The following is a 72,089-nucleotide window of genomic DNA, read 5'->3' on the forward strand; positions in this document are numbered from 1 at the left end:
TCCTCGGCAAGTCAGGTGCTCCTTGCTGAGCAGCTCCAAGCCCCACACTAGCGGCAGCCGGCATCGGTTTCTGGCATGGCCTCTTGAGCCATTGTAAGTATAGCACTAGTCTCAGCCTTTTGTGAATTACTTGCTGAATCTTACCAGGTGTCCCCAGAGGGGCACAGGCTGGGGCTAAACTTGGTCTGCAGCTTGACCCCTCTCCATACTGTGCCACTGGACACCTACTACTCAAAGCCATGCTAATAAGACTGGCAGACTTAGGAGCTTTGCTTAGTACATAGAAACAGACACAGAAAGGCAGCCAAAATGGGGAGGCAAAGAAGCATGTCCTATATGAAAGAACAGAACAGAGCTCCAGGAAAAATGGAGTCAGGCAATCTACCAGGTACAGAGTTCAAAACACTGGTTTATAAGGATGCTCAGTGAATTTAGGGGAAGAGTAGATGAACTCAGTGAGAACTTAAAGAGATAAAAAAAAACATATAAACGGAGATGGGAATTATAATAAGGGAACCAGTCAGAAATGAAAACAATATCTGAGATGAAGAGTACTTTAGAGGGAATCAACAGAGTGGATGAAGTGGAGGTTTGAATCACTGATATAGAGGATGGGGCAGTAGAGGACACCCAATCAGAACAGCAACAAGAAAGAAAGAATCCAAATAGATGACGATAATTTAAAGAGCCTTAAATTGGGACAACATCAAACATAACATTCACATCATAGGGATATCAGAAGGAGAAGAGAGAGAGCAAGAAGTTGAAAACCTATTTGAAGAAATAATGATGGAAAGCTTCCCTAATCTGGTGAAGGAAATAGGTATGCAACTCTAGGAAGCACAGAGAGTCCCAAAAATGATGAACTCAAAGAGGCCCGCACCAAGACACGTTATAATTAAAATGCCAAAGGTTAAATACAGAGAGAATCTTAAAAGCAGCAAGAGAAGAACAGTTAAGTTACCTGTAAGGGAGCTCCCGTAAGACTGTCAGCTGATTTCTCAACAGAAACTTTCAGGACAGAAGGGCTTGACACAAAATATTCAAAGTGATGAAAATCCAGGATCTACAACCAAGATTACTTTATCCAGCAAAGCTATCAGAGTCAAAGATCAGATAAAGAGCTTCCTAGGCAAGAAGAAGCTAAAGAAGTTCATCACCACCAAGCCAGTATTGCAGGAAATGTTGGAGGGATTTCTTTAAGAAGAAAAAAATATGTATCAAAAATATGAATAAAGAATGGCTGTAACTACATATCTATCAACAAGTACTTCAAATGAAAAAGAATTAAGTGCCCCAATTGATAGATAAGGTGGCTGAATGTATAAGAAAACAAGTCCCTTACATATACTGCCTAGAAGAGACTCACTTCAGATTAAAAGACACACACAGACTAAAAGTAAGGGGATGGAAAAAGATATTTTATGGTGGACTTAGAGGGTATTGTGCTGAATGGAGTAAGTCAGAGAAAGATAAATGCCATATGATTTCATGCACACGTGGAATCCAAAGAACAAAATAAACAACAGCAGAAACGGAAATGAACTTACAGAGACTATTTTGAGGGCTGCTAGAGGGAGAGGTTTTGAGGGGGTTGGTGAGAAAGGGCAAAGGATTTAGAAATACAAATGAGTAGTACAAAAATTGGAGCTATAAAGTATAGCATAAGAAATATAGTCAATAATGTATGTAAAATGCGGAGGAGGACTAGATTTATTGGAGTGATCACTTTGTGAATTATATAGATCTCTAATCACTGTGCTGTACAACTGAAACTAATATATTGTATACCAACTGTAATTGAAAAAAACTCAAACTGTGCACTGTAAATGTGAGCAATTGTCTTATGTTTAAAGCAAAACTACCATGTGCCCCTCCCCCCTGCCCTTTTGCCACTCTCCTACCATTCTTTATTTCATATGTTAAGTCCTTGGAAAAAACGACACCACAGTATCTTCCACAAACAGGATTGGATCCCTGTGGTATAAGATATATAATTTTAGTCAAGATTTTTTCCTACAGAAAGTTCTAAAACACTAAAAATTTTGTGGAGAGAAGTCCATTTTTCTTAGTAAAAGCTTTAAACTTTCTAGTAAAACAACTTCTAGTATTCAGAGTCAAGTTTTATAAAATGATGAAATAATCAAAAGGCTCTTATTGTTGCTTGTTTGCGACATCTTTTCTAATGGATTGTTTTTGCTTATAGTAAAAGCTAAAGGAATTGTTTGTGATTTAGGAATTAACTCTTACTGTAATATAAAGTAGGTGAATTATCACCAGCTTGTAATTGTCCCTGTATGAATTAAGGACTGTTTTTTCCACAAAAATCATTAAAATCCTAGACTAATTGTTTCTGAGCCATTGGCCAACCTATATTCAGAAATGGGAGCACATTTCATTAATTAGTTCAAGGAGAACATAATAAAGTTAATCTGTTGCTAATCCATACTTTTGGAACATCTGATGTTACAAAGCAAGATACAAATATGGGTTTATATATAGAAACCAGGTTCCTTAGGTAGCATATGAGAGAAATACTTGGAGTGATCCTGGTTCTTTCCATTGAAGGAGGAGCAGGAGACTTTTCTGCCATCCTCTGCAGTCAGTGAAAAATTTTGCCACTGCTGCACTATCTTATAGAAGTTGATTAACACACATTAACAGGAGCCTTGATGTTATACCTGGTTATTTTAGACAGAAGCACAAAAATAATTGCACATCATTCTTTGGAGAATGGAATTACATTTTAAATGTACTGATGGAGCTGACAGATTTAAAGGAAACTTGTGCTAAGTTTAAGTTTTTTTCTTCTTCTGTATAGTGCACCCTTTCACAACATGAACAGTCGACCTATTTTATGCTTTGTCAGTCTGGAACAAAGCTGCTTAACAAAGACAAGATTATGATTTGGGGAGTTTCATGACCTGAACCAGTATTCAAAGAAGGAAAAATTGCAATTTGTGAACCACCACATATTTTTAAAACCGCCACAGTGGTCATTTGATCAGTGCATGAGAATAGTCCATTTACTCAGTATCTCTAAGCAAGTTATAACTGATTTTTTTTTTAATTTTAATGATGTTTTTTATTTTTTCCATTTCACCAAAAAAATAAAGTAAACTGAAGGAAATTGCATCTTTTTACATTAGCATCTCATATTTATTCGAGTGTCTTATCAGTAGGTCCACTGTTCAGCAAAAGAGCTGGTTAAAGTTACACACAATGATGTCATTGAATTCGCAAGTTGAAGAAATGAATATGAATAAGATACATCCATCAAAAGATAATTTTATTCATGCACTTTACCAGAGTTCCTGTCCATAACTTAGTTCTTTTCCTGACTATTCATTTTCATCATGATTTAATGAAGTCCCATCTGATTTTAAGTGACGAACTGATATTTAACAGTAATATATTGAGAAAAGTATAGGAGTCTCAACTCATTTATTGAATAAATCCTGTCTTAAATGATTTTGGAACAAAGTAGGTTTAAATAAGAAATACTGAGGAATTGTACAATTTTTTTTCACAAGACTGATGTGCAAACACTAATTCCCAAGTATCTCCTGTAGGTGACTGTTTCTTTTGGACCTGGTTCTTAAAGATTTCTGAGACTTGCCAGTGTTGTAAACCACTTTGCCATGGTTGAGAATGTTGGATGCATATGCTTTGGTTGAGGATTTTTAATAATCTCATAATAAATCTAGATTGTATCTTTGTGAGTCCTACTATTACCAGATGGCTACTTCTATAAAAGTGCTGTCTACCAAATTATGGAATTTGGGTATACAGTAAAAACTCAGCTTTTAGCAGCCACAAGAAGACCAAATAATGGCGAAGTGTAAGAACTGGAGTTGAAACTGCTATGGAATCTATGGAATACTTTTAAAGTATGTTCCAGAAAATTACCATTTACTTAACTAATTCTGTCAAGTTATGTCAATGTAAGAAACATCGTAACTGTTAGAGAATTTTTATGAGTTTATTTGAGCAAAACTGACAACATATGCCAGGCAGCAAGATCTCAAGTACTCTGGAGAATAACAGTTGTACAGTCTCTTTTATGCATTTGAGATCAAGGAGGAAATGTAAAGACGATTACGTGAAGGTGGGAGGGAACAAAGCAGAGATTGGATTACAGGAGAGTTAAGCTCATGCTTTAGAAGGAGGGGTCTAAAAGAGGGTATTTCAAAAGTGTGTTAACCTAGATGCACAGAACACAATGGACAGGACTTGCTTAAGGCAAAGATAAGGAGTTATATCCTGGGGTGCGACTACTCCCCATGACCTGCCCAGTTAAGAATTTATGATCAGATCACCCTGTGGGGTTACTTTCCATTGAACTTTTTGTCCACAGTTTCCCCTTTTTGGTCATAAATCAATTTGAAGGATGAATTCATGACCATCCTTTTGGTCGGATAGTGTGGTCTCCCAGTGGTAGGAAGGCTCATTCCTAGGAAGTCTCAGTACACGTCATCTTGGTGACCATTGGAGATGGGACAATAATGTAATCATGTGATGTGAGTTGAAGCCAGACTTTTCCCAAAGAGGAAGATCAGGTAAGTGATAGGCAGTCAGGTCTTATGGCTTTCATTGAAAAACAAACAAAAACCTCTGGATCATTTCTATCCTGTGAACTATCAAGATTGAGTTTTGCCTTCTGTCTCATTTTTCTGAACTTGGTATCTAATATAACATTTTCATAAGCCATGAAAAGAATTAATAGTTATCTTATACTTGTTCAGTAATCATAAACAGTTGGACTAGATAGATAAACCCAAAGAACAATTATAACTATTATTATAGCTGATATCATTAGCAGTCAGGTAAAAAGAATCAAACAAAATGCATTCTGAGTTCAATATTAATCCTTAGGCATACAGGCCTTGTCAGTGTCTTGGGATAGCTATCTACCTCTAATGTCAGTGGCTTATCATCCTCCAGGAATCTTTGGTGCCCATTGTAGATGGAGGCAAGTGTCAGAGACAAGAGTAGATGTCCCTTTGCAGTTAGATGCCTCATAAGGTCCCTTCCAGTGAGGTTGGAGAGTATCTTTTATTTGATATCCTTTACAAAAAAACAAAAACAAAATCAAAAGTCTTTGTCTCCTGGGAACTCTCTGTGAAAGGAAGCAGCTACCAATTTGGCATTTTCTCGAAATGACTTTATCAAACCTTGGCAATAATGTAAGATATTGCCTTTCAATGTCAGATCATAAGTCCCTTCATCTAATTTAAGTCTGACTTAAATGCACTGTGATGAAAAATAGGATTTGCCAGGGAGCCGAAAAGTGCCAAGTGGTCATCTTGGGTTTCCCAAAGTCCTGACAATTCGTTGAATTTATAACCATTGTTTACCCATGCAATATACTTTTTTTTGTCTCTAATTTTACAGTGCTTCCCATGCATGTTAACAGAAAAAAAAAAAAACCTTTTGAGGTGTTCCTGGGACTCTTCTGGAACACCACAAAGTAATTCCTACATATATTGAGATTTTAATCCTTAAAACCTCAATTTCTAATGAAAAGTAAGAAATAAGCAGTTAGCATTCTTTAGCTTGGCAAATTCATGAAGACATTTTATAACCTCTAAAAACATATTTCATAGACATCAAAGTCAGTTATTAACATGGACTTATTTTTGTAAGCCCAGGGAAAATATGATGTTACATTTAATATCAGTAACTCAAAAGACATGTCTTTTCTACTTAAACCAACAAACTTAAACCAGCTTTTATTTACTAAGGATTAATCTTAAGTCATGTGAACTTGAAAAGCATTTTAGTTAGTTTCTATATTTCTGAGAATTTTAGAATACCCAATCCTTATAAGTGCTTGTCTTTAAAGTAATTTTCAGAAAACCACCCAGAGGTAGAAAATTATCTCACATTTACAACATACGTATGTAGACACATATAGACAGACACCGAAATCTTTTAGCTATGAGAAAAACTCACTAGTTTATAAAAAAATAGTTGGATCCAAATTTTGTTTTTGAAGCATTTACAATACACATATATATCTGCCCTTGACAAGGCGAGTTCTAAATGACCTTCCCCCTTTGAAAATAAGGACAGCCATTTTTAATACCTCAAAGAATTGGGTTGACACCTGAACAACATCATAGGTTGATCCATTTATCTAAATCCTCTTTTTGAAGCTTCAGGAGACCAATTAAATGTTTCCCATTCATTCTGCCTAATATTATAGCTGACTTTTTCTAAATCTGCACACAAAAGAGTAGTATAGAAGTATCAAATTATCCTCATCAGAGCCACCTTAGTATTAAGGATGACTGTCATGGTGCTTGTCGGCCTTAAAGGCCTGACTTCTCAGGTTGATTTTGAGATCTGTAGAGACTGAGCAAACTCCTAGGGAAAACCAGCCTTTACGTGCACATCTCCAGATAAGTCAAATGCTGTATCCGTGTAGAACTGTTTCACCCCCTAGAGGAAAATTTCCTCAGGCAACCCCACAGAAGTCATTAGTCACCCAAGAGTACCCGAGCAAGGGCAAGCGAGAGCTTAGCAGACGCTGCTGAAACCATAACTCTTTCTAAGGCATGGGCCCTTCTCACATGGTGAACCCATTTTAGGTTGCCCTACCCTCCACAAAGCCTCTGATCTCCTGCTGGCTTCCCAGCTATTTGGGTTGGGGAAGCAAGTGTCCTTTCTCTTTCTGAGCTAAAAAGAGTTCAGTCTCTTATTTAGCTAGCAAAGAATTTACTCAGGGTCTCAGTAAGCAGTCCAATGAAAAGCTGAAATTAAAAGCAGCAGCCCACTCCCCCACCCTCACCCCTTTCCCTGGGTTCCCTCAACCCTCATCCACCTCAGGGATTTTCTAAGAACAGCTCAAATAAAGTCGTAGACCTGCTACTTAAAGAAAGAAGGCCCAGGATTCCAAGAGAAAACTCACCCACGTTTACCCAATGCAAAGAAGGGAACGGGTGGAGCAAAATGGGCTGCCGTTGGTATCTGCCACCTGGTCCGGGTCTGCAGTGGTTCTGGTTGGGCTTCTTCAGAATTCTGCCATACTACACCAAATTAATGTTGACGTAAGAAATGTCCAAACCTCTAGAGAATTTTTATAAGAATTTATTTGAGCCAAAACTGACAATAAATTGCTGGGAAGCAAGATCTCAAATGCATTGAGAATAACAGTTTACAATTTCTTTTATGCATTTGAAATTAAGGAAGAAACTTAAAGAAGATTACATGAAGGTGGGAGAAAGCAAGGCAAGGATTGGATTACAGGACTGTTAACAAGCTCTCTTGAGGGTGGTTACACCTCCAAAGGATATGACTTCTGGTATTTCAAAAGTGTGTTAACCTAGATGCACAAGAACCATGGACAGGGCTGGCCTAAAAACCTTTCACTAAAAAAGCTGTAGGTCTGGGGCATGATTATACATCTGCCCTGTTAGGAATTTATGATTTGTTAAAGCACCCTTTTTTGTCCACAAATTGTTTAACACTCAGTAAAAGAGGTTTGAGAGTTGGTGTCAGAAAGAGTGTTTTGTACAGGGCAAATTATGCTCAGAAACTGACTAGATTGTCTTTGCCAGTAATTTAACACAGATTCACTGTGGGAATTATAATTTACAATATTTCACAAGCCAGTAGTATACAGGATAATATCTCTTAATAAGCCAATAAAGAAGTATCATATTCCAAACCAATGATAGATTAATTATACCATTGCTCCAGGCAAAAGGGGAGATGAAATAAATAAGGTTCAAATTTAGGTAAGGTATACCTGTCTACAAGTTGGTTCTCAGGAGAGTCAGTCTTTCCAGATAAAAGCTGAGTATCGACTGCTGGCTCAGGTCTCTTGTTTCTGGAGCACATAGCCAGTGGGTGACGGCACTGGTGCTGGAAGGCGAGGTGAGCTGCTCTGAAGGTTATTACCGCAGGGACCTTTACGTGGCTTGCACCACCACTTATGAGTAGTAACCTCTCCAAGGCAGGAACAGATGTCCCTTCTCTTCTAGTAATGGTCTATATTTGGCATACTTTATCTTTCTTATAGCAAAGGTCCAAGTACTTTTACCTCCATGGTTCTTATACTTGAGCATCCATCAAATCACCTGGAAGCCTGGTTAGAACACAGATTCCGTAGGTCAATGGTAGGGGTCCAAGAATTTGCAGATGCTGATATTGATGCATGTTGAGAACCACAGTAGTTTGTATGAATGTTTTTACATTTTACATTGGCCAGGCCAAAACCCTCCTTACTCAAATGTTACTTGAGTTTACAATTGTACTCTAGATAATTTGTGTTTATTGTTGTGCAAGGTATTGGGTGGACAGGAAAATGGAGTTTTCATGTGTGATTTTAGATTTAACCTAATCCTTAAAATTTTCTTGTCTTATGTAAAGCAGTCCATAAAATGCATTTTGCCAGCTCAGAGCAAACTAAAAGCTATTTTTATTACCTATAGTAATTAACCCAATTCAGGAAAAAGGAACAGACTTGGAGGGAAAAGCTATCATTCAAACAGTTGTGGAAGCTCAAAAATTGCTTTTTTGAAATTAATATTACCAGCTTCAATAAAGCATTTGAAATTGTTTTTACAATCCTGGACCTAGTTACTCAAAGCTAGGGCTGAGTTTGTAAGATTTAAACAGTTTGCCTGTTGGATTCAACATGAATATTTTCGAGGTTGCTCTAATTTCAAACATTAGATTCGCTTATTAGAGTAGTTGGAGGGGTCTTATTGTCAGAAACTTGAAGAAGTGGCTAGAGAGAAATATAGAATCCATCCCTTTGGCGAAACTGTCTTTCAGCTTTTCACATCTACTGCCCTCGCTTGATGTTATCAAAACAGTATTCCAAAAGCCATTTTTATACATCGTTTCTTTATAGTTACAGTATAACTATAAAGAGGTTTCATTTAAATCCTTAAAAAAATTTTTTTTCAGAGATTTGCTACCCAGCTTATTCCCCATCACTTGATTTTGTTTGAGTCTTTGTCTTATTTCAAAGACTGAGAGCTATTGCCCAATTGAGCCTTGAGTTATAAAAGTTCAATAGTTTAGAAGCCTTAAAATTAAAAAAGATCTTTTAATTTATAAAATTCTTATGTTTTAAATTTGGGATTAATCATTTTTTATGGCCCAAAGTAGCACACTCAGTTTTTGGCAGCTTCTGTCCTGCCCCTGCCAATGAAAGGAGCACCATATGGTGTGACTGCTGTCACACTAGGAAACCCACACCCTTTGGAGACACCTGGCATAAAGCAGAGCCACTGCTCCCCATGTGCTTAACCTTTTAAGCCAAAATATTAACCAAGATATATTAAGATTTTATGATACTACGGTATCCTGTCGGTCGAGTTTTATAGCTCTTTTTCCTACCAGCTTTAACATTTGGCCACATTATGAAAACACATACTCACAACTTCATGGAATCTCTTACTTAACTTCAGAAAGAAGCTTTTGCATGACTATTACAAGAAAGGAAAGTGTACATTTCAGAATACAATCAATAATATTTTAGTACCTCTTAAATCCTAGCACCCTTCCATCACTATGATGATAATCTCTTCCTCTCTTCACCCCACTTCCCTCACTACATATCCAGAAGGAAAAGAGTTTGCAAATATTGGTCTTAGGTGTTGGTGTAAGTATTGTAAGTATTGAAATTAACATGATGGAAAGAGTTTAGAACATGACACGTATAAGGAACTAATCACTATTGTTCTCTCACTTCTGTGTATTTTGTCCTTTGTTAAGTAGGTCTGTTATGTTTTCCTGATAACTGCCCTCTGCCTGTTCTTTGTTCTATGCTAGAGCAGTCATTTAGTTCATTGTGACCTTCATCCAAATGTTTCTCGGCCTTATAAAATTATCGTTAAGGCTTTCCAGTATAAAATTAGTTTATTCTCCTGAAAATAAAGACACAGGTAGGTTTTATTTATCATGGATTATATTTATTAGCTTTCGTGGGGAAGGATAAAACTGATTCTTTCAGTTTGTCTAAGAATCAAATAGACACGAGACAGATTAACAAAAGAAATTACCAAGTTTAATTACATACATACATATGGAACCCGACATACATGAGAGGTTCGGAGACAGAAAGGAAAAATGAGGTATATATGACATTCTGAGCCAAGGATGAGGTCAGCCACCTAGGTAAGCCACCTTTGGGCTTCAAGCAGGGGAGGAAGGTCATTAGCAGGATGATAAGAACAAATATTCAGTAATTAAGAGTTTTCTCTGCCCTATATATAGGTCATAAAAAGTTATTTCTGGTGATAACTCTTATTATGGGCAAGGCCCCTAATTTAAATTCTTTAAGGGAGAGGTGAAAGTTTCTTGTCTCAATTGCCTTCAGCTCAAAATAATTCACATGCCAAAGTGGCAGAGCTTGAGAGAGGCCTCTTTTGAACCCCTCCACTTTTAATAACCTTATTCAGTTATTCTTGAAACAAATATTGAGCACCTACTATGTACAATCTGTACTAGGCACTATGTATAAAAAAATGCGATAGACAAAATTCCACCCTTCAAGAATATATAAGTAGTTTATAATATAGTACAATGCTTTACTAAAAAGTATACAGTATACTGTGGTTGTATCTTGAGGCAGCTCATGAAATAACACTTTCTGGGGTTTTTTTCTACCATGTTGAGTGAAATTATACTTTCTAAAAACTCAAAGGAAAATATTAAATTTCAGCATTACAGAGAAATATTTGCAAGTGTTATTGCCTGGTCTGTCAAAAAAATGCTTAAAGCTCAGAGAGAAATTTATAAGGCCAGTTCAAGCAAAGTGACATGTCTTTAACTATTTGATGTTATTTCTAAATTTTAACATCTAATAGCCATGTGTGATTTTTCAAAGATAAAATTTTGGGAAATTATATTTTTAATTTGAATATGGTGAAATATTTTGTTAGTATAGAAGATGCTTTATATTTAAATATTTTAGATTAAGAATCTACAGGTACTCTACCTTTGAAAGTGCTAATAAGATCATGGTTTAAATCAGTGTCTTTCATCAGAAATGCTTTTGGCATTACGAAGGGACCATTCCTCATTGTGCATTACTATTTTGTGCATTGAAGAACATTTATATTTTTTATATTCACATAAAAAATTGAATGCTTGTTACAACTGCTTGACCCAATAACATCGAGGCAGCTTTTAAGTGCAAGTGAATACCAGGATGAATTCTCGATTTACTATTTTTAAAAGCAGTAACTTATAGTTCAGACATTGCCCTCTAAATGCCCAGTGTTGCCTCCCAAGTTAGTGTGATAAACAAAAGTGTCTTTTCACATTTCCAAATTGTACCTGATTGGGAATTAGCCATTTGCTTATTACGTAACACCTTTGTTCTCTGTACATGTGTACCAAATTTTACTTTGTAAACTTTGAGGGTTGCTCTGAACTTTAATAAATAAAACCTCTCTTTCTTTTTTAAAAAATAGAATACATGCTTAGATATCTATGGGAGGGGTTTCCAGCTTGCTTAGCAAAGGCGCCTGTAATTGCGGTTATTATAAATCTCACCAAACATTTTCTCACACTAGAGACTGTCCACATTTCAGTGTAAAAGATGCAATACACCTAACTTTTTCTTTTTAACAGCTTTATTGAAGTATATTTTGCTTATCATAGAATCCATCCATTTCAAGTTTACAGCGATTTTAGTAACTTTACTGAATAGTGCAGTCATAATCATACATCAGGTTTAGAACATATTTATCCTTCCAGAAAGATCCTTTATGCCCATTTATGTTAATCCCCATCTATCCCCACACATAGACTCCACTAATCTACCTTCTGTCTCTAAATTTGCATTCTTGGACATTTTCTATTAATAGAATCATCTCGATGTGACCACTCCCTTCTTAAAATATTTGTCTGTGTCTTCCTCCTCAGGCTGTTCTTTCTCAGTCACCTCCTCTATCAAGCGCTTGAATGTCTTGTTTCAGTTCTCATTCGGCCTCGGTCATTTCATTTTCACCTAAATGTGATGATTCCCATATCCCTATCACCTGCTTAAACCTCTTTCCTGAGCTCCAGACACATACTGCCAGCTCTCTCTGTGGGGTATGTCCACAGGTACCTCAATCTCAATCTAGAACTGAGTTTAATATCTACTACTCCCAGCCCACTGGGCCTGAATTTCACTTCTCATTAAAGGTACCACCATCTCCTTTGTCGTCCAGCCTGGAAACTGGGGCAGCCATCATCTTTCATTCTTCTTTTCCCCACTTGCACATCTAATAAATGACCAACTCTGAAATCGCCTCCTAAATACCAAATACAGTCGATCTGAATTTAAGTAGTATAAGTATGACTTGTAGTTTGAGTCAGTAATCTGTGGAGGGCTGAGTCAAGATCAGGCCTTAATAAGTTGAGTAGTAAATTCTCATTCTATCTGTTTTAGGTTTTGAGATTCACAAGAATAAACTCAGCACAGTTTTAGTAACAAGATCTTTAACAAGTTTCAGAATTCTTTTAGCAGCTTTAATTTTATTATAATTTAGTTTTTTTAAGTTGCAACTTGTATTTCCCTTATAACTATTTTTTAATTAAGGCTAAGACAGATTCTTCTAGCTTTTACCTCCCCTCTCCCTTATACTGTAAGAGAAGTTTTCCAGTCTATAGAACAAAAGCATAATTTATAGTTCTCTTTCTCATAAAACAGAATTGCTATTCACATAACAAATTGAATGTCTATTTTTAGTGGTTTGACACAATTACTTTCTGTTCAGTAAGTAAATACCACTGTTTGTATTTTCCCTTTACAAAAGAGTGAAGTTCCTTTTTATTTTAATTAGCAGCAAATTTTAGTTGAATAGAGAGCATTTTAAGTTTTATGCATAGTCTTTGCTGACTTAGACTTCCAAGGCATTCGGATCATGAAGACTGAGTGGAATTGGTGACGAACAGAGTAGAGCAAGGAATAGAATTAGAAATGAATTATTACACTCAGTAGAAGCTAGCAAGAATGTCTTTTCTAACAACCGGCAAGAAACTAAGGAAAGGGCTTTTTCTTTCTAAGAGATGGCTTTCCCATTCTTTCCTTTTGATTTATTTTTCCATTTGTTATCTTAGGGACATAATCACCTTTTGCTCTTTAGTTCTATTTTCTTTTTCTCTCTCACTTCCCACTCAGTCCCTTTCTCTTTCAACCTTTCTCCCCTCCCAACAAGCCTAAGGAAACGTGGGTCTTTTCTGCCCATTATATGGGGTTGACTAATACTCATCCACCGTCACCCTCATGCACCTCACCCCCACTGCCCAGGACACCTTAGTCTTCTATCCTTCCCAAATAGGTGCTTATAAGAAAAAAAAAACAAAGCAGAATTTATTGAGATTTCACATGAAATTGACATCTGAAAAGTTACCTTACACATTTGTTGTAACCAGTTTATATCTAATTTTTAGAAATTCTTAAAAGAATGTATTTGGGGGGAAGTTTAAAAAGATAAAATTGTCCTCACGAGATAACTAGGCTTGCAATAACTTACAAGTTGTCTTTTTTCCCCCTTCAGATCTAATCCATTGGTGTTTATTCACATGGGCTTTTTCTTGGTCATTTCTAAAAGCTTCATTTGAAAGATGACCAATTTCTTCTGAGGGAATGGATTGAAATAAATAATGGTGATGAATTCCTTTAGAGGTGTCCAGAGGAATTCCAAAAATGTAATTCTTGATAATCCTTTTCTTCCCTATTGCTTTTTCTTCAAGAAACCGAAATAGTGGGCTTAATTTTCTGAGACTAGTGCTCCTTGACATCCTTATTTAATCATTTCCTGTCCTGTCAGCTTGAAGTCATTGAACATTTTTGGTCTTAATTTGGGAGCTACGTTAGAAAGTTGGTATTAAAATTTAAAGGTCCAAAAAATAGATCAGAAAGGAAAAACTTGGGAGAAGCTGTTGATTTCATTGTGACCCAGTGACTGACAGGTTTGCCTTCAGACACCTAGAAGTCAGAATTTCTGTCAACCAAATAACAAAGGTACATAGAATGCCAGTGTGTGCTTAGTAGTATGGTAGCACAGGCTGTGATTACTGCCCTCCAGGAACTTCTTTAAATGTAACTTAAAAAGAAGAAAAATTCTTCCAGAGACTGTGGGGTTCTTTTGATCAACTAAGAATTTATTTCATTAGGATTCTAATATTTTCAGGAAGAATTTCAAGATAGATACAACTTGGAGCCAAATTTATGTCAACAAAATTATTTGTGTCATTGTCTGCTCTGTGATGTCATGGTTGCACCAAGTAAGAATTAAGAACATAGATTTGAAATTCTTATTCAATTTCAGATCGAATAAGGTGTCCCTTGGCAGATATTTTTAGAATGGTGGAGCTGCTGAAGGGCTTCCTGTGAGTCAGGTTCTCATTCAGAAACTGATATTGAATATTGACTTTAAAACTTTGCATTTTTCATTTTGAATTATTCTTTCCTGAAAATGCAAGCTTAAGCTGTCATCAGTGGATTAAATCAATATGTTATATGCATCACAAGAATACAATTTTTGGTATCAGAGACAAGTCAGATGATCTCTCTCTTTGGAAAGGGGATATTTTTCATAGATGTGAACTGTTGTGAGCTGGTAGTTATACTATTGGAGTTGTCAAAGGGCTTCAGGAAGGTATGGCTCTAATTTTCATAGGAGAAAGGCTTGAAAAACTGTGATTTTCTCTTTTCACCATAGTTCAAATTCAAAGCATTCTAAGGGCGGAGAATGAGATTAACGATTCGCTTTTTCCATATCGTTGCCCGAGTGACCTGGTAGAATAGGAATTGGAATTAGTTGCACAGCCCTACCCAGTCAGTTGCTTTCCTCATTATGCAAAAAGAAAGTTAAATATGAAAAAATTTTTTGAATTTTGTCGTAAATAGAAACGGGAGCCTTAAGCCAATACACAGATGCAAGACACTTTTGTTGTGTCTGATCTATTGGTGGCAATTAATTATGTGTAAGCTAAATGTATGTAATCTTAAATGTTAAGGCGAAGGTGATTAGTCACCTTTGGAAAAAATAATCTGCTGTTTTTTCTGTTTTTGTTTTGCTGATATTTTTGAAGAGTAAGTATGGTTATATTAAATAAGCTATTAGTGAATTAGGGAACAGGTTGAGGCAGTTAACTCACAGTCACAGGAATTTTGTGTTTAACTGAGGGTACTGCCACCTCCAAGGGGTCAAAGGGACAACATAAAACCAGAAACATTGAAATTTTTTATAGCCCCAAAATGAGCTAGTAAGAGGCAGTTTTAAACTAGAGACGTCAGCTTTCTATTCTTATACACTTTCTATTCTCTTCTTTGTTCTAAAAGCAGGGACCGTTTTAGTAACCAGTTGAAGAAATTATTTTGATAAGTCATGGAGATTGAAATTATTTGTTCAGTGTCAAGCCTTTTGGGTAGGAAGTATTAATGGAGTCACTTTCTTTTCTCACTTTCATTAACTTGGTCTTAGGACAAAATTACCCCATATTTTATGTTTTAAAATGTGTATTTGGTAATTTTTAGATAAAGTTTAAAAATTAGAAATCTGGCTAAAGATTTTCAGTAACTCAATTAGATAAAATATTCTAAAATATCTTAGTGTGACTTATGTCCTAAATTTTTATTTTAAAAATCTGTTATGAATTAATTGACTTGCATATATGCTTCTGAATTCTTTATATTACTGGCATAACTAGCCACTAACATTCATAATGTAAGATTCTTAACCAAAGACTCCGAGTAGACCTATATATGTGTACAGTGCTATTTACAGCCTAAGTGTGTATATTAAATGTCTTAGAACGTTACATTTTGTGGATTTTACCTAGTACATATTACAGAGAGGATGTGTCCTGTGTAAAGGCTTGGAGCTTTTCTTCCTGCATACTGAGGTGAAAATAAGAACATAGAGGACATAAACAAGAGTTAAGTCCCTACAGCATCTCATCAATGTTATAACAAAATAACATTGAATGAAATGATCTTATTCAAGGACCTGCTGCCTTTTTGATGAATTTCCTACAAAACAGGTTGTAAATGTCAGCCACTTTAGCCTGACTAATAATGCTGTAGGTGCCACTCTTGTAACACGGGCACCAAAACTGACTTTACCCAGGCAACTGGGCAATGAAAAACAAGGCCTTTTCTCCCTTTACAGCTGTGTGCCTGCCATGGCCGGGAGCCAAGTTGATAGACCTATCCAAGATTCTTTCCTTTGAGGCTAAAGGGGAATCTGGCCAAGCATTTGATAGAATGCTTAACTCTGTTTCCTTCCCCGATAAATTAGGTAAAAATGCTCCCCACCAGCACCAAACTGCGTTCTAGATTTCCAAGTCATCTTCTAGGTAGCTTTTCCCTCCCCGCTGATGGTAGGCTCTCATGGGGATGATTTAGTCCCAGAGAAACTCATTCATTCACAGTGGGGAAATGAGGCAGAGTCTTTGCAAAGCCATAATAGGTTTTAAAACCCTTGTCATTACAAAACAGTTCTACATTTCTTGAATATTGGATAGTCCCAAATGGGAAATTGATAAAAAGATTGACTGAGCTCTGTATGTGAAAAAAAAATCTCTAAACATTTTTTTGAGGATGACCCACCTCCTACAGTTTATAGGTATCTATTTCTAATTTATGATAGTCAGATAGGGTGGAAAATGGAGAAAGACCTTTGTTTATAATATTTCTTATGGTAGAAAAAATTAAATGTGTTTTTGTAATTTAAATTTCACATAAACGTCAAGGTTTGTAAAATCATAATCCATCGTGTAGCCTTTTGCCAATGTAATGATGCAGTTTTCATTCAAAACTAGATTATAGGAGTCCCCCCATATCCATGGTTTTGCTTTTCAAGGTTTCAGTTACCGTGGACTACTGTGGTCTGAAAATATTAAATGGGAAATTCCAGAAATAAACAATTTATAAGTTTTAAATTGCACCCCATTTTAAGTAGTGTGATCAAATCTCATGCCATCCTACTCTGCGCCCCGCCCCCCAGGATGTGAATCATCCCTTTGTCCACACTGTATGTGCTACCCAGCCATTAGTCATTTCTGCTATCTGATCGACAATCACAGCATTGCAGTGCTTGTGTTCAAGTAGCCCTTATTTTACTTAATAATAGCCCCAAAGTACAAGGGTAGTGATGCTGGCAATTTGGATATGCTAAAAAGAAACCATAAAGTCTTCTTTTAAGTGAAAAGGTGAGTAGATTACAATAAGACATTCTGAGAGAGAGGTAAAGAGAGGGAGGGGGAGGGAGAGAGAGAGAGAGAAGAGAGACCACATTCACATATCATTGTTTATTTTATTATTGTTGTTAATCTCTTACTGTGCCTAATTTATAAGTTAAACTTTATCATAGCTTTGTATGCATAGGTCAAAACATAGTATGTACAGGGTTTGTTACTCTCCATGGTTTCAGGCATCCAGTGGGGGTCTGGGGAAACTACTGTTCTATATCCTTATTTAGCATTTGGCATTTTCTGCTCTGGGCACAGGAAATGATAAATTATAATAATTTTGACTGTTTCCATTTGGTCAGTTTAACTAGTTTTGGAGTTTTCTTAAACAAAAGTAAGATGTAATTTGACTTTTCAAAATAAATCTGGGGTATAGCATCTTCATGGATATGATTCATCTGTCATGAGTCAAGAGTTACTCAGTCTTTTTTTATTTTTAGTCCATTATTAAGTTCAGTAATTAGCCAGATTGCTATGTGTTTCCAAATTTTCAGAATAAGGGTATAATCTCACTGAAGATGAATGAATTAGTACTTGACAGAGCTGAAAGTCTTGCCAGTATTTATGTGTATAAGTATGCTATCTGAACCAGAGCAGAACTATTTGCTAATTCTCATGATTATACATGCATATAAATATTCTCTCTCTCTCTCTCTCTCTCTCTCTCTCTCTTTATTAGAATTAAAGGATATTGAGGTTATTTTCATTTTAAAGGTATAAGACAGGTAAGTCTTGACCTCAACCTATCCTCATCACTGCCTTGTGTTTATGTCAGACTGTCCAAGAACCAGGGATAGATGGGCCCTATTTGTCTGCGAAAGGTCTTCCCTGTCTTATCTTTTACCCCTTTTAACACTCAACATGTTCCTGTGGAAGTAACTATACATTATTCTTGGCATTGAGTTTTCAGGCTGCCCCTCTGAGCTATGCCTAAAGTAGTGTCCCAGTGAGTAATCAGCTCCAACACCTTGGATTAGGAGGAACATGATGCTGCCCCTCCACGCCTGCTCCTGTTTGTGCAGCCGGATGGCGTTAGTGCTGGACTGTCAGAAAAATAGCCCGTGAGACTCTGGGATTAGTCCTGTGTAATTGATGCTGCCAAACATACCCACAAATTGTAACACGGAAGGCAGGAGACTATCTTCAGAGGCCTGAAGGCATTGAATGACAGTACAGGAACAAGTGTGCAAGGTGTGAACTGCCACTCTTCTGCCAGATCCAGAAGAATGCTCCATGACCTTCATTGTGAATGAAACAGGTGTCAGGTCAGGTCTGCATAGGATTTTGGGAAAATGAGTATGTATACTTAGAAACAAGAGCCTCCTAAGAATGTGATGATGGCCAAACAGGCCAAAGACCTGGGCAGGTTCAACTCTGTCACTGAATCTACTGTTGATGAAGAGGTAGAGGAGACTGAGGCTAGGGAAGTTGCTGACTCGTACGCGCAGGATGCCACAGTGACCGAAAAACAACTGGAGCTCTAGGGCATGAGCTAAAGAAATCTACAAGAGCTGGCTGAACTGGAAGCCAAGAAAGCAAAAATGAAGGAGACCTTGACTGACAACCACTTCAAGTGATCAGGACCTTTTCTCTGAACTCAGACGAGAGACAAACATTTAGATCAGAGGAAGAAGAACTTTTTCTCGATTACATGTACTGATTGATTCTTACCTTTAAACCCAGTAGAAAGCTTTACGTTGCTTTCCATTGATTCTCCTACATTCAGTGAGGTCTTTGAGTCCATCTGACCTGCTTTCTAGAAATGAATTTTTAAAATCTTTACATAGGTCATCTTCTGTCCTATTTTTTGTCTATTTGGTGTAAACTTCAGCTGTGTGGAAACTCTGTGACTAGATCAGTGCTTGAGTGTCTCTAGTTTCTGAAGTAGCTGTTCTTATTCCATCTTTAAAGTTAATAAAATGTGTAAAGATTTTAAAAAAGACAACTATACCAACTATACAATATTTCCCAGCTGTTACTATCTACTGGAGAAGCACACATAAATAACAGTAAATCACCACTCTCTACACTGTTTAGAACATATTAACTTGAATTATGGGAGATCATTATTGTTCAGATTTTATTAAAACTTCGTAGTTATCCCATCATATATTGGAGATGCCAAATATATAAGCCTGAGAATGGTCACCACAGGGTTCCTCACTATCTCGCTCAAGTCTCTACCCTCTACTCAGAATGTGCCTTTCGAACAGCCCCATCTCATCTTCCTCAGCATGTGCTTAACATCACAGCACCAAATCACAAACTCCTTTTAAGGCTCAACTCAGGTGTACCATCTTCCATTAGAGTCTCTGATTTCCTTTCTATCTTCCTACTCATGGGAGTTGATGGTACTTTTTTCATTCTTTATCAGGCCCCCACAAACTCCACATGCAGCTTTGTTTGATAGTTAGGTATAGACTCGTGTTTTATCTCCTCTACCACACTAATTTACTTGAGAGCCAGCATCTATAATCTCCCGATGGACCTGTACTGTAAATCCTTTTTTGAAAAGATGGATGAATGTTGAAGAATCATACAAAAGAACAGCTCTTTAGTGAATCAGAACATTGTTGGAAGGCACGAGGCCTTTGTTGATCCCTTTTTTTTTGTTTTAAACAATACTTAGCAGCTATCCCTGGGTACAAATAAGAAAAATTAATTCTGATTGAGTCAGGATAAGGCACTAAGAGTAACTTAGTTATGAATCAGATTGAGGGCTAAGATTCAGTTTACACTAGTGGAGAGAGAATTTATCAAGACTAAAAGACTGGGTTTATCTAATCATTACTAACTATATTAAGTTTGCTTTTTTGATGGGCAGGAGTGGGTGGCTTGAGCCAAGTTAATAAGTGGATTGCTCTTATAGTTGGGAGTTTACCGGGTTCTTAATGAATAAACTCCCAGAAGAATTTACGTACTACTGTAGCAGAATGAATGTCTCTAACCTGAAAGTGGCATCAGATTATTTTCCAGCCTTCAGATTTTTTTTTTTCTGATTGCGCTAATAGCCTTCAGATTTTTGCAAGGCCATGAAAGCACTGATACTATTGATGGTTTTTTGTTTTGTTTTATTTTCTCCCAGGTGATTAATAAACAGAGTCCTGTCGTCACTTAGTTTATAAGTACCAGGTGTAATCTGGTGGGTAGTTCAACTTCAGTCAGTGTAACTGTAGAATGTTCCATATTTTAGACATAATCCAACTCCCAAGCATTTCTGTTTCAGAAACTAGGACAGCTTCCAAGTTAGTTTTGTGAATGCTTTCATTTCTCCTGCCAGACTCATTAACTCAGCCTGTTCACCTTGGGGAAATTATAGTTTCAGACTTGTACTTTCTGTAAAAATCATCCTCTTAAATGAATGTGAAGGTTGATTTAATTCAGATCATTCAGACTCAAGCTTTTCAATAGTTTATTCTAAAACCTGTTATTGTGAATTTGACCAGCAGAGAATGGTTAAAATGAAGAAGGAAATCATGATCATAACATGCAAATTACCAGCATTAAAAGATGTGGAATTCAATAAATATTTCTATTTTCATATTCCATGTCTCAGATTTTATAGACTCATCAAGCTAAATAATCTCAACCATTTTAGGCCAGTATTTCTTAATTTTTCCTTGTCATATGAATCTTTTTGAGATTATGATGACAGCTGTGGATTCTCTTCTCAGAAGAATATACTTGCACACAAAAGTTTGTATTCAGATTTAAGACAATCTCACTCCTAAAGTCTGTGCATGGATCGTAGGTGAAGAAATACCTGTTCTAGTCCTCAGGGGTCTGGAGAAGTTAAGTGACCCACCCCAAATCACACAGCTTCTGTAGCTGAAAATTTCTGTTAATCTGTTTTTCTTCTTCTACTATTCTGTTCCTTTCTTTAAAATCCATTCTGAATTTACAAAACTTAAAGGAAGGCTAGGGATTTTAAGCCTTAAAATCAACTATTTCAGCTTTGGCATACCCAATGAGGATATTAAAGTGCAGTAACACCCAAAACATTTAAACCATTCACTTAGAACTAAGCACAGTTTTTTATGACCTGCTGTAGTTATTCAAGGGCTAATCCAAGACCCCTAGTTGGTGTAATTACTCCATCAGTTTCTTAAATGGGCTACCTACATCTAAATTCATATCTGTCAATCACTATAGAGCGCTAGTTCTGTTTATTCATCCTGTCTACCTTTCTTTTTCTTGCGCTTCCTAAAGCCACCACCTCCCCCTCCCCCCACCCCCCATCGCTATGCTTGACCTACCAAGCCATTTTGGAGAGGTATCAAGCTGAAAGCATCACAATAAGCATTAGATGCTACTTATTATTTAAATCCAATTTTGTTGTCTCCTAGCAATGTACCTTTCATCACGTTACTAAGTTTCTTTGTATTTCCATATCCTCATCTGTAAAATTGAACCTAGTACCTTTATCTTACAGTCCATCATGTTGTAGGAAATAAATGTAGCACCTAAAGTCAGTTAAGTGACAGTTTTCGCTCTTGCCTGCTGCATTCGTCACATTCTTTATTGGAGTCAGGCAGGTGTCTCCAAGTACTTAGTGCTTAATCCTTTAGTGTTATTTTTGTATCATTTCTTCATCATTAACTGAGTTCCTTCTCTATTTTAGTCACTGATAGGTTGGGTTCGGGGGATGTGTCATGTTCTCTTTTTTCTTTATTCATCATAGTTTCTTTATTGATACCAATATATACAACTTCAGCAGTCTCTTCTATAAAATTTGATTGTTAAATTAACAGAAAGCTATTTATGAAGCTTTTCATAATGAGTTCTCACAGTTTTACATTATTTAGAGGACAGTTATTTTATTTTCAGTGAAGAAACACTTGATGTAAGAGACTCTTCTTTTTGAAGTCCAGATTTCTATCTTCAGAGTGATAGAGAGCAGCTAATAATGTGGCAAAACTCAGCTTCTAATTCAATGCTTCCACAAGCTACGAGCCAGCACTTCACCTGTGATGTGTTGGGGTAGGACTCCTAAACTGGGCAGAAGGAAAGTTTCAGCTCTTAATCCTCTGTCTTGATCATGTTCTTGTCATTTGAAAAAATGATTAGGCATATGCCTAATAGATATAGTTATTCATAAAATATTAATTCTAACATATACATTATAAAATATTAAAATATAGAAGATGAGCTTTTTAAAAGAGAGGGTCTGTTATTTTTTTCCTAAGCCCTGGGGGGATTATACGACTGGCATCCTCTTTAGAATCATTCTTTAATCCTTTGGACCTGGCTCAAGTCCCTACTCCTGCTTAATTGCTTGATTGCACCATTTATCTCTACAACTGGATTGTAAACTACCCAAGGTTAGAGACAATGTCTTATCTTTCTTCTGTATCCCACAGCAAGGCCGAGCACAGTTTTTTTTTACATTATAATTATTCAATACTGCATTTACTTGTTGATTAATTTCTTGGGACATTTCCGAGTACTGTTTCAATGATTGTTAATAAAAGGAAAAAAATCCTCAGCCCTATTCTACCTTAGCAATTCTGGGTTTTATTCCTGATATTATTCATCTTGTAGGAGTAAAGATAATCAAGCCCATCTCCATTTATAATTTTGTAGAAATAAATATACTAAGTGTGATGATATGATTTATTTGGGGCAGGTCGAAAATGGTGCAATCTGTGTCAGTACCCTCATCTGTTTTTGTTTCTTGAGATTTTTGTCTTTTAGTGTCTTATCAAATGGCTGAATGCTAAACCGTAGCATTTTCTTTTTATACTTTATAGTTAATTTGCACTGGTATTATTCATGTTCTCGCTGTTTGGATATATTACTTTATATTTTATATTTTTCTCTGGACCAGTGCTATGTCCTTTGATTTTTAAAACCCTTTTAGATTTTGAAAATTGGTTATTTGCAATTGCATTTAGAAACTCCTCGTAGCTATTTAGTTCTTTGAATATTAAAGGCTTAACATAACCTTGGTCTGTGGCATTCTTATATTGTCATTTTCTCTTTCTTGGTAGAGAAAATGAATCAAGAAAGAAAAAACTAAAAACAGTTTATTGTCAGTTGCATATCAAGGCAACCAAAGAAATGAAAACCAAATACTGGTTTCCAAATTTGTAGTTCATTTGTGTCTCTGCGGATTATGTCATTCCTTCATAAAAGCTACAGTACTCTGTACTTAGTAATAAAATTCACTAAATTAAATCATAGCTATTACCAATTGTAACTTAAAAGTTTTGGAATCTTCATTATTTCATTTGCTTGATAGGTATATTAATCATTTTTTTTCCTTAAAAATTTCAAGGGCTTATAATGGCACATGTTTTTCTTGCTCATGGCTATGCACGTCAGTTGAGATGGCTCCGCCCCACATGTCCCTCCTTCTCCTTGTACTAGCAGCATCCTGGACACATTTTTCCCGGGATGGCAAGAATGTAAGAATACAAGCCAGAGCACTCAACACATTTAAACCTATGCTCATACTGCGTCTGCTAAAATGCCGTTAGCCAACACAAGTCAGTGGCCTAGCCTAACATCAGTGGAACATCAGTGGATAGAGCACATGTATACTCAGTCCCTAACAGGAGGACAAAGGATATGGATATCAAATCCTATGAAAGAAGAGTGAAAAACTGGGGGAAATAATTCAGTCTACCACTGTAGGGAAGCAAACCATTAAAACAATCATTGATTTGCTAATGTAAGTCCTGCGGACTGTAAACATGACAACACTTTTTCTCCATGAGTAACTTACATCTTATTTGACTGTTATTTTGAAGATTCTCCAGTGCTCTGAATTTCTTTCAAGATTGCCCCTTTAATGCAAAGTTATTTTAGTAGAAATGAAAAGAAATGATAATAATATTAATTGCCTTTCATGCTTTGAGAAAGAACTAGAATTCTGATTGATTGAAAAATTTAAGGGAGGGGATTTAAAGGGAATAAGGTAGAAAACTGCCTAAACAAAAATCATTTTTGCTTAGTAAACTGTTAAGAGATAAAAATTAAACACATAGAATTGAAGTGGAGGGAACAGGGTTAAGCTAAATTAACTCATACTAAGAAGGTTGATTTCTGAGACGTAGAAAAACACCTCAAAAAAGGCATTAAAATATCTATTCTCACTTAGACCAGTAGAGAGAAAGTTCAGAATTGGTTATGTCAGATTGCTAGGTAATCATAAGATTATATTAAAGTTGGTTTTAATATATTTTATCACTAAGTACAAAAACAAGTTTGTATATTAGTATTAATGCCTACTGAAGCCTGCAGGGGATTAATAGTTTCCTAGAAGCTTTTTTCTCGAAGTGATGCTAAGTGTGGCTGCTTGATTTGTTAATATTTACTGTTTTCTTTATTGCTTATATTTATCCTTGAATAGAAAGAATCTTTGTATTTTGCAAATGACGTTTTACAACCTACATTGGTAATATTTCATAGAAGACACACAGAATTCACTTCATTTGAACAGGATAGAATGATATGAAACTCAAAGGAAATGGTGCTTTATTATGGTGTGTGTTATTACAGTCATACCTCCTTTAAAGGTATGAACAAGGAAACTAAAGGAGATGTGTATTGCAAAGCTGTGCAATATTGGGTGTAACCTACTCTACTTTTTTTGTCATGGAATTGAAAGTTTATTTTATCTCTGGTAGATGTACTTGGATTTACAAAACAAATGTATTCATGGAGAATTTATAGCTTTCTTTAAAGAAAGGACACCCTTATTATGCCTGATCCTCTTTAGCTTTCAGAATTATGAAGTTTCATGTAAGGATCCTTATGTCACTATTACTTTATCTCTAGTACATTCTTCTCCATTTTCCCCATTACTATATTGTATCATTCATTGATGGGGAAGGGATTATGTCTCATCTTCTTTTCTGGTGTATTTCTCCTCAGCAATTTAAAAGATATATAAGCCCTATTTTATTCCTTATATTGAAGAAACATATTCAGTTGAATATGCAGATTTCTTGTTTTGGGTTTATTTTGGTGGTGTATGAAAACTTGATTTTTTTTTAACATCTTTTTTTTTTCCTTTTAGCCTGAAAATGAAATTTCTTCAGACTGTAATCATGTAAGTATGAATTTTCCATAATTCACCATATGTGCTTTATATATATGATGACAAATTTTGGGATGCTTTTCCTGTTTTGGGAAGCATTATAGTTTTTTTTTTAGATTCTCTTATTCTTAAAAAGAGGACGATAAACCTTGTTTACGGGCCACGATAAATCTACAGATATCCTTCCACTGTAGAAACCGGTAGGTTCTACCAAATATTTCTGTATTTAAGCTTAAATTTTTCTTTAGTTACGGCTGCCATATGAAAATAATCGTTTCTGTGCTTATCAGGTTTACAGTTTTAGACTTCTGTACTTTAAAATTGTTTCAGTTAGTTATCATATAGTCATCTGGTAGTTGCAGCAGTGACTATAGGTCCCTCAAAGCCTAAAATATTTCTTTTCTGGCCCTTTTCAGAAAAAGTTTGCTAACCTCTGCCCCCGCCTATGGATAGGAATATAAATAAGAAAAACGTCTTTATAAAGCAGTCAGCTTAAAATGCATTTATGCTTTGGCCTAACATTTCTACTTCTAGAAATTTATGTGTACTTAATAGATTAAAATGTGTCCATAAAAGGATATTGGTTGTGGCATTATTTATAAAGCAAAAGATTGAGAGGCGGGGAATCTCAAAATTCATCATTAGACCAAATCTGACAGAGGGGAAGCCCAAAAAGAAGCTGCTCTGTGCCTTAGAACCTCAAAGGGCTGGAGAATAGTAAAGATATGAAAGGAAAATGGGGAGCAATAGTATGCAGAAAACAAAAGAATGGATATCATAAAAAAGACAAGATTAGGACACAGACACAGAAGAAAGAACTTGTGAAGACACAAGGAGATGGCCACCTACAAGCCAGGGAGAGGGGCCTCAGAAGACATCAGGACTGTCAGCACCTTGATCTCACACTTCTAGCCTCCAGCATTGTGAGAAAGTAAATTTCTGTTGTTTAAGCCATTCAGTATGTGGTATTTCTCTATGAGAACCCCAGCAATCTAATACATGTGGCTTGGTGTTAAATTTTTCCTATTAAAGGTAATGGAACAAATATTAAATTGAATAGCTTTCCACCTAGTAGGGAGTTCAGGAATGAATTAATGTCATTAAACAAGAGATAAGATAGTTATGAACGATTTTTTGGCCAGTGAAATTGACATTACCGATGCAGTGGACAAATTCCTAGAAAAACAAACTTTCCAAAACTAACACAAGAAGTAGAAAATCTGAATAACCTTATGTTTATTTAAAAAATTGAATCTAAATAGAAATCTTCCCATTTAATTCAATTCTAGTTGTGCGAGCTTTTATTATGGGAAATTTTCTAACGTTCATAATTGGACTGAAGGTTGCAGGGTAGTAAGTTAATATACAAAAATAAGTTACATTCCTGTTGACCATCAATGAATAATTTAAAATGAAATTAAGAAAATAATTTCATTTACATTAGCTTCAAAAAGATTTAAATACTTAGGAATAAATGTAACAAAAGGAATGTCGAGTTTACCATATGGTGTTAAGGGTTTTAAAGGAATGAAGATATACCTGGAAACTAGACTCTGAGCTTCATAAAATTAATCTCTGAAAGTGCCGTTGATTGTGCAATCTACAACTAAACCCACCAGATCTGAGCTTCTGAGTTAGACTTTTTGGTTCAAGCAGAATTTAAGTTATACTCTCTATTTATATTTTCTCTGAAAACTTCACCAGGGATTTTAGTTCTAATTTTTTTTTTCTTAAAAAAAATTGTCCTTAAGTAAAAAAAGAAAAAAAGTGTGTCTAAATGGTTGTTTTGTCTGCACATTTGTTTCCTTTTATCTTTAAATGCAGTGACATTTTATCTTTTCTGTACATTAACTGAAGTGTGAATATGCTTTAACCAACTAGGTACAATGAACTTTTATCATTTATTTTTATCATAATTTATAATAAATCATGTTTATTATAACTGATGGTAAATTTCACACTAACTAGATTTTCATTTGTTTGTTTTTTCTCTTGTACTTAGTTGTTGTGGAATTATAAGCTGAACCTAACTACAGATCCCAAATTCGAATCTGTAGCCAGAGAGGTTTGCAAATCTACCATTTCAGAGGTAGGTTGTGAAAGAATTTTGTGGGTCTTTAATGGCATAGAAGAGAAAATTACATCTCTTTACCAGACCAGTCATTAAGGGAGCAACAACTCACTTAGTTACTTTACTTTTCTTGGTTTTCACATCTGTATTGGTTGAGATGGAGGCCAACGGGGATGTAATTAGATTTCTTTTTGTTAACATTCACCTAGACTTACAGTAGGATGCATTGATTCAGACAAATTGATAATCAGGCTCTGTTGGTCCCCAACCAGAGAATACAACTGCTTCTGTCATCAGTGCGACTCTCACACATTTCACAATCTGCCTATGTCTGAGGCATGTCAAAATGGTTTCCCCAGGGGGCTTAGAAACATTTCTAAGTGTTCTGGCTATGCAGTTGGATCAATTGAACCACAGAGGTATATGCTTCAAATAATAGGAATTAGCATTAAAATGATATGAAAAAGATTGTTATGTGTGTTGTGTTATAATTAGATGTTGAGTATAAAGACAAAAATAATTAATGAAAATGTGTAGCATTGTATGGATGCAAATTGGAATTTTTCAGTTATTTTCTTGGCTTAGTGTAAACAACAAATATTAGTGAAAACTGTGGTATTGAAAATTTTATTGTTTTTTATTTTTTGTAATCAGTGATAGAAATTCCAGACAGCCAGAGATTTCTACATACTAAAGTGTAGGAATTATAAAGCAAACAGTTGCTATTTTTACATCGCAAAGTTAATAATCATAGATCCTGCAACATCTGCATCTGTCTTCAGACTACCCTATCTGATGACGTGAGGACCACTTTCTGCTGAACTCTTAAGGAAGACCCTACCCTAACCATATAAGCCCTCAGCTTGTGTTCCTCACTTACGTCATTCTGGGATCTTGTAGAACCTGTTTTCTTTGTCAAATGTTCTAATCTTGTATCAGATATGTTTTATTCTTTTATAGCATTGACCCTTCATATTTACCTTGGAGCCTCACAGTAGAATAGCATGTCTTTATCCGATAAGTTTCAGCTATATTATTTAACAGTAAAGGTATATATATATGTTTTTTTAACAGTAAAGTGTGTGTATATATATATATATATATATATATATATATATATATTTTTACATTATGTGTTCACCTCCCATACTTAGAGATTTCTTTCTGTCATCACACATTTGACCCCTTTACCCAGTCTATCTGCCGGCCCCTTCCCCCACACCTTACCCTCTGGTAAAATTATTGGAGTAACATTGATTAATAAAAATCAAATAAGTTTCAAGTGTACAATTCAGCAGTATGCTGTAAATATTTTGCATTGTGTGTTCACCACTCGAAGTCAGATTTCCTTCTATCTCCAAATATTTGACCCCTTTTGTCCTTATCTATATCTCCCTTCCCTCTGGTAACCACTAATCTATTGTCCATGTCCAAGAGTCTGTGTTTGTTTGTCCTGTTCATTTGTTGTTTTTAGGTTTATATCCCACATATAAGTGATATCATGTGATTTTCAACTTTTTCTGCCTGGCTTATTTTGCTTAGCATGATTACCTCGAAGTCCACCCATGTTGTCGCAAATGGCAGTATTTCTTCTCTTCTTATGGCTGAGTAATACTCCATTGTATATGTGTACCATTTTTTTAATGCGCATCATCGTCGTTGACATTCATAGTAATTCCACCAGGTAATTTTTCCCAAAATACTGTATAATACATTTTCAAAGATCCCTATAAAAACAAAAACACCACCACCAAAACAAAAACAAAAACAAAAACCCTTTAAACAGTCATCTCTTCTGTTCTCAAACATTGCAGCTTCTCTATCTCCTATTTTTCAGTGGAATCTCAGGGACAAATTTCATCTGCTTTCTACTTTTGTTTATACATTTCTGAATACTAAGGGAAGGATCTATATCTTACTTATCTTTTTTTTTGTATGTGTGTGTTTTGCCAAAAATAGATATTTGATTTATTTGACCTCAAATTAAGCTCAAATAGCTGAAAAATTCATTAGTATCTAATGCTCCTGAAATGTCCAAGAATTGAGACTTATTTCATTATTTTATTTACTACTTTTTATTATATGAAGAAGGAAGGAATTTATATAGAATGACTTTCCTAGATGTTGTCTAGCTAGAATTCTTTCCTTTGTCTCAGTGACATGACTCTAAACCTTGACATTACTTGTCAGTCAAAACCAATAAACCATTTTTGGAATACATCAAATAATTGCTTTAACTTATTAGGTTACCCAACAGTAACATAGCATGTAGATTATATAACAGTAAATATTTCTAAAAAGTGTCAGAGTAAATTGAATTTTAAAAAATAGAGCAATTTCTCAAATATATTAAAAGCTCTGAAAAATACATTAGACTTTAAGAAGAACTATGTTATAATGTTCCTCGGGATAAATTATCCTCCTAATTTTTGAGTAAAGAATTTGAGTGAAGAATCTGTACCTAGAGAGAGAAGATAATCCAATATTGATTTTCATAATGTTTTCTTTCCAATTTTGGTTCTACTGATGAAAAAAATTGCATGGGCAATAGAAAAATTCAGTCAGATTAACTTCATTTAAAAACTAGTCAGTGTAAGATTTATGCATGATTCATATTTTGCTAAAAGACAATTAATGATGGAAAAGACAATGAACATGTGATGGAAGAAAATCATTCTATTGATTTATGATTATTTTTTCCAGTTATGCTGGATAATACATACATTTTTAGGTAAAAAGAAATTTCAATTTATAAATTTAACTTCATCAATCTATTATGTTGTAGATCTGAAATGTGATTTGTTCAAATATTTTACTATCTTTCATTAAATTCTATTTTATGATAGTCAGTTTGTCATGACCTTTATAAGCATAAGGCAAAAATAATAGTGGAGTTTTAATTTACTATTTATAAAATCAACAGAGCTGAGAAGGGTCTCCTATCATTTATTTCACTAACAATTTAATTAGAACTTGAAGAAATACTTGTGAGCAAACTTAGATGCATGTATTAGCTATGACCTGTAACATTGAAAGGATCTACAAATATGCTTAAAGATGACAATTTTTTAAAATTGTAATCTAAATGTTTATAAAATACTAATAAGGCATCCCTTGCTGAACTATTTTCAGTATTGCAAACAGTACTGTGTTTTCCTTCTGTTATTTGTAATTTGAAAGTGGTATTTTAAGCATTGTGCTGTTTTGTTTAGAATTATTTCCTTGCTAACTGAACCCATCTATTAGAATTCTTCCCCACCACCCCTACCCCACCACCACTCCACTCATCCCACTCCCACCCCCACCCAACCCCTGACCTATGGTTGTTGTAGTTTTCCCTTAAGAACTGGATCTCTGAAGACGGGATGTCTCCTCCCACAAGCTCGCAGTGTGCCCCCGGGGTTTGGGGCACCCTGGATATGGTCCCGTGGCTCCACTTGGGGTGGGAACCCAGGACCTTCTGCATGTAAAGCAGATGTGCTAACCACTACACTATGGAGCCACCCCCTATTAGGACCCTTATTCTGGTGCCTTGAGAAAGTTGAGCCAGAACTCAGATGCAGAATGCCCCTTTAATATGCATCTATATAATATAATGTAATGTAATATAATAGCATATTATATAATATAAAAGTGTGTGTGTGTGTGTGTGTGCGTGTGTGTGTGTGTGTGTGTGTGTGTGTGTGTGTGTGTGCACTTCAACCCACTCCCAGAGAGACCAAAGCCTTCATACATCTCAAGTTGGGGGACAAAAAAAGGATCATGATGGCTGACCATTCAAAATAAATTAAAGCAAGGAAAACAAGTATTAAGGTGAAGGCTGGGACAGTGAGAAGAGAAAGCCCATGAGTGTCTTCCTTAAGGAGAAAAGGTTGGCTGGTAGGCCTATGATTGGAAGCAGTCATCACTTACACAGTCTGATTTGAAGGGTTTGTGAAAGCTACTTCCCACCAAATAGTTTAGTGTTCTACTGCTCATATTTAAAATTTTCCTTTTTTTTTCCTTTGGAAGAAACCATAATTATTTAAGAAAATACCTGAGTAGAAGTTTGAGATAGAAGCTGAGACCCTGAAACAAATATTAGTGAATAAATAAACTAGCCAATATTTTAAAGGTTTTATCTTAGAGATATATTAGAATTTGAATGTGGATGAAGAGAACACCAAGACAGCATAGCATCACAGTGTTTGACTCAAAGATTTTACTCTAAATTTCAATTGAAATTGTCTGTATCTCTGGGACAATTAAATACAATTAAAAAAAATTCACTGTCTCACTATTCAGATCTGCTCATTTTTTGCAAGCTTTACACAAATGCAGATGGCATGTAAATGAAAAAAACGAAGATTTTCTATGATGCACAAGTTATGAAATGAATTGTCATAGTAGAAAGAGTACACAGAACAGGTCAGGTGATCTGGAGTGTATAAACCTGCTGGGAATTCATAGAAAACTCGGAGAGAGAGATTTACTCCCAAAGCACCTGGAATCTGACCTTATTTAGCTTCTAATTATCAGATAGACTACAGTTCATATATGAGTTTTAATAATATATGGTTACTGAGGTATATAAGTACTATATTTTTATTGGGCACATTATATAATATCACTTTTAATATTCACAATAACCTTACGAAGTAGATATTTCCTTTTTAAGACATGTTTCAAAAAGTACAATTTGTTAAAAATCACACAGCTACTGACTATTAAAACCCGGATTTAAACCCAATTCTGATTTCCAAGCTATTCTTTCCTCTACATCACATATATGCATTTATTTAGAGATAAAATAAATATGTATATTTTAATTTATTAGTTACACATAACAGTGGATTAAAAAAATAATAAAATGCGTAGTGCAAGATTAAGTAGGAAAGGGAGTCCTTGTGGATGCACTGACTCACAGAAATGAAGGAGCTTGCCTGACACCTGGCCAAAAGGGGCCCATATGAGGTACAGAACTGTACAAGGTCACCAGGAATGATGGGGTGAGAGGGTAAGAACAACAGGAACCAAAAAGTCAGGGAGAAGGGCACTGAAATTCAATATCATAATTTTGCCTAGGATCCAGCCTTGGCTAGGTCTTGCAGTTTATGGTTTAATTCTTTTTCTAGTCAGAGGATTGACGAACTAGGTGACCTACTCTTCTCAGGAGGTCCTCAGTTGAATTCATAGTTGGAGATGTGAATCATAAAACATGGAAAAAATTTTTTAAAAAATTTTTCTCTAACTGACAAAAGAGCTGAGGTGCAAAGGTCACCTTTCATCATAACAGAAAAATGCCCCTATTTATTTTCAATTAGCTGGCCGAGAGCCTGCAGGTGGTGATGAATGATTGCCTTTGAGGAGAAGGAGCCTGTTGGACTCCCAGCTGTCCAGCCTGAGCCCATTTGGATGGATGTGCCTTGGAGGCGATGCTTGTAGGCTGGGGTCATGACTTCCCACAGACTCTTTAAAAGCCTTCAAATGAGAGTTGGTTTCAATGGACATTGAGAGAGAAATATGCTTTGCAACTTTTCAGCTTATTGAGTTCTATCTTAGAAGAAGAAAGAAAAGACATAGAAAGAGAAGGCAGCACATAAAATGATAGAAAACTTGTTCAAAATTAATTTGAAAAGCCCACCAGATAAGTTGCTAACATGAATCAAATCAAAAGTTTTTTTTCTTTTCTCTAAACCTCCTCAAAGATTCTCTCCAATTTAGACTCATCTTAGCCATTGCAGCTTCTGAAGTTGAATCTAATTTAATATTGCGCTCCCTTATGCAGTCTGTCTCTGGGTTGAGCAGCAATGTATACACAGAATTACAAAATCATAATGAAGGCATGTTGAGAGGCCATCCATTCACTCTTACCTTAACCATCCACAAATTGCTTTTAAATTCTATTAAATCTGATCACATGCTCACTATCTTTTAGATTAAAGCAAGTGCCTTAACCATTCTGTCACCTAGGAATATATGTGTCCATATCGTCAGCTTCATATCTGCTATTCATTTACCCATGTACTTGTTATATGTCCCCACTGGCTAAGGCCCTATAAGGCATGGTTTATGACTGCTAATTTCCTCTCCTCAACACATAATGACACTTTTTTTTATGTAAGCACTTCTCAACAGAGTGATAATGTGGGAAAATAGTTACCTCAGCAATTTGGTTAGTTGTTGCCACAACAATGTTATGTAAGAACTATCCCAAAATTCAGAGACTTCAAACAACAGTTACTTATTTTCAGTCTTCCATCTGCAGTGCAGTTGAGGGTTGGCTGATTTAGCCTAGGTTTGGCTAGCTTGGCTTCTAAGTGCAGGCTTCTAAGGTCACGTCTGAAGGTCACGTCTGCTCCACACAACCCTCATCTTCTTTAGCCCAGCAGGCAAACCAGGACTTGTTCTTTTCACAGTGATGGAAGAATCACAGGAGGTAAAGCCAAACCATTCAAACACATGTCCCCAATATTTTATTATAAACACTTTAAGCATATCAAAAAGATAAAGCAGCTAGACAAGGAAAACCCATTTAAGCACTGCCTAGATTCTACTATTAATATTTTGTTACATTTGCTTTACCACGTATATATCCAACTTATACCTCTCTCTATCCATTAATCCATCTTATTTTTATGTCTATCAAGGTAAGTTATAGACAGCAGAATATTTCACATCTAAACATGTAAGAATGCATGTCATTATCAAGAGTTTAATATTGATTTACATTTTAGGTACAACTTATATACAGTGAATAAACAAATATTAAACATATTTTTCTATGAGCTTAGATAAATGTAGACACAAGTATAAGATACCCCTATCAAATCATAGATCATCATAATGATCACAGAAAATTCCCTCATGCCGTTTCACAGTATGTCCTCATGTTCCAATCCTTGAAATCAACCATAATTTTGATTTTTGTTTCTGTGGTACAGTTGAGCCTGTTACAGAATTCTATATATATGGATTCATACATAGGAAATCAAATGTGTAAGGCTTATTTTACTTAGCATAATGTTTTGAACATTCTTACATATTTACATAATCAATAGTTTCTTTTTATTGCCGATTAGTATTACATTGTGGAATATGCCAGTGTATTTATCCAGTCTCCTGCAAATGGATGTGCTCTTTCTAGCTTTTTACTATTTTTTAATAAAACTGCTGTGATCATTCTTCTATATCTTTTTTTGTGCATATATGCTCTCTCATGGGAGTAAATACTTAAGGGTGGAATAGCTGGTAAGTTATAATTTAAAATATTTCCACAAATTCTTTTACATTCCTCTTTTAAAAATTAAGAACCTAATTCCACTTGCCCTCAGTGTAGGCAGGCCTTCTATTCTTGCTTCTAACAAATATAATATGGAAGAAGTGACAGCGCATGGCTTTAGAGACTAAATCTATAAGACATTTTGACTTTCTCCTCACCCTCTCTTGGATCATTCATTCTTGGGCAAGCCAGCTGATGTATAAGAACACTCAAGCAGCCCTATAAAGAGAATCACATGGTGAGGAAATAAGTTCTTTTTCCAACAGCTTGCAAGCAGCTGAGCCATACTCGTGAGCCATCTTGGAAGTGAGTGCTACAGCCCCAATCACACCTTCAGATGACAGAAGCCCCAGTTCACACCTGACCTCGCAGGGGTAATCCAGTGAGGCTACCCCTGAATTTCTAACCCACAGAAACTGTGTGAGGCAACACATAGTTATCCACTTAGTTTTAAGCTATGAAGTTTTGGGTAGATTTCCATGCAGCAGTAAAAAACTAATACAGATTTTTTACTTATGGGTTCCAGCTTGTCCTTGTTCTTTTTCATTTTACATTCATCTTCCCTTCTAATCTCCCTTGTATATTTATGCTTGAAGACAAAAGAAAGACAGAAATTGTTTAACATGCTTTCATGGTTGCATAGGGTCGAATTGTAATGTTTTGCCTCTTTAATTGTACTTTGACTAATACAGAATTTGTTAACAAGAGTGATTCCATAGGGACAAAATCTTAAGCATGAGTTCCATGAATTGTTTCTGGGTTATTTGTAATTGATTCTCTGATCAAATTAAACTTAGATATTCATGACTATAAATAGATAAAGGTGACACTACTAGCCTATGGCATTCAGTGACAATGTAGTTATGAAAATTAATATTTTTGGATACTGTAAGCTAATACCTATTAAAGAAAAGTTTTCGGTTGACCAGGTGTTTGCTGTTATAAAATATTTGTATATGTGTAAAAATAAGGAGTATGACAGGGTAATGGTTGATTCTAAGTGTGCTGAAAAAGTTAGGGGAAAATAATGAGCTCAGGACTTTAAATTCCCAGCTCAAGATCCCCATAAGAGACCTGAAAGCATCAGTGATTGCCCTAAAAGAAACTTTTTCTTCCTCTGTAGTCACAAGGCTAAACTTCCTCAAAATCAAACTCAAAGTCTATTCCTACAGGTAGCTATATTCTACACAAATTGAATTAATCACTTTATTAACAAATTAATCAATCCCTGCATAAACTTATAATATTCTCTTTTATGGTAATTGCCTCGCAAGGTACTAGTGATTCTCCTAGTACCTAACTTTATTTTTCTTCTCCCTGCATGTAGACCTGTAAGTAGGCTAAAGTTCAGCAACGCCCAGAGAGTGAGATAAAAGACAGTAAGAAGTATTATACATACCAAAAGAATTGCATGGTGTCGCCAATTTATATCAACAAAACCTTGAAGATAAGTATGTGGACAGATTTTAAGAAAATGAGAATAATTTTTAAATATTTTATTGCTAAAATATTTTAATACAATTGATTTTTGTACATCATCTTTTTTACCTTGCAACCTTGACAAATTCACTTATTAGTTCTAATAATTGTTTGAGCCAGTTCACACTCAGAGTTTCTTGAATGAAGGGGAGGCCAGATCCTATTGAGAAAAGGCCTCACTATACTGCCAACATTTTTTACTGCTTATCTTACTCTTGGCCTTCCAAAAGGGACCTATGATTACCTACTAGAGTGAAGGAAAAATAATTCAGCTTTTCAGTAATTACTAGAAATCACTGTATTATACCAGTCATAGTAGTGACTTGTGGAAGTCAAGTGATTATTGGAATTTGGGCTCAGGTCCATCTCACAGTGGGTCTAATGACTCTTCTGATGTACTCTGTGGTTATTTCTCCAATTCCAGAATGAATAATTGAAGTAGTCATACTCAAAAACTTTAAAAATTCCCCTATTTGTTCCCTGATACATGAAATGTGGGTTATTTTGGTAGGAAAGGCTAAATGGAAGTAACTAAAACCACCTCTACCCTTGAAAAGACTAAATCCAAATAAACCTACATTCTAGCAGGGATTGTAGAGATTGTATCACCAATCTCTAGTCACAGATTGTGCCAAGAAGGATGTAATCTTCAAAGAAAAGTTACTTCCATTCAGTGGCAATATGGTAGAGTAAAAACGGCCAAATGGTATTATTAGACAGATATGTTGAGATGCCTTCCTACACACAGACACACAGACACAGATATATACTGTAATAACACTGGCACTATTTACAATTTTCTGTATTATTGAGAAATAGATCTTAACAAGAAGCAGACAGATTTCTCCAGATGGTTAGGCCTAGAGACCAAGATGGAGTTCAGAATAGTTTGCATGAACATGAGGAACTGTGGTAGATATGAAGGGACTAGCTGTTGCTAAAGAAAAAGCCAAGAGAATAAACCACTTCACTAAAAAGATAAAGCAGATATCCTTTACCATCCACATCTGAATGTGAGATAAGCCAACTGGGAGTTAGATCATAGGCACAGGAAACAATGAAAGGTAATAGGCCTGGGGATTTATTTAAAGAGATGGAAAAATGACTTTGGTTTATCTAGATATTATTAGACTGTTTTCTGCAATACATCAAAATGGAGGTCAAGAGCTGTTTTACAAATATTGAAAAAATTTTAAAGTTCCTAATTTAATTTACATTCTTTTAAAGTATTATGAAAAGATGCTCAAATGAATGTAAAATAGAATGCATGATGGTGAGAAAAGACTTCACTGTGAAGAAAACACAGGTTGACTGAGCCAAAAGAGTGGGTGGACACAGTCCAGAGAGAGGGAAAACATGAACAAAAGCACTAATTCTGGAAGTAGCTCTCCTCATGGGTCATCCCAAAGAAGGTCGGTAAGGCCCAAGATCTGTAACAGAAGGGTAGGCCACATTAAGGAATTCAGTGTTTATTTTGTGTTTCTTGGAAAACGGATAATCACTGTCCTCATCTATTTATGCTCCTATAACAGACTGGATGTCTTATAACAACATAAATTTATTTTTCACTGCTCTGGAGCCTGGGAAATCCAAGATCAGCACACCTGCAGATTTGGTGTCTGGTGAGGACTCTCTTCCAGGTTCATTAACAGCCATCTTTTCATGATCTTCACATGAAGAAAGGGATGAGGGAACTCTCTGGGGTCTCTTTTATAAGGGCACTCTTCCCATTCAGGAGAGTTCTACCCCTATAATTTAACCATTTTCCCAAAGCCCTACCTTCAGTTACCATCGTATTGGTCATTAGGCTTCAACACATGAATTTGGTCAGGGCGGGGCGCAAAATTCAGTCTGTGGCATTCACTAATTGTCTTCAAGTGGATCATGAAGCATGATTTTAATTTTTAAGGAAATAATGCTGGTTGCTCTATGAAGAATGGCTTGAAGATTTGGGAGTGGGTATAAGAGAGCTCATTGCTTTAAAAAAAATGGACTAAACAGAGATAATAAAAGTGGTAGAGAGAACAATCAGCAGGTTATTTCTAGGCTAGATGGCCAGTGATGGTGTCTGGATATTTCTTGGTTAAAGATTTAAAAAATCCAAGGCATAATAATTTTTAGAAATGAAAATTAAATCTCTTTGCTCCTGGCAGAAAGAACTTTAGCAACTTTCAGGTATTTAACCAGGTAGGACTTTATATAGAGAGTTTCCATTCTCTTTTATTCACCCTTTGAGCTCTGTGCTAAATCATGTGAAGTCAGTCACACATCTTCACTTTATAAGAGCAACATACCAGAACGTGCAATTTTCTTATTTCCATTACATAAGGAGTCGCCTATTTCTGTAATGATATATGTGAAATTAGTGCAGTAATAAAGTCAATTTTACTTGAATGTGCTATAAAATCAGGGTGTTTAGCTGAAATGTTAAAATGGAGAAATTATTATTTTTTAACCGGGAAGGCTTTTGTTTGGATAATTTGGCATTAGAATTTTGAACTGAATTTGAACTCAGTGGTGTATGAATTAGATTCCCCTTGGTTATGTGCAACTACATTTTTCCAAGAAAAACAATTTGAAAACCTTGGAAGAAAGCTCAAAAAGCCTCTTAATACATCAAATAACTCTTATAAAACAATTCTTTGATGTTAAGTGTGAAAGTATCAGAAACATAAAGATTAAATTTCCTCTGGGACTTTTCTACATGAATGGGAAAGTGTTTAGTAAAACACCTTTTGGGTTTTGCCTATTCTCAAAACTGTTTTAAAAGGAAAACACACATTTAACAAATCCAAAAGCAGTTGAATTTTTACATCCTTTACACAGACACATTGTGTTACTTAACTTCTTTTCCAGTTCCATTAGTTTGATTCTTTTAATATATTTGGATTTTCTAAATTTTGTTGACTTGGTTTTAATTTTAGATAAATATTTTCAAGTGAAACCAACAGAATGTCTAGACATAATTGGCAACAAAGATACTATTTTAAGGAATTTCTCAATTTAAGGTATAATATGCTCTCCCTGTTTACAACCATATCCTCTTCATTAAACATGACTCTCTTTCAGTGAGGCCAGAGTTAGCCCTGAGAAAAATGGGATATAGTCAAAATTTGTTGGCTATGAGTAAAGTTGATCCTGCATAAAATGCACCATGAAAATACAATGCCTTTCTGATGTTTCCTGAATTCTATTATTATTTGATGCCTTTTCTTTTCTGGACTTTTGCATTGGTTTCCATGATTCACTTTCCTTTTAAAGAAAATAAGTGTTCAAGAGGAAGGAAACTAGCACTTATTGAATGTTTACTTTCAACAATGAACTGAGCTAAGCATTTTACATACATTACATTAATATTCAGTTTGAGCTGGTGGATAAGAATTAATTTCCCTTGCTTAAAGATGAGCGAATAGAGTCAAAAGGTGAATGCTCATACTCAGGGAATAGTGAAACTGAGCTTTAAATTTCGAGTCTTCTTTCTCTTCTCAAAGTTATTGTTCTTTCTACATTTCTAGTTTTATTATTATTTTTCTCCTGCCATTTGTAGATGGATTTTCCTAAGGATCTGTACTTGGCTTCCTTTTAGCTATGGTCTCTTCCTCTATAAATGACATCCAATCCTAAGTTTTCACTTAATATCTCTGCATAGGTGATTCCTATGCATCTGCGCCCTTTCCATCATCACCGATATGTCACATCCTAATTGAATCCAAACTCAATTAAAAAAATATTATTTATGTAGATTACTTTGAAGGATTTTGACTCTTTAAATCAATATCCCCAGTAAGGAAGGTAAGTTATTCCATAGTAATACTAATATAATTTATAATGGTCTTGTATTCAGATTTATATGAAATTTTGTATATTTGTCTGGCATTCAATTAATAGCAGATATAAGTCTTGTTACAGCAGATGTACTAAAGTCTTGATTTTACATTTTCATATGGGAGCATTTTACTTTTAGGACCTAATATAGAAAAATATCCTGAGAAGAAAGTGTTCTGAGTTTATGCTTTCGTTTTAACACTTGCCTTCTTATATTGCATATATACATGCACTTTTATACAAAAAGGGTATTTTGACCTCTTTCACAGAAATAAAATCCTACAGAGATTCTTTTCTATGACATATGAGATTCTTTGGCAAGAGTATAGCTGGATTTTCTTAGCTTTCTGTATCTTCAGCAAGAGAGAAAATCAGTTGGCAATTCATTTTCTCAGTTAGCATGCTTCCTTTTCAATGTTTCAAATGTGTGGTCCTTTGAAAAATTTTATACTGAACTTTCATTATATTCTTGAAATATTCAGTTCCTTTGCTGTATGAGATTCTCACACATAAAAAAACCCGTTCAATTATAAAAAAATATGTTTTCATTATGGACTGTAATAAAATATTACATTATGGTTATATGAGCACTCACATTGTAACCAGTGGTAATAGAAACCATTACACATCATGTGGTAAGCATCACACATATCCATTCCTAATGCTCATTCTAAACCTTTGGGTAATTCGGCCAAATTTCTCTAATTTTCGTCAATGTTGCATCGCTGTTGTTGTTGTTAACTATATTTATTAATAGTTTCTTAAATAGAATTTAATAAACCAATAAATACTTATAAAGCCATCATGAACATTTTTCAATTTTTAATAGGAGTCGTGGATTACAGAAAACTCAAAATTATTTCACTTTTAGTGGTGTAAATATTTAAATAATTTTTAAGTACTAGTTTATTTAAGATTGTTACTTATCTTTTTAAAAGATAAACTTAACTTTAAAATCATTTAAAATTTACATAAAAATTATAATGATAGTACAGAGTTCTTGTATACTTCACAGTCAGTTTCCCCTAGTATTAATATCTTGGAAATGTGACACATTTTATAGTACTTTCTTACTTTTTGTCACTAAAGATGCTTTAGGTTCATCTTGTTTATTTCTTGCCCCAGCTCTAGAATCAGCCATTTATCAAGGGAGCCCTAGTTTCATTTTATGAAGAATAGGATTAGACACCAAGAATTGAGTGCCATTTATTCTTATTGACACTGGGATGTCATTAATTCTAGGCCCTTTCAGCTGAAAGGGCAAGGAAATATATATATGTGTGTATATACATATATCTATAAATAATTCTATTTGTAATCATATAAGCTAAACATGAATGCATACTAAAGTTTCCAACCCTAAGTCATTGCCACATGCATTGTTTTAGCCTCTTTACCTTGCCTATCTGTAACTTCTCATTTTAACAGTGAGAATTCTGGCTTACATCAACTGTCATTATTTGCTAAATGATTTAATTCTAGTATATGTGTATTGTAGTTTCAGAACTATTAACTTGTTGAGAAATATTATCAGCTAAAGTAATGCTTAGCTTATGTATAGTTCCTTTTGGCTTTAGTCTTAGAGACTCCTCTCATTTCTCAAGTTACTTAAACCAGCACCATTTACCTCACTTCCTTCAGTGAGCTTGTTTTCATGCAGTTGCAATACAGTTACACTGTTACATTCTGTGTACCATCTTGAGATGTCCTGACTTCCTAAATACTTTATTGCCAAGTTGTCTTCCAAAGTGGCTGTACCACGTTGCATTCCTACCAGCAATAAATGAGAATTTATGTTGCTCTGCATCCTTGCCAGCAATTAATATTGCCATATTTTTGGATTTTGGCCATTCTAATAGCTGTGTAGTAATATCTCATTGTTTTAATTTGCATTTACCTAATGACAAATAATGTTGAACATACATTAATAGGCTTACTTGCCATATTTATGTCTTCTTTGGTAAGGTCTCTGTTTAATCTTTTACCCACTTTTAAATTGGGTTGTTTGTTTTCTTATAGTTGAATTTTAATATTTAAAAATTTAAACTAAAAAAGATAATGTTTCTTTGCAGATTACATATTGAGTTATTTTATTATATTTCTTTGCTCTCTAAATATATTTTACATATCATTCAAATCACATTTATCTTGACCGTACCTTGTGATAGGAACTCTAATTTTAACTGATCAAAATTGAACTGATACTTGTAAGCTTCCTTTGGAACTATGTGGGATCATGTTACTCCCCAGTGGGATGTAACCAGAGGTGTTTATAACTTCTAAAAAGCACTCACTATTGTCTTCATCCTTCTCACAGGCTGTAATGTTTGTGCATGTTTGCTGTAACCTGAGTAGCCATCTTCGTCCTTGATATATAGTACACTAAGAATAGTATAGTAGCAAGATAGGAGAGCCTGATTTCTCATAGATTTATGGAGCATTGCTGAGCAACTGCCTATCTTCAGATGTTTACACAAGAGAAATATATTTGTATCTTGTTTACATCATTATTCCTTTAGGTCTCTGTTATATGCAGCAAATCTCAGTCTAACTGAAAACAGGATCTGCCTTTGGACCTATAGGTTTGGTTAATTGTGCCTTCTATGTGTCCTCTTAGAACACTGTCTTTACTAGATTGTGGTACTTTTCATGTTTTATGGAAATTTCTTATTTTATCATTTTGCCCTCTCACTAGGATGTAGGTCTATGAGACAGGAATCTTACTTGTCATTTTTTATTCTAAGATCCCACAATGCCTGTCAAATGGTTAGTATTTTTAAAATTTTAATTAGATGAATCGATGACTTACTGAATTACCATCATATAGTTTGAATTTTTATGTGAACATCCACAATCATTTTTCTGCATATGTTATGTCTTCTCAGTTATTTTAAATGTCTCAAGAAATGAGACTATTATTTATAGCACAAAGACCAATATAGATTTTCAATAAATACTTGACGATAGTACCACACAACTAAGCGAAATTAATTAAAATGTATAAAAAGTAGTGTGACATGTAGCCCTAAGTGGGAAAACTATAAGTACATATACACATTTTATTTTCTTTATAACATTTGAGCCTTCAAAGCAAATAAGACAAAGTTTTTGACCTCGGAGAGAAGAATTCAGCAAAATCACTATGGCCCTAGACTGTGCATGCTTCATGTAGACAGAAGAGCAACATGAACCTGGCATATGGGGCAAATGCTTGACTAATTATAAGCAGTTTTCAGCACACCAAGGCCAGGTGGAGTAACAGCCTTTTTGTGAAGTGGAGAAAGGCCAGAAAGGCAAGTCCTGAAGAAATTTGGTTGTTTACTTCTATTGATGTCCTATTTCACAATGATTTTAAATACTTCATTTACAACTTATTACAACATTTTGTTTACTATGAAAGCTCGTTGATTGATGATATTGGTGTTCTTTGGGCTTCAAACTTTGAAAATGACTCATAGCATTTAAGACTGTATTTATGTTGCTCTGCATCCTTGCCAGCAATCAATATTTATATATTGATTGTATTTGTATTTATATACATAAAATGTATTTATATATTTTTTGCTGTATTTCGTAGCCTTTGAATATATTAAGAATATGTGCCTGTTGGGGGAAAATGCTTGCTTCTTTCTCATTAATCCTAGTCTATAACAAGGTAATCCATAACAGCATCAGTAAAATATAATCTTAAGGATCTTAAGATAATTGAATGTCAGTGAATTTATCTTTATTCCTTTTGACCCTGGATTCCCAAGCATACTCTGCTTTGCCAAGTTGCTAGGTTTTCAACATACTTTTTCCAAGTGTAAATAGTAATACTGCTGCCACCATTGCTGCTTCTCCAGAAATATTTACTGAATATTATTCTTGGTCAGATGATATTTTAAATCCTTCACATAGTTACTGACATATTGAATCACAACAATCCCAAGAGTTCAGTATTATTATCACTTTTATTTTAGAGAGGAGAAAACAAAGACGTAGAAAAAGTAAGTTACTTGTTTTTTATATTTAGATAGTGATTGTCAGCATGAAAATTCTAATCAAGACAGTCTGTATCTAAGAAAGTCTAAATCTTAACGGTTGCACTGCACTGTCTCTCTGATGTCTTCAGAAATCTATGTTGCTATTTTATGTATCTATCTAGAGTTGCTAGTTTTTCTAAAATTATTCTTAGAGATAGATATTTATTCACGCGTTATTGGAAAGTTTTTCTGGGGAAAAATTCATGCATTGATCACTCTATTCTACATAGTTGTTTCCAAAATCCCTGAAGATGGAGCTTCTGCTACAACGTTACCATTTGTATATCAAGGTGCGATAAGAACTAAAAAAATTTCACAATGAGATTGGAGTTCCTGATTTTGACTCAAGAGGCTTGATGGGACTGCTATTCATATTTATAATAGTAAAGATTTTAGTAAGAGGTATAGACACAAACAGTCAGTCATTCAATCAGCAATTCTTTATTGAGCACTGACTATTTTCTAGGTACTCTTATTTTATGCTGGGAATACAAATAATCTTTTCCCCTAAAGAATTCACAATGAAGAAGACTCATAAAGAGGTAATTGCAATACATTGTTGCATTCATGCGTATGTATATATCAAGCATTCAGGCAAGGATGTCAGAGAGAAGCATCTAATTGCAGTCTGGAATGCAGTGAGGAAGGTCAGAGGGTGTCAGGGCTAAGAGTAATCTTAAAAGATTAATTGAATAATAGGAGTTAGAGAAGTAAAGAATAGAGGTTAAAACTAAGTATATTTTATCTTAGGAAAGATGAATTGTTCAATAGGAGCTAGAGATATAAATAGTCAATGGACAAGGAAATTCCAGGCAAATGTGTGAGTGAGATAGAACATTTGGAGGAGAAAGAGTCTAGAAAAGTATATAGTGGATTACAAGTGGTTTAAGGTAGGGAGTGTCTCCAGTTTAGATTCACCATTTGCTTTTGTCAGGTAACTGGTGAATTCAAACACATTTCTAAGACTAGTTAAAAAACAAATGTCTTACATTTATCATAGTGAACAAAAAAAATCAAGATTTTTACAGAGGATCTTCTAGCAATGGGAGTTAAACATGCAGTCAAAAGGTGCTGAGAATCTGTTAAGGTCAAGTTCTGCATCTAATGTTTCGAAGAATCTGGCTATCTAGTTATGGCAAACTATAGAGTTTTCTTGGATTCTTTAGAATTTAGGTGACATTGCAGTCCCAAAGACATGCACATACCCATAGGTTTTCTGTTGAAAACTTGAGAAACTCATAAATTTAACTTATTCCACTATAGAATTATAGAAAATAAGATACTACAAATACCTACAAAATTGTTAGATATCTCAAGTAGCATCTCTCTTCCATTCAGAAACATTACATACTAGCTATATGAAATAAAGATATACAGTAATTTACTTTCTTCTTCTTTATTGTCCCCTTATCTAATTTTAAATTCTATTCTGGTTCCAAGTTATGTTATGTGTAACTTATCTCAAATTTGTTTTCATAAATTCAGGTTTCATTTTCCATAAATATTTATGTTATATCTGTCCCTCAAATTAAATACTCAGAATAATTTTTCCTGACTCAAGTCCAAATTGTTGCCAGCAATTAAAATCTTCTCTTACATAACTTCATTTAATTAACACTATTCTTTATTTCATCTCAATATGTACTATTTGCTTTAATTAGATGTCCTTTTCTACCTGAGCACTCCTGCTGTTCCACTTACTCGAAATCTTGTCACACCTCCCTTTCCCAGTTTGGTCCTCTGAAGCCTTATCTATTTTTTATAGATACATCTTTCATGAAGCCTTTTTTGCCTATGCCAGATGTTGAAAAGTAAAATAATGAGCAACAACACTGTTGATAAAATATATGATTATATTCAAGTTCAAATAGTATTATAGAAATAGGTAGAACCACTTCTAAAAATTTAAGGGAAAAAAATGTGTGTGCATTCATATCATTATCATAAAAACGAAAGAACATTAGAAAGGCCAGTTTAAACCAACTAATAGATAAAAAATAAATATCACATTTTTCTTTTTGTATAATTTGACAGCATTACCGTTTGTTCATAATTAGAAGGAAATTAATTGGTATTTGCATTATCATCAAAAGAGGACTGTAGAGATACAGAACAAGGTATATTCAGCTGTCTAACCTTGTTTTTGTTTATGTTTTTGTTTTGTTTTGTTTTGTTTTAGAAAAGAGCTGGATTGTGAAGCACTAAAAGTGCCCCAAGATCAAGATCAATCTTGCGTAGTAACCTGGGTGGATGCAGGAAGAGAACAAAAGAACGACAGGTCCTAAAAGAAAAAAAGTATATAGATCTCCAATATCTCCAAAGGTGTATTTAAGAACATCTGGAGAACTCCACTCCCTTTGACAGGTCTATATGGTCAATAAATCATGTAGTTGCATATCTACATTGCCTCATCTATTCCCCAGATATTGCTGCAAGCAGGAAATAATACACTGGGAAAAGATGGAAGCTCGTAGGGCTTGTACTCTGTGAGTTGGCCTGGAAATAGAGAAATCAAGGCGGCCAGTGGCCGAGCTTGGTCTCTTTGCCCTTGTCAGGACAGCCCATAGTGGGATGTAGAACAGGAATTCAACATTAGACCTCATTGATCTCACTTGCCTCTGATCCTCTATAGTAATTAACATGCTATCATCCAAATTAGCAGCTAATTATAGTCTCTCTTTAATTATTATTATTTTTTCACTCTTTCAACTGTATTGGAGATCCTTGAGGGCAGAGACTGTTCTTCAGAACTATTTCTGTTATCTCAGTGTTTAACATAATGATGAACACAAAGAAAGTGCACCATATGTTAACTGATCCACACTCTGAAGAAGTCCATTGTATTTAGGAATGTATTTTACTAAGACATGATTTTAATAGTTCTATCATCAGTAATTCAGTTTTTATTTGAGGCAGTTAAGTTTCCACTAGATAAAAATAACATTAATTGTGCACTTATTATGTGTAGAGTGTTTTCACATATGTTACTTAACTTAATTATCACAACCAGAGCCAGATTAAGTAGCAGACCATCTGTGCCACTGCCCAGCCTGCTATTCTGATAGGCACTAAAAATTGATGAGCACTTAAATATCTCTGGAAGACAAAGAGATTTTTTTTTATTTATTAGAAATCTCCTAAGGTCTACTACTCAAAATATGGTTCAATAACCACAGAGGCATCATCTGAGAGTCTGTCAAAAATGCAGAATCTCAGGCCCCACCCACATCTGCTGAACCAGAATTTATTTTCATATTAACAAGCTACCAAGCACTGCACTGAAGTTTGAAAAGCAGTTTCAGGTGTAGTGTGTGGTTAGAGGTATCACTTTTATAAACTGCTTAGGGGGAGTTATACCACAAAAGACATACTCATAATTGCTCACTAACCTAACTCTTTGCTTTGATGTATCCAGCAAATTTCAGGGCTTTTACTTCGCTCAGCAAAGTATGTGCATTTAGGACCAGAACTAAATTGCTCATAATACAGCAGAGTCCAAGTATTGCTAGTAATACTAGAGACATGACTTTCAAGTCAGGATCAGCACAGACAATGTTCTACGTGCAATTCAAAATAAACATTTAAAAAGTATGAATATTAAAGGGCACCTTTGCTCACTATGCATTAGACCTACTGACCTTCTCAGAGTTTTTCAAACTCATTCAGCGTGTCTGGGATCCTGTGCACTTGCTGCTCCCTCTTCATGCAAAACACTTTTTCCAGGTCTATGGTGGGGCTGGTTGTCTTATCTTTTAGGTCACCTCTTTGGAGAAGTTTTTCTTAGCGCCGCCCCCCCCAACCTTATTAAAATAGCCCTATGATCACTATTCCTTTACCCTATTAATAGCATCTATCACTCTCTAAACTTTTTTCTTTATCCTTTCCTCCCTCCTTCCCTCTCTTTCTCTCTTTTTTTTCCCTTCTCTTCTCTTCTCTTCTTTCTTCTTTCTTTCTTTCCTTTTTTCCCTCCTTATTGACTTATTTTTGTCTTCTTTCTCAGAATTGTTAGCTTCATGAAAGGAAGGATTTTATCTCTGTGGTTTGCCATCACATTCCCTCCTCTGTCACATGGTAGATGGTTAATAAATAGTTGTTGAATGAATGAGTGAACAGATAGGGAATTCAAAACAGTTACTGAGATCAATATGCTAACATATGTTATACTAATATACAATGAGCTCACCAATAATTACCTTCAACTTCAAGTTCAGCCCAAATTTGCATTAGGTTTTTAAATGTTATCTTGAAGACATGGTTTATTATAAATACAGGACTTGGATAAAAAGAATTAGAAAGCTTTTTCATTTTTTTTCAGCAATTATTGGTTGAATGCTTCAATACACTACGTAAGTACCACACTAAGCACCTAGTTCTGCCACATATTGATGCATGGCTTTGCTCAAGTTACTAAGTTTGTTTATGATTTTAGTTTCCTCATGTATAAAATGGCACTAATAATTGTACCTATATCTATAAATTGGGGAAATGCATTGAAAATGCTTATCATAGTGTCTAACATATAGTAAGCACAATATATCAATACTAGTTTCAGAAAATTTAGATGGTGCTTGAGAGTTATTTCTGGACTTATCATTTAATATTTTTGGACTGCAGTTGACCATGAGTAACTGAAACCACAGACAGCAAAATTGTGGTTAAGGTGGAACTATTTATTGTAGCTCTATTAAATTTTGCATATGTATACATTTACATAATAAATATCCAGAGCCTCAGAAGTAATCCTCATTCCAGTACATAACAATATTCCCTTCCCCATATATCATCACTAATTGACATATTATTGTGGATTTTTTTCACTGTTTTTTAATTTTATATATGGAATTATTTACACTCTTGTTTGTTTGGCTTCTTTTACTCAACATTATGCCTGTGAAAATTATCCAGATTGGTGTACATAGCAGTATATTCTTCATTTTATTGGTGAATAATATTTTGTTGAATAAGATTGTCGTATTTTATTTATCCATCCAAGGATTCCAATGAGTGTGCGTAGTAGTATCACACAATGTTTTTAACTTACATTTTCTCAATGAATAATGGTGGGATACTTTCTTATACTTATTGAATAAACCTATATTCTCTTCAGTGAAGTACCTATTCAAATCCTTTGCCTATTTAAAAAATTAGTTTGCCTGTCTTTTTATTGTTGATTTGAGAATTTTATGTACTTTTGAATATAAATGTTAGTTGAATAAACATGTTGGAAATAAGTTCTCCCATTTAGTGTCCTGTATATTACTTATTAATGGTATCTTGTGATGAACAGAAGCCTTGATTTTAATTTAGTACAATTAATAAGTCCTGTAATGTAAAAATAACCTGGATGAGATTAAAACTATAAATTTATAAGCCAAGAAGCTCAATATACCCAAAGCATGTAAACAGAAATAAAATCACAACAGAGCATACTGAAATGAAATTACTAAAAATAAATGATAAATTAAAAAATTATAAAAGCAAAGAAGAAGAAAAACAGATATTACAAGAACAATTACAAAGTAATAATAATTATCGATGGTTTATTTTCAGAAATAATTCAAGTTAGAGGAAAGTGGAATATCTTTAATGTGCTGTAAACAAAACTATTTATATAGCAAACTGTTCTTATGTTAAGTATATGTGTGAATATATTTATAGCATGTTTTATTATGTTTCCTTGCAAGATTATTAATTTTTAATTAAAAATAAAAACAAAAGTGTTATGGCATTAATAACATTTGCAAAAGCATAATGTGTGAGAAAAATATCACAAAAGAGAGGCAAAAGGAAATGAGAGTATAATCCTGTAAGTTTCTTATGTTTGCCATGAAGTGGTATAATATTATTTGTAGGTAGACGGTGATGATTAAATGGTGCATATTGTAAACCCTAGAACAACATTTTTAAAAAAAGAAATAATTCTGAAGTCAAAAAAACAGTACTAAAAGTACTTAATTAACCCAACAAAGACAGAAAAAAAAGGAAAATGACAGAATCAATAAAACAAATAAAAAACCAATAGCAATATAGCATATTGAAAACTGATTGTGTTGATAAATATATTAAACATGTATGTTCTAAATCTGATTGAAGTGTAGAGAATTTCCAACTGATTGAAGTATAGAGAATTTCCAAGTAGATAAAATTTTCCAGGTCCAATTCTGTATTGTCTACAAGAACAATATTTTATATATAAAGACTCAGATAAGTTAAATGTGAAATAAAAAAGAGTAATATTACGCAAACATAAGTTATAATAGAACAGGAAGTTGTATGTTAATTTTAAACATAGTGCACTTCTAGAGAAAGATTATAACCATAGGGAGAAAAAAAGGTCAGATCATAAGTATTACAAGTCAATTAATTAAAGCAATCTATTAGTATTACACGTATATGCACTATTAATAGAGCTTCTACTTACATGAAGAAAAATTGCGAAAATGAAAGAAAAAATAGAAAATTCACATTTATAGTTGGAAATTTCAGCAATCCTCTTTCAGCAATGGTTAGAACAAATAGAAAATTTAAAAAGGTGTATTAATCTTGATAAAAGATTATCAACCACTTTGACTATCTATGGAACACTGCACCAAACAGGAGCAAAATAGCCATTCAATGCACAAGAAATTAAAAAAAAACCAAAACACCTCACATTGAATTTATACAGATTATGTTATCTGACCATGATGAAATGACACTAAAAATAGTAACAAAAATATGGAAAATCCACCTACATTTGAAAATAAACCAATCCTCCTTAAATAACCTATAGGTCAAAAAAAATTATAAGAAAAACTGGAAAATATTTTAAATTGAATAAAAATTAAATAACAATATGAAATTTATGATATGCATTTAAAGTGGTACTTAGAAATTTATAGTTTAAATTCTTATGCCAGAAAACAAAAGGTCTAAAAATCAATAATTTACATTTCCTCATTAAGAGAAAATTAAATCCAATGTTAATAAATGCAGAAAGTGCTAAAGAGCAAAGCTTAAAGTAAATTCGATAAAGTTGATAAATCCTGAGCTACACTAATCAATTCAAAATAAATAGAAGACACAATTTACTAATAACAGGAATGAAAGTGGGGTCACTTTATGGAAGTATTTTGTGAAGTTATTTCTTGTGTACAGCATTACCTAGATTCAAAATTAAATAAAACATTACTTGGAAGCTACAGACCAATAGTCCTCATGAACAAGGATAGAAAAATCCTTAAGCAAATTTTGGCAAATCAAATAAAGCAAAATATAAAAAAAAAATGCATCATTACAAAATTTTGTTAATTCCAAGAATGCAAGCTTGGTTAACATTTAGAAATCAATCAGTGTTATTCATTATGTTAAGAGAAAGGAGAAAAAAAATGTTATAATAATCTTATTAAGGTGTAAAAGATATTTGAAAAAATTCTTACCCATTTATAGTAAAAATTTACAGGAATTATAAAAGAGAGGGAACTTGCTTAACTTGATAAAATACATCTTTGAAAAACATACAACTAATATTTAATGATGGAAAACTAAATATGTTCTTCCTAAGATTGGAAATAAAGCAGAAATGTCTGCTTTCTTCACTTCCATTCAATATTATTCTGAAATACATTGCAATAATTCAAGAAAAATAAAATACTATAAAGAAGGAGTAAGTAAAACTCTAAATTCACAGATGCCATGATTGTGTATATATAAAATTTTATGAAATATACAAGAGACTAATACATGAACTTTTAAAGTCCCAGGACACAAGAACAATAATAAAAATAAATTATATATTTGTATACTAACAATGGGAAATTGGAAATTAAAATATAAAACATTTCTATGTATAATACATGAAATATCTAGGAATATATTTAAGAATATGTTTAAGAACTTTTCATGAAAATAAATTTAAAAATTCTGAGAAAAATTAAAAACCTTAAATAAGTAAAGAATACATTATGACCATGGTTTGTAAGATTCAGTATATTATTAAGATATTTGTTCTTCTCAAATTCTACTTTAGTTCTGCACAATCCCAATAATAATTTTAAAAAGTTTCTTCAAAATAAGCATTTATATACCAATTCTAAAATTTATGTGGAAATGTAAAGGATCTAGAATAGCCCAAACAATTTTGGAAAAAAAAAATGAAAAGAAACGAGGTTGAAGGATGTACACTATCTGTTTTCACAACCTAAAATTAGACTATCAATTGATCAAAAAATGTATATTGGCATAGGGATAGGTATATGGATCAGTGGAACAGAATAGTAAGTCTAGAAATCAGCCTACACATATGTGGTAAATTGCTTTTCAACATAGAAACTAAAGTAATTAATTGAGAAATTAGTCTTCAACAGTGGTAAAAGGACAAATAAATCTCATAAAAAGAATCTCAATCATTAGCACACATCATGCACAAAATTAAGTTGAAATGGATTATAAACCGTAACCAAAAGCTAAAATATAAAACTTTTTGAAGAAAACATAGGAATAAATTTGTAACTATATTACAAGCAAAGATTTCTTGGAAACAATAAGTACTAGCCCCCAAAATGCTGATAAGTTAAGCTTTATTAAAATTATAAACTCCTGCTTTTTGAAAGACATCAAGAAAATAAAAAAAAAATCAACAGATGAGACAAAACATTTCCAATATATATATCTGATGAAGAATTCTCATAACTTGGTAATAAGGAGCCCAATAATTTCAATGAAGATAGGAAAGGAAGCTCTTGAGAAAAGAAACTTTATGAAGGCCAATAAGTTCATTACAAAATGCTCAATATCTTTAGTTATTAGTGAAATGCAAAGTAAGACCACAATAATTATCAGTACACTAACTGGAATGACTGAAACAAAATCCAAAAAAGGTTGAAATACCAAGTTTTGTCAAGAATGTGGAGAAGCTGGATATATTATCTTTTACTATTGATAGTACAAACTATTCTGGAGAACATTTTACTATTTTCTGATGTAGTTAAACATATCATTACTAGGTGACAACAATTCCACTCCCAGGTATTTACCAAGAGAAATAAAAAAGTATATATATCCACAGAAAGACTTATATATAAATAATATTCATAGCAGCTTTACTTACCTCCAAACCGAAGATAGCCAAAATGTGCAACAACAGCCAAATGGAAAAACAGCTTTTGAGATAATGGATACTACTCAGCTATAAAAAGGAAAGCAATAACATAGGACAGAAAATAGTACATAATATATTATTCTATATATAGGAAACTCTAGAACAGGTCAAACTAATCTGTAGTAGCAGAAAGTATTTCAATGGTGGGTGGAATTTTTCTGCAAAGAATCAGAAAGAAACTTTATGGGGAAATAGAAATGTTCTATTTCATGATTTTCATGATGTTTAAATGGAAATATGCCTTTATAAACACTCATCAAATGGTATAATTTAAATAGTATATTTTATTGTTATGTAAATATACTTCAATTATTTGATTTAAAGTTTAATTTAATATAATTTAATTATATTAAATTAAATATCAATGATTTATTTTAAATATTGATGATTGGATATTAAAAAGTTATTGGTAATGGCTATGGATAATGATATCCTTTTCAAGAGGTATTATAATTCTTTTCACTGTCTTTTCCAGTGGTTTACTTCTAGTGCAAGGTCACCTAACCCAGTCAAGGCTGAGTTTCGGGATATGTCGTGGCTGTTTTTTCTCTCGTCTGTCTTTCCTTCTAAGGCATAGCCCTTAATTCTATTTTGTTGTCCTTTGGGGATGTTTTAATCTACAGCCTTATGTGCTTGCTTTTCACGTTGGCTGGCCCAGAACTCCAGCCTCTGTCTCTGCAGCCCTGCCAAAATCGCTGCATGGTTCTTCATTCTCCCTGCAGTGTTTTTTGCTTGATTCTCTATGCTTCTCTCATGTACGCACAGCTTGAGAATCTCAAAATGCCAAGCTGGGAGATTGTAGGCAGAATTTTAGCCTTCATTTTCTGCAGTTCCTTCTTTTCTAGCACCGAGTTTGTTTAAATTTTATTTCCTTTGGTTGCTTTCAATCGCTTTTAAACAAATGTTGTTTGAGTACCTACTGTTTCTAGTACTGTGGCAGGTCCTGTAGGATTAAACAAAATTTTATCTTCTGCTTACATCTTTGGGGTAGAGTTAGTAGAAAAGTGTGAGGGAGATAAGGTATAAACAATTACTAAATAATTTAGGAATGGTTTAAAGTAGTCTACAATAAAATGCTGACCTTAACATTATCAAAAGCTGGGGTGTGATGGAAGGGAAAAAAATCAAGGCTGGCTGGAATTACAGAAGATAGACCTTTTGGAGCTGGTGCTAGCTGAGATGGATCTTGATTGGGGCTCTGTAATTAGAATTAAGACTGTATTAAGATGGGGTATTAAATGAATCTGAGAAGATGGACCTGCTTCCAGAAGAGAGTTAGCTTGCGATAGGAATTGGCCAAATGAGGATAGTCATGGAATAGACAGGGAAAGTATTTTTATCTACTTTATCCATGAGACACAAAATTAGTAGACATCTTGCCACAAGTATATACTTAATGGTAGATAGAGGACTACAGCAAAGGTTTCTGATTCTGCTCTAGTAGTTTTTCCTCATAGATACATTTTTTCAGATGCTAAGGAAGAGCCGTAAAAGAGTTATGATAGCTCTTACCTGAAAATTTGAAAAGAAATATTGCCTGGGCTCCAAATCAATGGTTTCATCTGAGAAACATACAAAGGAGAACTGATGTACAACTATTTTTGGGGGCGGGGGCGTTGATGTGGAGCATAGACAGATGATTAAGGCCTTTTTATGAAAGTGCTGACAACTGAGTAAGAATGACATACGCAAGATGGAATCACACAAAGCTGGAAGATACGTCACCACTCATATCCTATTAAAATAAGTTGTTCACTAAACACATATGTGTTCTGGTTGCACATAATTTTTGCCTCCTGAGTCACTGGAGTCATCTGTGGCAAAATTATTCAGAACTTTTTGAGAGTAGGCTGTATGCCTTTCTTCTTCATTGTTGCATTTTCGGAGTCATAAAATACTTGGCTAATAGTTGATTTTAAATAGACCTTTGATTAATTGTATTAAGTTTATTTTTGCCTATTGGGTTATAGAAGAAAGACACACATATAAACAATACTTTTGCCATTTTTATATATTGCTGTTTATGATATAAATTGGTTCAGTACTCTTGCAAATAAAGATATTAGGCAATAGATATAAAAGCTATAAAATTAAATATGCCCTTTTAAGTTATTAAAATCCAACTTCTAGATGTCTATCTAAAGAAAATAATAAAAAAGAAGAAAAGAGCACTATTTATGAAACTCTTTATCAAAGAAAATGAAAAAGAGGCTGTAATAAATAGAAGTAGCCATAATATCCAACAATAGGGAAATATACAATAAAATATACTAGCTTCAATATTATGGAGACATTAAAAAGATAGCTACGAATACTACATAAAACATGGAAAATGCAAACTATATTAAATACAAAATGAAATGCAATAGATATATACTATAAAATTCCAACTATATAAAATAAATAACTATATTAGAAGGCCATACAAACGATAATAGTTGTATAGGATGGAGGATTTATAAATTCAGATGAATTCTGAGCACTTGACTATCAAAATGAGCTTTACGCATAGTAACAGTAGGTTGGTGTGGTTTGGAAGGTGAGAGCGGATTGGTGAGGGCTTCTAGAGTTAAGTTTCAGCTTTGCAACTCAGAGTTCAGTAACTAGAGGTCAATCTCAATATCTTTTGAGGCATGATATGTAATATACCTGATTTAACTTATAATGTTCTTGTGATGCTCACATTTAAAAAATGTAGGTAAGCGAAATAAGCCAGACAGAAAAAGTTGAAAACCACATGATATCACTTAAATGTGAGATATAAACCTAAAGGAAACAAACAAACATGACGAAAAACATGGGCATGGACAATAGACTAGCAGTTACCAGAGGGTGAGGGGAAGGAGGGAGGTAGATGGGGTTAAAGGAGCCAAATATGTAGTGACAGAAAGAATTTTAACTATGGTGGTGAACATACAATGCAAAATGTATATGACTTACTGTTGAATTGTACACTTGAAACTTACTGGATTTCATTAACCAATGTCACCATAATAAAAAATAAATTTAAAAACTGGAGGTAAGAAAATCTTGAAAGTATAAAGCATGATGTAAATATCGAAGGTTGTCATCATTCTCACTGGCACTTATACTGCTGAATCTAGAAGTTTCTTAATATTGAGTCCTTTATCAACAAGTGCATAACCATGAGAGGGCACAGACTTTAAATACTCTTGGTCTGACAATTAATATCAGTATCTGGAAGTGGTAAGAACAAGAGCCAGGCTGAATGTTGCAGAGTTGTGGAAAAGGGACGAGAGAAAAAGGAATACCAATTCTCTGCTGCTGCAGTCGTTTTTCTATATGTCAGAGGATTTGCCCTAAACATGTGAATACACCCTTTAGATGCAACAAGTCTCTAGTTAGTATTTGCTAATCATTTAATTTCTTTTCTGAAAAATTAAGTTCCAAGTGCCCAGCCTGAAAAATAATTATATTTATACTATCTGATACTACACAGCTATTGCATTTTTCTTTCCCCACATTATTTGTAACTTTAGGTGATACATTCATTGGAACAAAAACTATTCATGTTCTGGCATAGTTTGTCCTACTTTTGTGCACTGGTTATAGAATTCTAGCAGAACTGAATGATAGAAATAGGAATGCAGGATAGAAATAACCCAAAACCTCCCAGGAGAACATGAACTTGGTAATTGTATATTGAAGTATAAAATTAGATTGTAGCTAAAAGGGGCTAAACTGCATTTTTTTTTTTTAAATTTTATCTTTGACTTTCTGTACAACCTTGGAAAAAATTACCTGTATTCTCTGTAGTAGTGTCACACTGATTCAGACCTTTGGTTATTCAATTCAGGATTCTATTGCTAGAATAGCTGTGAGAAGGCAGGGCTCTCACTTATTAACCATAAAAACCCACTAGAATCAGCCCCTCATGGCAGCTATTTTATGATTCCATCAGTAACAATTTCCCTTTTTAAATACAGTAATATGAACTTCCTATTCCACTTCTTGATGTAATATATTCCAAGGTTTTCTTTTTTATGATATTTTTTCTTACTCATCTTAAATATGTCAAATTCCAAGAGTACCTCTCATGTCATTTAGGCAATAACTAGTAAAAACTCATGTACAAATTGTTTAATAAATGTTTGCTTAAAAAACTTTGAAACACTCTTTCATACTTCATTAATATAATATAGAGGAAAATGCCTATCAAAGAGTCTGTAATATCAATTTACTAAATGCTAGTTTCTATCCTTCCCTTCTTTATCTGGCTTTTAGAATGCACTCGAGCTATAGGTAGGCTATTTATATCTTTATTTTACAAATTAAAGTAAAAGGTTCAGAGAGCCTAAAATTTAATTTGTCCAAGGTCTAAAAGCTTGTTTATTTATTAGTTCATTAATTCAATAAATAATATTTAAGAATCAATTATATCACAGATCTAGTTTTAGGTTATGGTAAGTTATATTCTAGTGATTGTAAAACTTCTCATTGCACTATATTCCTTAAAAGGGATTATGATCTTCCCTATAAGGATCTTCTAATCTACAATGTTTGAATGAATTAACAGCATTCTTTTTTTATGTTATTTAGTTGCTCATTCATCAAAAAGAAACAGGTTGCTTTCTATGTATATAACAGTGGCAAATACTGTATCAAAGCAAGAAATATATTTTAAATGATTTTTTTTCTTCATGAATTTGCAACAATTTGCATGTTTAACGAAGGACATTGTTAATGGAGGTTATGTAATGTCAGAGGGACAAAGAGCATAATGGGTGTTAAAGAATAAACGTGGACTTTGGTATTGGAGTTGGAATTGAATATTGGCTCTTCTATTTATTGGTTGTGTGCATTAGGAGATGTTATTTTAATTTTCTAAGTTTCAGTTGTCTCATTTGGTAAATTGGAGATAATCTCACTTTTATAAAGTTGTCGGAATCAGAGATATATATGACAAACCCAGAACATGACCCGGAGTACAGAGGTGTTCAATAAATGTCAGCTCTTCCCCTTCCTTAATGGAAGCTGCTATATCCTAGATGCTGTCATACCACCGAGCAAAGTGTTTAGGGGGCAGTGCCTTAACACGGCACCAGAAGTGCCATGCTTGTAGACTATCTCCTGTACTCTCTTAACTTATAGTTCTGCATGACAGAATCTGATGTAATTCTCTGCCCAACCCCTCCACTTTTGACCATCCTTTTTCTGGCTCTCTCTGGGTCATCAGTGATCAGCAGAGCCCCATTCATGGTCATTTAGTCTTTGAAACATTCTCTTTCCTTTTGTTGTCCTCTGAGACCTCTTTAGGAGTGGCTCTTTGTTGGCCCACATTCCATATCCATCAGGACCAGAAATTGGGTTTGGATTCTGTCTCAAAATTTATTGCTACTTGGAAATCATTCCCTTGCTTGTATTGGAGTTGCTGAATAAGAACAACAGCAACAACAACAAAATACTCAGGTGGCTAGGCTTTTCTTAAAAACATGCAAACAACTATCTCCTGAAAAGCTGCTGTAGAACGCACACTTGATTTTAATCATCTGCTCATTTCTCAAATCCTCTTTATAGCAAACTTATCAAAATGGTTGTGTATTAACCTCTTCCCTTAATTATACCATTAATGCTTTTTGACAGAAAGAAAGAGCACAGTAATATTGTGGCTCCTTTATTTCTTAGTCTCAGTCACAGCTCCAACATCCACTCCCTTCTGGGGTAATGGGATTAAATTTGAACTAAAAGGAAAATATTTTAATAAATTCTGCTATAGTCAATTTGGCCAATTCGAGTTTCCCTCAGTCCCTTTGCATAATTGCAAACTTCTAATTTCTCCCCTTATCCTATTGCTCTCTAAGATAACAAATGGTTGTATGAAGGACTTGACAAATCTGCATAACTTGTGAGACAAATACTTTACGATCTCACTTATTTGTGGAATCTAAGAAAAAATGAATCTTTAGAAACAGAAAGTAGATTGATGGTTGCTAGGGGCAGGTTTGGGTGGGATGGAGAAGAAATGGGGAAAATAGGTAGTCAAATGGTACACACTTCCAGTTATAAAATGAATAAGCTCTGCAAATGTATACCATGTGAATATAGTTAACAATACTGTATTGCATATTTGAAAGTTGCTAAGAGAGTAGATCTTAAAAATTCTCACTATACACACACACACACACACACACACACACCCCTACACACATACATACACACAAAATTGAAATTCTGTGATGTGATGAATGTGTTAACAAACCTTATTGTATTAATCATTTTGATACACACACATACGTATTTAAATAGCCTGCCTTAAACTTAGGCAATGTTATATGCCAATTATATTTCGATAAACATGGAGAATAAATACGATTTTTCTATATAACAAGATCATTGTAAGAAAATTGAAAAACGTAGAAGTAAATCTTATCCCTCAGAACAAACAAAAAAGTCTGCATGACCTTGTTGGGAAAAGGCCCTTGGACTCTAATTCTGGTCCTCAAATGTGCCTGCCTGACAACTGCTAATATGTGGTTAAGCCATTTCTGTCTCTGATTGTTTAGCTGACATCTGCTACTGTCTACAGCTGATGAACTCATGGTACAGTCAGTTCTGCTATAATGCTTATTTTAAAAACACAATTGATGTATTAGGGAACAATTTGAACATAAATCCTGCTTCCATTTACTTATGCTCCATTTCTTGAGCAAGAAAAGCTGGAAGAATGCAGAACTGAGCCCTCGTAGGAGTACACAAACACACATCAAGCATCTCCCAGTTGCCTCAATTTACCCCCATATATTATGAGCCACTCTCATCCTCATCTGGTATTGTAACTTTCCAACCTTCCACTCTTTCTCAGTATCTTACAAGCTGTAGCCCTTCCAATGTCCATTTCCACAGGCAAATTGCAGGTCTATTTTGAAGTAAACTGCCATATTTATTGTAGTATTTATGTCTTTCTTAATCAAGTAACATGCATAAGCTGTGGTTCTATTTTTATTAGGTTCCAGTATTTTTTTAATGTGTCACTGATAAAATTTTTGAGTGTCATTCCCAAACCTCGTTTTTCCAGTAAGCCCTGAGGTTTTTATTGCACTGTTTTGCCTGGCATGGTGATTTTCAGGAACACATATGTCTCATATGTCTCATACAGCAGGGCTGACTATGTAAACCATTCAGGTTTGGCCAGAGTCCAGATGACCTTTCCTTCTGACTTTCTTTCTGCCTCCTTTTAGCTCTCATTGAGACTACAAATCACTTAAAGCTTCTGCCTTATTTTTTATCCAAATCCTGTTCTAGACATTTGACCCTATAGGGCCTTTTACTCTGTCCTGTTTCCTTTCAATCTCACTGACCTCATGGCAGGGTAACAGGCCCTAAACTCATTTTGTTCAACACAATGGGGCTGAAAAAGTCTCAGGAGACAAACTAGATTCTCTGTATCACAACACCATGACCACGCCCATGTAGATGGTGCATGGACACCTGTCTCAATGGCCTTCTCCAAAACTCAGACAGCGTTGAATAAAAGTCTCTCTACCCTGAGCCTTTCTTTAAATGTACTCTATGCACATCCTCTCTCCTGGACTTCAAAGATTCAAGAAGAGGAGATAAAGGCATGTGCCTTCAAAGTGTCCTTTCTTCAATGTTTCAATTTCTTCCCTTCCCCATTCCCTGCTCTTACACCTCAATCTATTTTCTATTCCAACATTCATCTGAAACTGCTCTTGCCAAGGTCTCCAAGACCTTCCCTAAGACCTTGCCACAAGCAGTGAATACTTCTTTTTATTTGATGAGATTTGCTAAAATAATTCGAAATGTTTATTTTTTTAAATTTGAAACAGGCCTGGTTTATCTCCCTTCTGGTTCTTCCAAAGTTTGCTTTGCAAATTTTCCTCCTCCAGGCTGACTTCTGAATTCAGAGTTTCTCAAGATTCAAGCTTGAGATCCGCCTCTTCTCTTTTCTCTATGCTGTCTCGTTTAATGATGTCCTCTATTACTGTAGCTTTAGGTATCATCTGTATGCTGGCTTTCTCCTATTTAGTTCACACCTTTCCTCTGAGCTTTAGACATTTGTCTAACTGTCTACTTTTAATTTCTACCTGGAAGTGATGAAGGCATCTTAAACTTAACATGTCAAAAATGAAACTCTAGTTTCACTGGATTTTATTCCCATAACTCTCTCTCTCAAAATTAAACAGAACTCTTACCATCCGTATCAGAATGGATTCTTTAGATCATCTAGTCTTTTTGTCACTATCTTCTCATTGAAATTCTGGTTTTGGGGGTATTTGGTGTACAGACACTGTTATATGAAGTTTCTCACATGTGAAGAAAGTATAAATAATAAGAAAACAAATAATAGTGATAATTGATGGAAAGGTGGAGGGAAGTTTATTCTTATATATTGCTGATAGCAATGAGAATCCTAGTAGCTTTTTGAAAAGTAATATGGAGTTGTTCATCCCTCAGTTCTATTCCTGTGACTCTCTAGCATAGAAATAAAGACACCAATTATAATAAAGATATTTAAAACAATACTGCTTACAGAGGCAAAAAACTGACAATAAAGTTGGAACCCATCCATGGGGAAAGAATGAATCAATTACAATAGAATCATATACAATTATCAAATACCTAATTAAAAATGAGTGAAACTTATACAAGGTAATTTGGAGAGATTTCTACAATGAAAAAAAGCAAGATGAAAAAAGGTGTGTCTGATATCTTGTGTGTCTTTGTGTGTGTTTGTGAATGTTTCAATGTGATTGAGTACGGAGAAAGGTATCTGATTCAGGGTGGTAGAATTTGGGGTATGTTTTTACTTATTCTTTCATCTGATACACACATTCTATGTTACGTGTATGGAGTTAATTCTAAAATCTGTTACATGCAGATACATTTTTCACAAGATGTGGACTTTTTTATGTTTGGAAGATGAATGTGACAAGGTTTGTCTATGAGGTAAGGAAGTAGATTAGAGAAATCTCATATCAAATTTTAATACATGTCATTGCAGTTCTCAAAGGTCAGAGGGAAGATGCATTCCTTAACATTTTAACTCCTTATTTCTACTCATATTGTTACCTTTCATAAATGACAATAATTAAAGAAAGATCAAGAGTTAAGATTAAAACGTGAAATGCCAGATATTGGCCCAAACCTCTAGGAAATTGATGAAATATTCCTGTTTGAAGGCTGGAGCCAAACACGATCTCATCCATTAGCAGAATTACTAATAAAACAAGGTGCTTTCTGACCTCTAATAGAGGGAAACAATGTTTAATCTGTAAACGTTTAGCTGATGCAGGGTGTTTGTCAAGGAAACTATAGGAAGTAATGTAAAATGTGACATCTCCCAGTTGTTGTGTTTATCTTATCAACAACACTAACATTTGAAATTATAATTGAAATACATGTTTATATTAATACATCATTCCCAACATAGAAACACAAATAAATTTATCCTCTAAGTAATATTTTATTATTTCAGTAACTAGAATGCGTATAATAAAACCCTCAAACTATAATCAAGACACTAAGTAAAGCATTCTTTTAGCCAAATAATTCAACTCATGATAGAATATGTAAGTTGAAAGAACCAAAGTTTAGAAACCAATCACATCTGTCTTTGACCTGCTAGGCCACTCTCTAGCTGTCTAAACTTAGAAAAGTTATATGACTTGTTTGAACCTGTTTAGCTGTAAAACTGAGAAAATAATATCTGCTTATTGTATTGTGTGACAACTAAATTAGAAAACATACAAAATACCCTGTATAACATTTACATATAATAGGTGCACGGCAGAATATTGTAGGTACATAGTTAGCTTTTACAGAGTTTATCTAGTTAAATGTAATCTAGTATAATTGGAGGGTTACTAAGGATATGGACTTAGCTAGCGTTTTTTCATGTTTGTTTGTTTTGCAAGCCAAAAAATCTGTTTGAGTTAAACAGAAAATGTTTAGTGAGGACAAAAAGTAGCTTAGAGAATGGATAAGAATGCTAGAGAAATAGTCTTGGAAAGAAGTGAGACACTATAAGAGCCAATTCAGCTCAAGATTTCTAGCCTTAAGAACTTGAGACTTACTTGATTCCAATCCCCAGATGAATGCCCTTTTCCATTTTTCTATCACATGCACTCAGCTCAAAATTTGGAGATTTAAGAGAAAAAATCTGATGAGTTTAGCTTAAATTATCTGATTATCTTTTATCTGTGGCAATCAGGCCCCTCAGTTTTTGGCCCTGTCAGTGTTATTTGCAAAGGAGGGAAAGATAATTTCTCACACCAAACTCAAGCTGTTAAGAAGAGCAACATTTAAATTAATTAATTAAAATGACAATTAAATGTTAAAATTAAAATTAATTATTTAAAATTGAAATGTCACTATGAATTTCCAAGTGACCGCACTAACTTGAACAAATTGGAAAATCATTGAATAAAACTATTTAGGGATCAAGTAAAGCTTCAGTATCAAAAGGAAGAACTGGAGGTGGTATCAACATTGCAAATGTGAGCCAACGGAGTCATTCAAGGACGACTAGCAGAGCCCTGTGGTTCCTCAGAAGTATCCTAGGAGTAGATAGGATGGGAGAATAAGCTCAAGCCTCTGGATTTCCCCATGTATTTAAATTAGTTCACCATTTATTGTTTCTTTATGTAATGACATTTCACATAACTTTACTTAAAAAAAGATTTCTGCTGCTAAAACAAATGTATAGAAACTGCAACAACCAACTTGTTCACAACTGCAGAACAAAGGAATAACATCCTAGTCATGGAGTCTGCATGTTCTACAACATCCCTCATGTTATGGAGGAAATGAGATAAGAGTTAGCTTTCAACTTTACTATGGAATAGTTTTGTTAAATAGGTTACATATTGTCAGCTTAATGCTGCATTTATATTGGTATAGTATTTTCCAGTTTTGTAAATACCTTTAATGAGCATTGGCTCATTTGATCTTCTTGGAGAGCAAGGAAACTAATGTTATCTCCATTTACAGATGTGAAAATGAGGTGCAGAAAGATGAAATCTCAATGAAAATACTAGAACCAAGCTGTCTTGACTCTTAATCTAGTACTTGTTATCCTATAACAATATTTTCGATAAAAAAAAAATGGATGAAATCTTTTTCTCACTAAGAGGGATCACAATATTTAAAAACAGAAAGAGTAGCTCTGCTGTGGTTGGTTTGGGGTGAAGGGCCTAGGGTTTCACTCAGCCCTCCCTCCACCTCTTACCCTGGAATATGAGCGGGACCCCAGGGGTCTCTGAGAAAAGTGGTGTTCTGCATTTCACAGCCCAAACACTATTGCCAGCTTTATTTTTTCGAGATTTGGTTTAGTCTCTCTCCCTTCATTTGCTCCACATCATGTAATTTTGTTTTGTGCTGCTTGGATCCCAGAGGTCAGTTCTAGTAAAGGAAGCAGGGCAGGTGGCTCTGTTAAGAAAACAGGCTGGGGATAGGAAAGCAAGAGGCTTCCTTGGGTTTTCTTTTCCTGAAGTTGACATTGATTTATGGTGCTGTCTAAAGCAAGGCATGGGACTTATATGCCACCATTTCTGTGTTAGGAAAAGACACCAGGGGGCCTTTTGTAGAGTTTTGCTGGTTAACCTGAGAAAAGTCCCTCAGGATCTAAAGTGCTCTCCTTCCAGCCATAATTATAACAACATTTGAAAAAACATTCATGGTCCTAACCAAAGCTGTTCTCACTGTTGCACTAATCTTTCAAGAGTTCTTCTGTACACGTAAGTCCTAATGGAATTATATAAATGTTTTTATATATGCTTTATCTGAACAAGCCATGTTATAATCCTCCTTTCTCTCCCACTCATGATATGAAATTCAGGTCCCCATGCATGTGCCTCATATACAAGTACATATTCACATTTATATACATATTCCTACACACATAATACTCAATTAAACCAAACTGAGGCCTTAAAATGTCTTCAGTTTTATCAAAACTAGTGACACCTCTAGTGGTAGACTCAGAGCCGAGGATTAAGTGTTGTTGAATTTCCAGTTCCATAAAGAAAAGGAACAGAGGAGTAGGAAGGAATCAAGGGGACTTAACAACTCATTGGATATCAAGAGTGAGGAGGCAAAGATAACTCAGGGTTATGGAACAGGAAGGATGATGAAGAGTCCTTATTATAGGGAATATTGGCTTAAGTTTTACCATTTGGGAGTGGCAGGAACTTGAAGGCAGGCATAGCTGTGGTTAACAGGGACAGAGTGAAGGAGAAAAGTGAAAGAAAACAGAAAAAAACTTTATATTATAGTTTTGACTAGGAATGACTTTTCCTTTTATATATATTAGTAACCCGATTGTAAATTAAATTGATCAGATATTTGTTTTTCATAAATGTTGTATATGTATGTGTGTGTGTTAATGATAATTTTTATTACATGTTTTTTACCATTCTTGTACTGTAGGCAGATCTCGCTGACTGTGCTAAAGAAAAGAAAATGGAGGTTTTAGGAAGAATAACACATTTGGGGTGATATGTAAGTCGAATTTCTATAGAGAAACAGGACAAATAGGGTGTATCTATATGCAGAAAAATATTTATTATAATGAATTGAGTCATGCAATTATAGAGGCTGGCAAATTGAAAATCTGCAACGTGGACTGTTTGGCTCAGATCTAGGAGGTGCAATGGTGCAGTTCCAGTTGGAAGGTCAGGAGACCCAAGAGAGCCAGTGGTGTACATAAAGTCTGAAGGCAATCTCTGGAGAATTTCCTCTTGCTCAGGGAAGCCTGTCTTCTTGTTCTATTTGGTCCTTCAACTGATTGGACAAGGCCCACCCATGCTATGGAGGACAATCTTCTTTACTCAAAGTTTACCAATTCAAATGTAAATTCATCCAAAAACACTCTTCAAGTTGACACATTATATTAACCATCACAGGCAGGAGGAATAAAGATATAGAAATGGAGATTATTTTAGGTTCCAGGAAGAATGATAAATATCTTGGGAATAGAAACATGTGTCTTATGGGTATGCTATGAAGAATCTTGGTTTGATGAAGTACAGTCTTATGGTGGGAAATTTTAAAAAGCATGCCAGGACCTGGGAAAATTCTCCATGTGATTGCTACAAGCTCTCTTTAATATCTATCAAGTACTGTACTTCACTTTGAATTCCAGTGTCTTTACTTCTTTGTTTTTAGTACTAGTCATAATATCTTGTTTATCTTTCTTTCCACAGGGCCTAGAAGATTAGTGGCACATGGTAGTACTCAATAAATACACGTTAAATTTTGAGTATAAATTACAATGTTTGACAGTTTGCTGACAATTTTTATTTATTTTTTTTTGTTGTTTTCTTTCATTTCTTTCTTAAGAGGGAGAAAGAAATCATCGATTATAAATTTTATAAAGTGTGTGTAGGAAGAAGAAAATTAATTTGTACAAAACAATGCCTTTGACTCAGACTTTTTGATTGTATCCTCCCACCCACAAACACATTTTATAATAAGGGATATCAGGCGCTACAATGGAAAAAAGGACAGAGTCGAACTATCCTTATTTTTTTACACTTTCTTTTATTTCATTCCCCTCAAACCAAATGCCTTTTGGAATTCTCTCAACATTAAATGATGAGATAATTTAACACTTAAATACATATATTTGGAAATATATATTTATTTTATATATAATATATATCATTTATCTATCAATCTACCATCATGGCAAATTTAAGAACTCTTGTATTATTTAAATTAGTACTAGTCAATAGTCGAACCATATGTTCCTGGAAACTACTTAATAAATTTAAGAATTGTCTTATATTAATGTGCTTCTCTTAGGTTTGCCCAAATCAAAAAAAACTTTTCCCCAAATATCCAAATATTTCCTGTGTTCCTGCATTCTTTCATATTCTACCCCCCTCTCCATCTCCAATGTCACTGCTATCATCTTCCCATCTGGACCATTGCAGTAGTCTCCCTGCCTCCATTTTGCTCCCCTCCACTCTACACCCTCCTCTGCTTCCGGCTTGACATTTCCAACCTTGAACCTACCTTTCTTATTTTCCTGCTCCAAAATTTTATGTGACTCTTCATCATCTAGAAGAGAAAATTCAAATCTTGGCCCCTGTCTCTGCTATAGCCTCACATTTTAACCCTCAGGTTTTTATCCTGCTGCTACTACAGATATGCTCATTTCCATACTCTCCTTTGGGCTACAATACCTTCCCCCTTTTCTGTCCAGCAAACTCCTATTCTGCTTCAAATCTCAGTTCAAGTGCTCCATGTATTTAACTTTTATATTTGAAGTCACTCATGCCTGTAGCTAGACCTACATTCTTCTCTACTTTACTGTGGTCTTAATGAAATTGTACATAAGGCCACATCATTATAAAAATACCATGTGAAGTTAGAATCATTTTTATGCCTACCTGGTACTATTCTGAACTATATGCTCTTTGGGAGTTTATATATTCTTTATCTTCATATTGCTAGCATCTGTAAGAACCCCTGGCACATAGCAGGGGCTGAATAAATATTTGTTAAGTAAATGAATGAATGTCTATGTTATACATCATCTTACAATTACAACCCACAATTGGAAGCTCTCATAAAATTACGGGCTATGCTTCATCATAGGTCTAGGGAAGTTATTGAATAGAGATATGACTGTTTCTTAAAACTGATAGCTAACTGTAGGTAACAATAGAAAGGGGAAATTGTGCATTCTTCTCTTCCTATACCTGTCCTTCTTGAACTCGGTAGCAGTCCCTTCAAAGGAAATTTTCCCTTCAAAGTGGATGTGTCTTCAACATTGCTCCACTACTGTCCAAGGAACTATTTAGGGGCAAGAAGGAATCAAAAGAAGAACTCAATTATTGTGTCAGGATGTTCAAAGAGGACGTTGAAAGAAAGCAATAGGTTAAATATGATAGTGCTTATTGCCAGACACGAGTGCAGATTTGTGACACGAAAAGACGAAAAAGACAGCCTGATAGTAACAGTGGAATCTGTGGTTTCTCTTAGATTCCACTTTCTCACACTTCTTACTTTCTCATTTTCTATTTTAGAAATGTTAAATTGGGCAGCAGAAATAAGTCCTTGGAGCACAATGTTTAAGAAAGGACTTGATTTTCTTCCTATTTTGTTAAAAATACGTTCACATATACTCGCACACACCAAAATAATTATTCTAGATTGGAGGCAATTAAGGACTCAAACTTACATAAAGGTGATAAAGTTCTATGATTTTCTCTTTTAGGGAGGAGTTAGTGGCAACAGGTTTGAAATACAACTGAACATATTACAATTACCTTTGTCTGAGTCACAAATTTGCTCATGGCGGCTTGCGTGGGAGCAAGATGAATATGCATTCTTTCAGCTGACCAAATTTCCTGAAATGTATAGAGCAGAGACCTAGCAGTTATCTTATAATTAACATTGAAACCTGGCTCCTGACTCACAGCCTTCAGAGTGAGCTAATCTGTGCTTGAATACCGTATACCCTACTATAAATGATAGTTCTCAAGTCTGTCAGTATATTAGCTCAGCCTGGTCTCCATTTCCAAGTTATTATTTCTTGGTGTCTTCTGGGTTAAATTAAGCCTGTCTGTCTACTACTCTTGAGGTAAGTTAACTTTATGGGTCATGAATTTCCTTCCAGGCATCCTGCCAGAGGTGTCATGTATAAGGGATGAACAACTGGAAATGAAGACGGGTGTGCTGGTGGGAAGGAGTGAATCTCAAAGTTCCTGGCTAATGCAAGTCCAGGATTTTTAAGGACATGAGTAATTCTGTGTCTTTTAAAGGGCAACCCATAAACACACAAGTTTCTGGCTAACAGGTAAAGCTAGAATTCAAGGATGAATTTCACGAATAGCAAGCCACGATTTGTTGCTCTTATAGAATAAGGTCAGCGTATGATTTCACTGTAGCCCTAAGTAAATGTATTTTATAAGAATCATCTACTATGTTTTAGGATTTGAAGGAAGATAATTCTTAGAGGTCGTAGCTAGAGTTCTAGAGAATTAATGTGCTATAACTTGGAAGTCAAATATACATATTCTCTTAATTATCACAGCCACTCTTTAATGTTGGTATTATTAGTCTCATTTTCTATGTGAAAAAATTAAGGTTACATAAGCAAAGAGATTTGCCTATAGTAAATAAGTAGTAGGCCTAGAATTCAATTTCTTTTTTGTTTGACCTCAAAGCCAGTCCTTTATACCACACCGTTAATCATCATTTGGCTAAAAGGGATTTGTCCCTCAAGTCACTTACTCTGGTTTCAGTGGTAATTTCTATGTCTGGGGAAAATGTGTCATTGGCCATAAAGCCTACAAAATATTAATCACATCACTGTTTAGCCTATTGGCTCTACCACTCTGCACTACTCTGATGGGATAGGGTCCAAATCATTTTTTGGATGAGGTTAAAGAAGTTGGTTTTCAGATGATCTAAAACACAGATTGGCAATGTTCAGTTACCTATTTCTCATAAAACTACAAGATTACAGACTCAGATCAGTGTTTCAACTCTGGCTTAACATTAAAATGAACTGCAAAATGTTTTTAAAAAGTACCCAATCTTCTATCCCACACCCCCTCCAAACATACACTTAAACAGATTCTGATGTATTTAATCTCAGGTATGTACTGGACATAAGTTTTTGTTTGTTTGTTTGTTTGTTTGTTTGTTTGTTATAGTCTTCTACATGATTCCAAAATGCATGTAGGATCGAAAACTGAATTTTTCATCACAGCAGTAAGTGCCCTGTTTTAAGCAACTATACCGGCACATAGAAATGGGGGTAAACAGATGCAAAAAGACTGCATTTGATTTTATCTTTAAGAAATAATTTGAAAATCCACGATATATTAATTAGTTGCTTCCCCACAAAAATAAATAAAGCAAAACTGTGGAAACTTGATTTAATTCAATAAACATTTGTAGGTGCCATAGAAGATATATTAAAAAAAGTAGAATTCTTTTCTTTTAAAGAACTTAAAATTTAGTAAAGTAGATAAATTCTGCACATAAATAACTGTGCTTCTGTATAAACTTTGCCCAGCCTATTAATAATTGTTCTGTGTAACATAAGTTGGATAATTATATTGTTTTGATGAGAAGGAATGAAATATACAAAGGATTGCTAGTATTAGAAAGCAAAGTGTATTTGGAAAAGGCGGGTAGATGAGTATGGCTAGAGTATAGGGAACAAAGAAGAGAATGGTGGGCAATGAGATTGGAAGGGGGCAACACTTAACTTATCAAGTGTTGTCCTTTATCTTCTGTTCTTATTTATTTACAAAAACACACAAATTTCCTTTTTTTTCCCCTTTTATTTGGTCTCATATTTACCCCTCCTCTACCTACTCTTTCTCTTTCTTTTGATATAATAGGTTATCAATAATGACAATAATAATAACAGTAGTCATAACTTTTATTTTGGTTCTTTCTAAATGCCATTGACTGTTCTCTCATCACATTCGATCCTTATAACAATCCTAAAAATTATGCAATGTTATCTTTCTCATTTTATGTATGAAGTATTGGAGGCCCAATGACACAGAGCTACTAAGTAGAACTGAACAAGCAAGAAGCAGTCAAAGTATTAGGAGACTTCAGAAATTAGATGCAGAGCCTCAAAAAATTGGCAAAGCGGTCTAAGCAAATGAAGGACTTTGGGAGGGTGAGTGGAGTAGCAGAAGAACACTGACTTGTCATTGGGATATAAAACTATTCTCCTTTCTTCTTTGCTTCCCCTGCCATATGACAGCAGATCACCGTGAAAATCAAAACACAGAGCTAAGATGAACTCTGGCTTTCATAAATCATAGTCAGTTTTACATCTGACATTTGATTCTAGAGTATGTCTCTCATATTGTGTCTTTTTATTGTATTGAAAGGAAGAGTAAATTTTACCTTTTATGAGCGTCAATTAATAGAAAACAAAAATTTGGAAGTATGTTAAGTTATATGGATAGTTAAGAAATTATTTTATTGTTTATAAAGAGGAAAGACTTTGTAGGGAGGCTACCAACCATCTATTTCCTACATGGAGTTAGGGCACAGACTTTTAAACTACATAGCCTTTGGGCTGCAGCCTAGCTCTAATATTTACTAGCTGTTCAACGATTGACCAACAACTTAAACTCACTTCACTTGTTTTCACCTGTTAAATGGACTAAATCGACCATTTTCTTGTCATTGCGCCATAAAGCCACTACCAACATCCAACTGGTATTAAGGAATTGAGATACCTCTTATTTCATTGCCAAATTTTGAGATAAAAACAAACAACCAAACAAAAAACAACTGCTATCTTGCTATTTAAGCTCAAATCTCTAGACCAGTTAAGAGGCCTAAAAAAGCACAAGCAAGATGTCTGCAACTTTATGAAGGAGAAGAACCCCAGATGCCTATTCTCTCTTTGTGAGTGCTAAAAAACAGAAATGTAGGAATAAAACACCCTCCTTGTTTTTTTTTTCCGCCTTGTTTGAGCTCAGCTACTCAAACGAATTTTGATCCAGACACTCCTAAGGCTTGACAAATCGATTTCTCCTGATTGCAAATCAGCTGGTCTTGATTTGCAGTGCATACTCTCTGTGGATTACAATCTTAGAGGAGTTCTAGTAAGAAGTAGTAAGTTTCCTTTTCTAAGGAAAAAAAAGGAGAGGATTTGACAAATGCCCTGGAAATAACCATGAAACTTATAACCTTGGACCTCTGGTTGATTAGCTCCCAAAACCCTCAAGAATGAATGCGCCATTCAGACTTCCAGATAACTCAAGTGTAGAAAAATTTTACAAAGATAAATGGGTCATACAAAACAACCCTTCAGATTAAGCTTCTCTGTGATGGCCTTATATTTTTTATAGTATTCTATAGATTTCAAAAGGCCTGCATATAAATTACGCATAATCCCTCCAAAATTACCAAGAGAGATCAAGAGTTTTTTCGAATGAAGAAAGAGAGATTGAGGAAGGTTAACAGATCTTTCTAAAGTGACTCAGTACCTGTCTAAATTAGGAGCTTGACAAGACTCTCTCATGTTATCAGTACTATTAATTATATATAAATTTACAGAT

At 34.5% G+C, this 72,089-nt stretch overlaps 1 long non-coding RNA gene and 1 pseudogene across 1 annotated transcript; both read left to right on the forward strand.

Annotated features, from left to right (window-relative positions):
* Positions 1–17,138: 17,138 nt before the first annotated feature.
* Positions 17,139–24,178, forward strand: LOC120605559 (uncharacterized). Its single transcript, XR_005653652.1, has 2 exons — positions 17,139–17,172; positions 23,489–24,178. It is a non-coding gene; the product is annotated as an uncharacterized LOC120605559 (long non-coding RNA).
* LOC120605558 (UPF0428 protein CXorf56 homolog) lies at positions 18,138–18,871 on the forward strand (annotated as a pseudogene).
* Positions 24,179–72,089: the final 47,911 nt, after the last annotated feature.

The sequence above is a fragment of the Pteropus medius genome, unplaced genomic scaffold (genome assembly GCF_902729225.1).
Source record: "Pteropus medius unplaced genomic scaffold, Ma_sr-lr_union100, whole genome shotgun sequence".
Taxonomy (NCBI): Eukaryota; Metazoa; Chordata; class Mammalia; order Chiroptera; family Pteropodidae; genus Pteropus; species Pteropus medius.